Source organism: Engystomops pustulosus, chromosome 3 (assembly GCF_040894005.1).
Source record: "Engystomops pustulosus chromosome 3, aEngPut4.maternal, whole genome shotgun sequence".
In the NCBI taxonomy this organism is placed as follows: Eukaryota; Metazoa; Chordata; class Amphibia; order Anura; family Leptodactylidae; genus Engystomops; species Engystomops pustulosus.
This window is the reverse complement of record NC_092413.1, coordinates 4,510,302-4,582,390: the sequence shown is the minus strand read 5'-3', so window position 1 is coordinate 4,582,390 and position 72,089 is coordinate 4,510,302. Positions and strand designations below refer to the sequence as shown.

The window sequence follows — 72,089 nt, the reverse complement described above, 5'->3', positions numbered from 1 at the left end:
ATTCCTCCAGTACCCGGACATCATCTATGGCGTCCCACCTCCAGATGGTATTATAGATCCGGGAACCATGTATCTCATAATAACAGTGATAAAGTATTACCACTGGCATGCCAGAACCCGGGTGTCCCTACACAGAGAGGACTATAACTACACGGCTGTGGTATCCCAAATATTGTCTGAGCTCAGGTGGATAAAATCACTGGAAGTCAGGAAAGACCAAAGAAATAGGAAATTATGGAGGAATATATCTGGTGTTTAATTTCTATATATATATTGATTTAGTTTTCTTCTTTTTCCTTTCCAGCAGCAGCAGCAGCTATGGACTCTAAGTTACATTTACTCTGAGTTTATATTTGTTTGATTCCTAATTGTGTATACAGAAGAATGTATTTATGATTTTGTTTAATTGTATTTTGTTGGTTTTTACAATAAAAATTGCCCCCTATGTACAAGAATATAACTACTATAATACTGCCCCCTATGTACAGGAATATAACTACTATAATACTGCCCCCTATGTACAAGAATATAACTACTATAATACTGCCCCTATGTACAGGAATATAACTACTATAATACTGCCCCCTATGTACAAGAATATAACTACTATAATACTGCCCCCTATGTACAGGAATATAACTACTATAATACTGCCCCCTATGTACAGGAATATAACTACTATAATACTGCCCCCTATGTACAGGAATATAACTACTATAATACTGCCTCCTATGTACAGGAATATAACTACTATAATACTGCCCCCTATGTACAGGAATATTACTACTATAATACTGCCCCCTATGTACAGGAATATAACTACTATAATACTGCCCCCTATGTACAGGAATATAACTACTATAATACTGCCTCCTATGTACAGGAATATAACTACTATAATACTGCCCCCCTATGTACAGGAATATAACTACTATAATACTGCCCCCTATGTACAAGAATATAACTACTATAATACTGCCCCCTATGTACAGGAATATAACTACTATAATACTGCCTCCTATGTACAGGAATATAACTACTATAATACTGCCCCCTATGTACAAGAATATAACTAATATAATACTGCCCCCTATGTACAGGAATATAACTACTATAATACTGCCCCCTATGTACAGGAATATAACTACTATAATACTGCCACCTATGTACAAGAATATAACTACTATAATACTGCCCCCTATGTACAAGGATATAACTACTATAATACTGCCCCCTATGTACAAGAATATAACTACTATAATACTGCTCCCTATGTACAGGGATATAACTACTATAATACTGCCCCCTATGTACAAGGATATAACTACTATAATACTGCCCCCTATGTACAGGGATATAACTACTATAATACTGCCCCCTATGTACAAGAATATAACTACTATAATACTGCCCCTATGTACAGGAATATAACTACTATAATACTGCCCCCTATGTACAAGAATATAACTACTATAATACTGCCCCCTATGTACAGGAATATAACTACTATAATACTGCCCCCTATGTACAGGAATATAACTACTATAATACTGCCCCCTATGTACAGGAATATAACTACTATAATACTGCCTCCTATGTACAGGAATATAACTACTATAATACTGCCCCCTATGTACAGGAATATTACTACTATAATACTGCCCCCTATGTACAGGAATATAACTACTATAATACTGCCCCCTATGTACAGGAATATAACTACTATAATACTGCCTCCTATGTACAGGAATATAACTACTATAATACTGCCCCCCTATGTACAGGAATATAACTACTATAATACTGCCCCCTATGTACAAGAATATAACTACTATAATACTGCCCCCTATGTACAGGAATATAACTACTATAATACTGCCTCCTATGTACAGGAATATAACTACTATAATACTGCCCCCTATGTACAAGAATATAACTAATATAATACTGCCCCCTATGTACAGGAATATAACTACTATAATACTGCCCCCTATGTACAGGAATATAACTACTATAATACTGCCACCTATGTACAAGAATATAACTACTATAATACTGCCCCCTATGTACAAGGATATAACTACTATAATACTGCCCCCTATGTACAAGAATATAACTACTATAATACTGCTCCCTATGTACAGGGATATAACTACTATAATACTGCCCCCTATGTACAAGGATATAACTACTATAATACTGCCCCCTATGTACAGGGATATAACTACTATAATACTGCCACCTATGTACAAGAATATAACTACTATAATACTGCCCCCTATGTACAAGAATATAACTACTATAATACTGCCCCCTATGTACTGGAATATAACTACTATAATACTGCCCCCTATGTACAAGAATATAACTACTATAATACTGCCCCCTATGTACAGGAATATAACTACTATAATACTGCCCCCTATGTACAAGAATATAAATACTATAATATTGTCCCTATGTACAGGAATATAACTACTATAATACTGCCCCCTATGTACAGGAATATAACTACTATAATACTGCCCCCTATGTACAGGAATATAACTACTATAATACTGTCCCCTATGTACAAGGATATAACTACTATAATACTGCCCCCTATGTACAGGAATATAACTACTATAATACTGCCCCCTATGTACAGGAATATAACTACTATAATACTGCTCCCTATGTACAGGAATATAACTACTATAATACTGCCCCCTATGTACAGGAATATAACTACTATAATACTGCCCCCTATGTACAGGAATATAACTACTATAATACTGCCCCTTATGTACAGGAATATAACTACTATAATACTGCCCCCTATGTACATGAATATAACTACTATAATACTGCTCCCTATGTACAGGAATATAACTACTATAATACTGCCCCCTATGTATAGGGATATAACTACTATAATACTGCCCCCTATGTACATGAATATAACTACTATAATACTGCCCCCTATGTACAGGAATATAACTACTATAATACTGCCCCCTATGTACAAGAATATAACTACTATAATACTGCCCCTATGTACAGGAATATAACTACTATAATACTGCCCCCTATGTACAGAAATATAACTACTATAATACTGCCCCCTATGTACAGGAATATAACTACTATAATACTGCCCCCCATTTACAAGAATATAACTACTATAATACTGCTCCCTATGTACAGGAATATAACTACTATAATACTGCCCCCTATGTACAGGAATATAACTACTATAATACTGCCCCCTATGTACAGGAATATAACTACTATAATACTGCCCCTATGTACAGGAATATAACTACTATAATACTGCCCCCCATTTACAAGAATATAACTACTATAATACTGCCCCCTATGTACAGGAATATAACTACTATAATACTGCCCCCTATGTACAGGAATATAACTACTATAATACTGCCCCCTATGTACTGGAATATAACTACTATAATACTGCCCCCTATGTACAAGAATATAACTACTATAATACTGCCCCCTATGTACAGGAATATAACTACTATAATACTGCCCCCTATGTACAAGAATATAAATACTATAATATTGTCCCTATGTACAGGAATATAACTACTATAATACTGCCCCCTATGTACAGGAATATAACTACTATAATACTGCCCCCTATGTACAGGAATATAACTACTATAATACTGTCCCCTATGTACAAGGATATAACTACTATAATACTGCCCCCTATGTACAGGAATATAACTACTATAATACTGCCCCCTATGTACAGGAATATAACTACTATAATACTGCTCCCTATGTACAGGAATATAACTACTATAATACTGCCCCCTATGTACAGGAATATAACTACTATAATACTGCCCCCTATGTACAGGAATATAACTACTATAATACTGCCCCTTATGTACAGGAATATAACTACTATAATACTGCCCCCTATGTACATGAATATAACTACTATAATACTGCTCCCTATGTACAGGAATATAACTACTATAATACTGCCCCCTATGTATAGGGATATAACTACTATAATACTGCCCCCTATGTACATGAATATAACTACTATAATACTGCCCCCTATGTACAGGAATATAACTACTATAATACTGCCCCCTATGTACAAGAATATAACTACTATAATACTGCCCCTATGTACAGGAATATAACTACTATAATACTGCCCCCTATGTACAGAAATATAACTACTATAATACTGCCCCCTATGTACAGGAATATAACTACTATAATACTGCCCCCCATTTACAAGAATATAACTACTATAATACTGCTCCCTATGTATAGGAATATAACTACTATAATACTGCCCCCTATGTACAGGAATATAACTACTATAATACTGCCCCCTATGTACAGGAATATAACTACTATAATACTGCCCCTATGTACAGGAATATAACTACTATAATACTGCCCCCCATTTACAAGAATATAACTACTATAATACTGCCCCCTATGTACAGGAATATAACTACTATAATACTGCCCCCTATGTACAGGAATATAACTACTATAATACTGCCCCCTATGTACAGGAATATAACTACTATAATACTGCCCCCTATGTACAAGAATATAACTACTATAATACTGCCCCCTATGTACAGGAATATTACTATAATACTGCCCCCTATGTACAGGAATATAACTACTATAATACTGCCCCCTATGTACAGGAATATAACTACTATAATACTGCCCCCTATGTACAAGAATATAACTACTATAATACTGCTCCCTATGTACAGGAATATAACTACTATAATACTGCTCCCTATGTACAGGAATATAACTACTATAATACTGCCCCCTATGTACAGGAATATAACTACTATAATACTGCCCCCTATGTACAGGAATATAACTACTATAATACAGCCCCTATGTACAGGAATATAACTACTATAATACAGCCCCTATGTACAGGAATATAACTACTATAATACTGCCCCCTATGTACAGGAATATAACTACTATAATACTGCCCCCTATGTACATGAATATAACTACTATAATACTGCCCCCTATGTACAGGAATATAACTACTATAATACTGCCCCCTATGTACAGGAATATAACTACTATAATACTGCCCCCTATGTACAGGAATATAACTACTATAATACTGCCCCCTATGTACAGGAATATAACTACTATAATACTGCCCCCTATGTACAGGAATATAACTACTATAATACTGCCCCTATGTACAGGAATATAACTACTATAATACTGCCCCCTATGTACTAGAATATATTTACTATAATACTGCCCCCTATGTACTAGAATATAATTACTATAATACTGCCCCCTATGTACAGGAATATAACTACTATAATACTGCCCCCTATGTACTAGAATATAATTACTATAATACTGCCCCCTATGTACAGGAATATAACTACTATAATACTGCCCCCTATGTACAGGAATATAACTACTATAATACTGCCCCTATGTACAGGAATATAACTACTATAATACTGCCCCCTATGTACAGGAATATAACTACTATAATACTGCCCCCTATGTACTAGAATATAATTACTATAATACTGCCCCCTATGTACTAGAATATAATTACTATAATACTGCCCCCTATGTACAGGAATATAACTACTATAATACTGCCCCCCATTTACAAGAATATAACTACTATAATACTGCCCCCTATGTACAGGAATATAACTACTATAATACTGCCCCCTATGTACAGGAATATAACTACTATAATACTGCCCCCTATGTACAAGAATATAACTACTATAATACTGCCCCCTATGTACAGGAATATTACTATAATACTGCCCCCTATGTACAGGAATATAACTACTATAATACTGCCCCCTATGTACAGGAATATAACTACTATAATACAGCCCCTATGTACAGGAATATAACTACTATAATACTGCTCCCTATGTACAGGAATATAACTACTATAATACTGCCCCCTATGTACAGGAATATAACTACTATAATACTGCCCCCTATGTACAGGAATATAACTACTATAATACAGCCCCTATGTACAGGAATATAACTACTATAATACTGCCCCCTATGTACAGGAATATAACTACTATAATACTGCCCCCTATGTACATGAATATAACTACTATAATACTGCCCCCTATGTACAGGAATATAACTACTATAATACTGCCCCCTATGTACAGGAATATAACTACTATAATACTGCCCCCTATGTACAGGAATATAACTACTATAATACTGCCCCCTATGTACAGGAATATAGCTACTATAATACTGCCCCTATGTACAGGAATATAACTACTATAATACTGCCCCCTATGTACTAGAATATATTTACTATAATACTGCCCCCTATGTACTAGAATATAATTACTATAATACTGCCCCCTATGTACAGGAATATAACTACTATAATACTGCCCCCTATGTACTAGAATATAATTACTATAATACTGCCCCCTATGTACAGGAATATAACTACTATAATACTGCCCCCTATGTACAGGAATATAACTACTATAATACTGCCCCTATGTACAGGAATATAACTACTATAATACTGCCCCCTATGTACAGGAATATAACTACTATAATACTGCCCCCTATGTACAGGAATATAACTACTATAATACTGCCCCCTATGTACAGGAATATAACTACTATAATACTGCCCCCTATGTACAGGAATATAACTACTATAATACTGCCCCTATGTACAGGAATATAACTACTATAATACTGCCCCCTATGTACAGGAATATAACTACTATAATACTGCCCCCTATGTACAGGAATATAACTACTATAATACTGCCCCCTATGTACAGGAATATAACTACTATAATACTGCCCCCTATGTACAGGAATATAACTACTATAATACAGCCCCTATGTACAGGAATATAACTACTATAATACAGCCCCCTATGTACAGGAATATAATTACTATAATACTGCCCCCTATGTACAAGAATATAACTACTATAATACTGCCCCCTATGTACAAGAATATAACTACTATAATACTGCCCCTATGTACAGGAATATAACTACTATAATACTGCCCCCTATGTACAGGAATATAACTACTATAATACTGCCCCCTATGTACAAGAATATAGCTACTATAATACTGCCCCCTATGTACAAGAATATAGCTACTATAATACTGCCCCCTATGTACAAGAATATAACTCCTATAATACTGCCCCCTATGTACAGGAATATAACTACTATAATACTGCCCCCTATGTACAAGAATATAACTACTATAATACTGCCCCCTATGTACAGGAATATAACTACTATAATACTGCCCCCTATGTACAGGAATATAACTACTATAATACTGCCCCCTATGTACAGGAATATAACTACTATAATACTGCCCCCTATGTACAGGAATATAACTACTATAATACTGCCCCCTATGTACAGGAATATAACTACTATAATACTGTCCCCTATGTACAGGAATATAACTACTATAATACTGCCCCCTATGTACAGGAATATAACTACTATAATACTGCCCCCTATGTACAGGAATATAACTACTATAATACTGCCCCCTATGTACAAGAATATAACTACTATAATACTGCCCCCTATGTACAGGAATATAACTACTATAATACTGCCCCCTATGTACAGGAATATAACTACTATAATACTGCCACCTATGTACAGGAATATAACTACTATAATACTGCCCCCTATGTACAGGAATATAACTACTATAATACTGCCCCCTATGTACAGGAATATAACTACTATAATACTGCCCCCTATGTACAAGAATATAACTACTATAATACTGCCCCCTATGTACAAGAATATAACTACTATAATACTTCCCCCTATGTACAGGAATATAACTACTATAATACTTCCCCCTATGTACAGGAATATAACTACTATAATACTGCCTCCTATGTACAGGAATATAACTACTATAATACTGCCCCTATGTACAGGGATATAACTACTATAATACTGCCCCCTATGTACAAGAATATAACTACTATAATACTTCCCCCTATGTACAAGAATATAACTACTATAATACTTCCCCCTATGTACAAGAATATAACTACTATAATACTTCCCCCTATGTACAGGAATATAACTACTATAATACTGCCCCCTATGTACAGGAATATAACTACTATAATACTGCCCCTATGTACAGGGATATAACTACTATAATACTGCCCCCTATGTACAAGAATATAACTACTATAATACTGCCCCCTATGTACAGGAATATAACTACTATAATACTTCCCCCTATGTACAGGAATATAACTACTATAATACTGCCTCCTATGTACAGGAATATAACTACTATAATACTGCCCCCTATGTACAGGAATATAACTACTATAATACTGCCCCTATGTACAGGGATATAACTACTATAATACTGCCTCCTATGTACAGGAATATAACTACTATAATACTGCCCCCTATGTACAGGAATATAACTACTATAATACTGCCCCTATGTACAGGGATATAACTCCTATAATACTGCCCCCTATGTACAAGAATATAACTACTATAATACTGCCCCCTATGTACAGGAATATAACTACTATAATACTGCCCCCTATGTACAGGAATATAACTACTATAATACTGCCCCCTATGTACAGGAATATAACTACTATAATACTGCCCCCTATGTACAGGAATATAACTACTATAATACTGCCCCCTATGTACAGGAATATAACTACTATAATACTGCCCCCTATGTACAAGAATATAACTACTATAACACTGCCCCCTATGTACAAGAATATAACTACTATAACACTGCCCCCTATGTACAGGAATATAACTACTATAACACTGCCCCCTATGTACAGGAATATAACTACTATAATACCGCCCCCTATGTACAGGAATATAACTACTATAATACTGCCCCCTATGTACAAGAATATAACTACTATAATACTGCCTCCTATGTACAAGAATATAACTACTATAATACTGCCCCCTATGTACAGGAATATAACTACTATAATACTGCCTCCTATGTACAAGAATATAACTACTATAATACTGCCCCCTATGTACAGGAATATAACTACTATAATACTGCCCCCTATGTACAGGAATATAACTACTATAATACTGCCCCCTATGTACAGGAATATAACTACTATAATACTGCCCCCTATGTACAGGAATATAACTACTATAATACTACCCCCTATGTACAGGAATATAACTACTATAATACTGCCCCCTATGTACAGGAATATAACTACTATAATACTGCCCCCTATGTACAGGAATATAACTACTATAATACTGCCCCCTATGTACAAGAATATAACTACTATAATACTGCCTCCTATGTACAGGAATATAACTACTATAATACTGCTCCCTATGTACAGGAATATAACTACTATAATACTGCCCCCTATGTACAAGAATATAACTACTATAATACTGCCCCTATGTACAGGAATATAACTACTATAATACTGCCCCCTATGTACAGGAATATAACTACTATAATACTGCCCCCTATGTATAATACTGCCCCCTATGTGTAGTGGTTGGTTCTCTATATGTCGGTATGATGTGGGTGCTGTGCGGAGCTCCTCCAGTCTGTGGCGCTCTGATCTCATCTCCTCCTCCCTCCTTGTATCCCGTGTTGTGGAGCCGGAGATCTGGGAGATATGCCGGGGTCTCCTATCAGTATCCGGGTGGTGCGGCAGGTAGATGGGGGCTCTGCGCTGTCCTCGCCAGTCACGCCACCCGCTCCGGAGCCCTTCCTCCGCCCGTCGTCTTATCTTGTTATTTTTCTTACATTCTCGTTCTCTTATTATTTGGTGGAAAATGATGAGAATTTCACTGAATGAAGAAAGAAGATATAAAACATACAGAGGAGTCCATGAATCTGCTGCTCAGGCTCCTCCCACTTGTCCAGCAGTCTCCAGTATTATGTTGTATATAGGTCACATGATGATCAGTGAGCACTCACCTCCCGCACTCTCTGGGGGGCTCCCGCTCATACACAGCCGTCAGTCAGAAGAAGCCGAGCTGCAGGGTAAATCATGGCACCCACTATACTGCAGAGAGGATGATGTGGGGGCAGTGGGGGGCTATAGTAGTGGGGGGCTATAGTAGTGGGGGCTCTGCCTGGTATTATTAGTAGAGCGCCAGGACTGTGTGTGGACACCAGGGCACAAACCAGGGCACTGACCCTGTATGATAGAAGGCAGTGTTGGCTCCAGGATTCAGTAGGCCCCTGGGCGACAGACCCTCAGTGGGCCCCCGGGCGACAGACCCTCAGTGGGCCCCCGGGCGACAGACCCTCAGTAGGCCCCCGGGCGGCAGACCCTCCGTAGGCCCCCGGGCGGCAGACCCTCCGTAGGCCCCCGGGCGGCAGACCCTCCGTAGGCCCCCGGGCGGCAGACCCTCCGTAGGCCCCCGGGCGGCAGACCCTCCGTAGGCCCCCGGGCGGCAGACCCTCCGTAGGCCCCCGGGCCACAGACCCTCAGTAGGCCCCCGGGCCACAGACCCTCACAGACCCCAGTGCTGGTGCCAGCCCCGATAGAAGATGCCACTTTCTGGTATAAGTAGTCTGCAGTATTAGAGGGACCCAATAGTAATTGGGAGCTTGAGCTGGCACCAGCCATTAGTGTTAGTGGGACCCTCGGACAGGCGCCATAAGTAGGGGGCTCCAGCAGGCACCACCAGCAGGGGGCTCCGGAAGATGCCATTAGTAGGGGCTCACCAGACCCCATTAATTGGGGGCTACAGCAGACACCATTAGTAGGGGGCTCCGGCAGGCGCCACCAGTAGGGGGCTCCGGCAGATGCCATTAGTAGGGGGCTCACCAGACCCCATTAATAGGGGGCTCCAGCAGGCGCTATTAGTTGGGGGCTCAGCAGACGCCATTAGTAGGGGGCTCAGCATACCCCGCCAATAGGGGGCTCCGGCAGGCGCCACCAGTAGGGGCTCCGGCAGATGCCATTAGTAGGGGGCTTTAGCACATTCTGTTAGGGGAAGCTCTGTCTGGCTATATTAGTCGAAGGCTCAGGCAGACTCTTTTAGGGGAAGCTCTGTCTGGCTGTATTAGTAGGGGTCTCTGGCAGACACTATTAGTAGGGGGCTCTGGCAGACACTATTAGTAGGGGGCTCTGGCAGACACTATTAGTAGGGGGCTCTGGCAGACACTATTAGTAGGGGGCTCTGGCAGACACTATTAGTAGGGGGCTCTGTCAGACACTATTAGTAGGGGTCTCTGGCAGACACTATTAGTAGGGTGCTCTGGCAGACACTATTAGTAGGGTGCTCTGGCAGACACTATTAGTAGGGGGCTCTGGCAGACATTATTAGTAGGGGGCTCTGACAGACACTATTAGTAGGGGGGTCCAGCAGACACTATTAGTAGGGGGGTCCGGCAGACACTATTAGTAGGGGGGTCCGGCAGACACTATTAGTAGGGGGGTCCAGCAGACACTATTAGTAGGGGGCTCTGGCAGACACTATTAGTAGGGGGCTCTGGCAGACACTATTAGTAGGGGGCTCTGGCAGACACTATTAGTAGGGAGCTCTGGCAGACACTATTAGTAGGGGGCTCTGGCAGACACTATTAGTAGGGTGCTCTGGCAGACACTATTAGTAGGGTGCTCTGGCAGACACTATTAGTAGGGGGCTCTGGCAGACACTATTAGTAGGGGGCTCTGGCAGACACTATTAGTAGGGGGGTCCGGCAGACACTATTAGTAGGGGGCTCTGGCAGACACTATTAGTAGGGGGCTCTGGCAGACACTATTAGTAGGGGGCTCTGGCAAACACTATTAGTAGGGTGCTCTGTCAGACACTATTAGTAGGGGGCTCTGTCAGACACTATTAGTAGGGGGCTCTGTCAGACACTATTAGTAGGGGGCTCTGTCAGACACTATTAGTAGGGGGGTCCAGCAGACACTATTAGTAGGGGGCTCCGGCACACTCTTACAGGGGGAAGCTCTGTCTGGCTGTATAAGTAGGGGGGTCCAGCAGACACTATTAGTAGGGGGCTCTGTCAGACACTATTAGTTGGGGGCTCTGGCAGACACTATTAGTAGGGGGCTCTGGCAGACACTATTAGTAGGGGGCTCTGGCAGACACTATTAGTAGGGGGGTCCAGCAGACACTATTAGTAGGGGGCTCCAGCACACTCTTACAGGGGGAAGCTCTGTCTGGCTGTATAAGTAGGGGGGTCCAGCAGACACTATTAGTAGGGGGGTCCGGCAGACACTATTAGTAGGGGGCTCTGGCAGACATTAGCTGTATTAGTAGGCAGACACTTTTAGTAGGGGGCTTCAGAAGACACTATTAGGGGGACTTTCAGGCTGGCCATATTAGTAGGGGCTGTAGGTGTCATCATTAGTGGGGCCTGGTATATAACCCCCCTGAGTCAGCGGATATCAGACACGCACAGGTGAGGAGTGACTCAGTGATGGCGGCGGTGGTACTTATCTGCGGACACATCGCACTCCAAGACATGTTACAACTGACATGTAATTCACGTGCAAAGACTCGTAAGAGGGAGCGGCAGCTGATGGGGGCTGAGAGCAGGCGGCACGAAACCTCTACACAGCCACACGGCTCCTGGAGGGGGCGCTCACCTGTACATTACCCCGGGGCCCTGCACCCTGCATTCCCTGATGTTACCCCACCACCTCCTGCCCCTTACCCCATCTCTAGGAATCACACAGAAGATAACCTCTCACAGCTGATGGCTGGTTACAGTGTATCAGTGTGTTCCCATTTTCATGTGAGGTATGTGTGAGCAGGTCAGGCTTTAGTGTTTGGATGTAAATGCAACACCCTCGCCGATGCAATGGCGAGGTAGTGCTTGCGAATACGTCCCACCTGTAGGTAACACCACATTACACTACATGGTCCTTATAGGATCAAGGGGAAATTGCAGTGGTTAATCCTGCCTGGCAAGGCAGATGTTAATTTGTGATGTAATTATGTCAACCAATGTCTGTGTTACATCCTGTCTCTGTGCACTGAGAGGTAATTGGAGGAGCAGCCACCACCTGACCAAGGGAAGGTAATAAAACCTCTGGCCAGGAATGTTCTAGAGAAGTCTCTCCCCAGAGAGAGAAGAGAGCAGTCTCTCCCAGAAGGGAGAATAGACCGGTCCTAGTCAGGCCCTCTGGGTCTGCAGGACGCAAGCAGAGAGTAGTTAGCTGAGCAGTAGCTCAGAGACTCTAGCACACCAGACCAGTGCAGGAAGAGCCTAGCCCCTGCCTGAAGTGGAACAATAAGACTAGAGTTAGTGTAGTGAGGAAAGGGGTATTATCCTACCTTCAAGGGTGATACCTGAAGAGATCCAGGACCGAGCTGAAGCCTCCTCTAAGGACACAGCTGCCTCCCAGCCTGCCCTTACATCCAGGCTGGTGACCTACATCCTGCGGCTCCCTCCAAATACCTCTCCAGTACTCCATCTACCTGTTAAAGGCACGTTTGCTGAAGTTCCTGCGGTTCCAATAAAGAACTGTAAGTTGTTTTCTTCAACCTCTGCCTCCGTCTGGTCCCTGCTACTACAACTCCCATCATCACCGGCACCCTGTCCACCACACAGAGACTCACACTCGGGACACTAAGGGGTTGCCCCAGGGAGATCCGCTATAGCAGCCTCTCCCTCATCTTTTCTTGCCAACACCACCCTGCTGGAGACCTGCCAGGCTGTAGGACAGCCCTCCGGTTCCCCCGTACCAAGCACCGTGACAATAGCGTGCTTAGGCCGCAACCGCCAGCCACTCCGGTACCGCGGGCCCAGGCTGTCACCAGGCCTCACCTCAAGGGCTAGGCCCCGGTGGGGGATGTTGCAAGTGGCGTCACGAACAGGATATAGACTTCTGTGCCTTATTACGGCATTAAAGACTTTCCTTTATTAAAAGACTGTGCTGCCTAACCCTGCTGCCATCCGGGTTTAGGCCTAAGGACTTGTACGTTTCTGGAATGAACTGTGTTATACTGCTGCCACGTGCGGTCGAGCGCCGCTCCCGCACTCCAGAGGTTAATCCTGGCAAGAACTGTACCAGCTCTGCTACATCCGGCGCTGCCCCGCCCGAAGATTTTTTCCTCAGAAACTGTGGCGCAGCAAATAATTCCAGCCCGCCAAAACCTTCACTGGCGGGAAACCCAGATGACGCATCAAGCTCCACCCCCGCGCGAAGCGCGCGAACCCCGCCTCCTGTGGCGCAGGAAAAATTAGAGCCCGCCACAGCTCTTGGCGGGAAGGACTCGGACTCCTCCCACTGGCTCGAGGCGGACTTCCTGCCCTGCCTCAGAGAAGCGCCAGAACTGGAGTGGACTTTGGACAGAGAGGACAACGCCATGTGGGGTCCTCCGCCTCTCCCTCCTGTGGAGCGTCCGGAGTTTTACGAGGTCCTAGAGACTATGGTGGTGGTCTCTGCGCAGCCTGTCCGAAGACCCTCCGCTGGACATCGGCTGCACCGAGGATTGACTCGGGCCTTCGTCACCAGGACATGCTACCAAACGGTGATGCAGTACCAAATCCCACCCGGGCGGTTCCTCGTCCCTATCCCGGCTACCATCCCGGTACCGCGAGTCCACGTGGAGGCGCCACGTGGGGAGGCCCCGACTCCTGCTGAGCCAACGCCTGGGCCTCGTGTTGCCGCTCCACCTGCTCCGAGGCCTACTACTCCGGCTGCGCGGCCTGCTAGCCCCGATGTGGTGGTTCCTGACCCTCCGGTGGTTCCTGCTCCTGTTCCGGCACCTACCTGTCGTCCAAGGAGATCCGAGCCTGAACCGGAGCCACGAGCCCCAGCACCGAAACCTCCGCAGCCTCAAGGCCGAGGTGAGGCCGCCCGTCGGCGACTCCGAGACGCTGTCTTGGACCAACGACGCAGAGAGAAGGAGGCCCAGCGGTACATGGCCGGCCGATCTACAGCTGGAGCTTGGGTCGAGAAGAATCGCACCACCGGCATGGTCCGGTTCTTCGACAAGCGGAAGGGCTATGGCTTCGCCACCCAGGACTACACCGGACGGGAAGTATTTATACCCCGCCGGTCCGTCAAGAGACCTGATCTGCCGGAGAGCCTGCACAACCTGAAGCCGGGAGAGTGCATCGAGTTCTCCCTGCAGGAAGGACCTCGAGGACCCTGGGCGGCTGGCGTGATCCGGATCCCCGATTCCGACGAGGACCGTTACTTCCCGCAGGACGACTGGTATGAGGACGACGAGTGGCCGGAGTCTCCGAACACCTCTTCCTCCTCGGCTGCAAGTCCCCGGGCGGTGACCCACGTGAATGCCCCATCCACAGTAATTGTGAGTACGGGTCCCATTGCCATCCATGGGCCGGGCATGATACAGGGCGCCACCCCCACCGGTTCCCCTGCCGGGAGCATTGCCAGGTCCCGTGGCTCTTCTGTGGGAGAAGACATCCCGGCTAGTGAACCTTGTCCGGAGGTTCCCTCTAGGCCCGCATCTCCCCTTGCCGGTTACCAATGGGGTGATGACCCGGCCCCGGAAGAACCGGAGCTGGAAGGAGCCGCGGCGCGGCCGCTGGACTCCGTTTATTTTTTTCTGGACCCCTCCGTGGTCCCTGGCTCAGTTGAGCCCCCGGCTGGAACAGCCGACACCCCGGGCGACAGCGCTCCTCCCCCTGAAGGTCCGGAGGATGTTGCTGCACCTGCAGTACCCACTGCTGCCACCGGGTGTCCCCAGCCGGCACCTACTCCCGCTGAGGACGCACAGGATTCCCTGCAGGAGCTGGATCCTGTCTTTGCTGAACCCAGCGATACTGACTAATCCCTGAAGGGCTGTAGCCCTCTCCAGGTACTTTGTACATATTGTATATTTTTGTCTCCATTTGCCCCAAAGAGCCAGAGACTTTCCTGAGACTCTTACCCTTATTTATCTCAGTCAAGAGATTATACACTGTCATGTGCTATGATAGCACCCTTCCTCTGCCACAGCAGAGATTTCTTCAAAGGACTCTGTCCCTCTCCAAATAGAGGAGACCCTTTGCTTCTTCAGTGCACTTTTCCCCACATCAAGGGCTGTACCCAGAAGATGGACTTTGCCATTAGAGACCTTCTGTGAGACTTTCGCCAGATACTCCAAGGAAAAGTTGCCACTTTATTTACTATTATTTTGCACTTAATGCCTTCCTTTTTAGGTACGGACATTCTGTTTGCACTTTTTATGCCTTTCCTTTTCAGGAAAAGAGACATTTGCTACCGTGCTACTCTGAGTAGCCTATCTATCTGTAACGTTATGTTATAAGATGTGTACCCATTAGGCTGCTAAGCCAATGTGATTTTGCTAACCTGTTGCACACTGTCAATATATGCCAGTAGTATGCATTAACCCTTTCATAGGCTTTTCAGGTTGTAGTGTGGCTGTGTCGGACCGTCTTTTTGTGTGAAACACTGACCGCTACCTGATCCCTCAAACCGAGGTTTGCACATGGGGGTAGTCCGTAAACTGCGGGTCTTTAGGGGACCGGGGGTGTTACACAGATAGCACCTGGATGCCACTCATACATGGGTAAGGTTGTCAGTCAGGAGGTACTCGTGTCGCATATGCTCATGCAATGCAGATAGACACACTATATAATTGCCGCCAGGGAAGAAGCGTTGATCAAACAAATATACAGGCCTTGGTGCAAGGAGTGGATTACAGGACATGACACCACACCTTTCCTACTGTACAGTTCGGTTTAATGGCGTCAGCGACCAACTGTCATACAGCTACATGTTTTGTCTTAGTCCGACACCAACCCAGGTGCCTGTCTCCAGGACCATGGGCGGTTTGTCCCTACACCTCACATAGCCTGCACTTCCCAGAAGTGCCTTTAGCCCCCTCTGTGCCCCAAAACAACGGTAGTCGAGCCGAGGGCGGCTCTTTCAATTGCCCCCGGGGTATGCAACACCCTCGCCGATGCAATGGCGAGGTAGTGCTTGCGAATACGTCCCACCTGTAGGTAACACCACATTACACTACATGGTCCTTATAGGATCAAGGGGAAATTGCAGTGGTTAATCCTGCCTGGCAAGGCAGATGTTAATTTGTGATGTAATTATGTCAACCAATGTCTGTGTTACATCCTGTCTCTGTGCACTGAGAGGTAATTGGAGGAGCAGCCACCACCTGACCAAGGGAAGGTAATAAAACCTCTGGCCAGGAATGTTCTAGAGGAGTCTCTCCCCAGAGAGAGAAGAGAGCAGTCTCTCCCAGAAGGGAGAATAGACCGGTCCTAGTCAGGCCCTCTGGGTCTGCAGGACGCAAGCAGAGAGTAGTTAGCTGAGCAGTAGCTCAGAGACTCTAGCACACCAGACCAGTGCAGGAAGAGCCTAGCCCCTGCCTGAAGTGGAAGATTAGACTAGAGCTAGTGTAGTGAGGAAAAGGGGTATCATCCTACCTTCAAGGGTGATACCTGAAGAGATCCAGGACCGAGCTGAAGCCTCCTCTAAGGACACAGCTGCCTCCCAGCCTGCCCTTACATCCAGGCTGGTGACCTACATCCTGCGGCTCCCTCCAAATACCTCTCCAGTACTCCATCTACCTGTTAAAGACACGTTTGCTGAAGTTCCTGCGGTTCCAATAAAGAACTGTAAGTTGTTTTCTTCAACCTCTGCCTCCGTCTGGTCCCTGCTACTACAACTCCCATCATCACCGGCACCCTGTCCACCACACAGAGACTCACACTCGGGACATTAAGGGGTTGCCCCAGGGAGATCCGCTATAGCAGCCTCTCCCTCATCTTTTCTTGCCAACACCACCCTGCTGGAGAGCTGCCAGGCTGTAGGACAGCCCTCCGGTTCCCCCGTACCAAGCACCGTGACAATAGCGTGCTTAGGCCGCAACCGCCAGCCACTCCGGTACCGCGGGCCCAGGCTGTCACCAGGCCTCACCTCAAGGGCTAGGCCCCGGTGGGGGATGTTGCATAAACAATAGGCCTCATCTTTCTGAACAACCATCGTTGTTGCCCATCACAACCAATCAGAGTTAAGCTTTCATTTTTTCAGGGCAGCTTATGAAATGACAGCTGTGCTGTGATTGGTGGATCATTAGTGCTGCTGTATATACATCACAGCAATATACTGAGGCGTTGTATGGCGGTATATAATGTGATGTAAGACTTTATACTGATTACTCATTACACTGGAATATTTTCTTTACGTGCAGGTCAGCTGCGGGGTCACGCAATGATGTCACCAGCAGGGGTCATGTGATGGCGTGAGATAGCAGGACACGGCACAAGGACATTCCCATTCTTTCCAGACACGGAAGAACGCAATGTTTATTAACCCTTCCACTGCCACACACGACTGTCCAGAGGTAAGATGCTGGAAATCCCATCCTATGTATTCAGAACCAAGGAGACGCATAGTTCTGCATAGGAGCTGCGAACACATCACGAGAGCGATTAATTATGTTTTTTTAATTTTGTAAGTTGTTTGAAGAGGTGACGTCCCACAGGACCCCCATCCCCGGGGCAGCAAACTACAAGAAATAATAATTACATGTTATTGTCAGCGCACAGCGGAGAACATCAGCGCTAATTACTAGAAACTCTCACTGATGATTATAGAGCGAAAGATCGGAACATCCCCAGCTCACTGCTCCGCTCACACCACAAGCTGTCTGCCCTGGCTGCAGCCCTAGCACCTCGCTCTATATAGAGAGAGATCCTTATATCCTCAGCTCACTGCTCCGCTCACACCACAAGCTGTCCACCCTGGCTGCAGCCCTAGCACCTCGCTCTATATAGAGAGAGATCCTTATATCCTCAGCTCACTGCTCCACTCACAGCACAAGCTGTCCGCCCTGGCTGCAGTGCTAACACCTCGCTCTATATAGAGAGAGATCCTTATATCCTCAGCTCACTGCTCCGCTCACACCACAAGCTGTCCACCCTGGCTGCAGCGCTAACACCTCGCTCTATATAGAGAGAGAGAGATCCTTATATCCTCAGCTCACTGCTCCGCTCACACCACAAGCTGTCCACCCTGGCTGCAGCGCTAACACCTCGCTCTATATAGAGAGAGATCCTAATATACTCAGCTCACTGCTCCGCTCACACCACAAGCTGTCCGCCCTGGCTGCAGCGCTAACACCTCTCTCTATATAGAGAGAGATCCTTATATCCTCAGCTCACTGCTCCGCTCACACCACAAGCTGTCTGCCCTGGCTGCAGCCCTAACACCTCGCTCTATATGGAGAGAGATCCTTATATCCTCAGCTCACTGCTCCGCTCACACCACAAGCTGTCCGCCCTGGCTGCAGCGCTAACACCTCGCTCTATATGGAGAGAGATCCTTATATCCTCAGCTCACTGCTCCGCTCACACCACAAGCTGTCTGCCCTGGCTGCAGAGCTAACACCTCGCTCTATATAGAGAGAGATCCTTATAACCTCAGCTCACTGCTCCGCTCACACCACAAGCTGTCTGCCCTGGCTGCAGCGCTAACACCTCGCTCTATATAGAGAGAGATCCTTATATCCTCAGCTCACTGCTCCGCTCACACCACAAGCTGTCTGCCCTGGCTGCAGCCCTAACACCTCGCTCTATATAGAGAGAGATCCTTATATCCTCAGCTCACTGCTCCGCTCACACCACAAGCTGTCTGCCCTGGCTGAAACCCTAACACCTCGCTCTATATAGAGAGAGATCCTTATATCCTCAGCTCACTGCTCCGCTCACACTACAAGCTGTCTGCCCTGGCTGCAGCGCTAACACCTCGCTCTATATAGAGAGAGATCCTTATATCCTCAGCTCACTGCTCCGCTCACACCACAAGCTGTCCACCCTGGCTGCAGCTCTAACACCTCGCTCTATATAGAGAGAGATCCTAATATCCTCAGCTCACTGCTCCGCTCACACCACAAGCTGTCCCCCCTGGCTGCAGCGCTAACACCTCGCTCTATATAGAGAGAGATCCTTATATCCTCAGCTCACTGCTCCGCTCACACCACAAGCTGTCTGCCCTGGCTGCAGCGCTAACACCTCGCTCTATATAGAGAGAGATCCTTATATCCTCAGCTCACTGCTCCGCTCACACCACAAGCTGTCCACCCTGGCTGCAGCGCTAACACCTCGCTCTATATAGAGAGAGATCCTAATATCCTCAGCTCACTGCTCCGCTCACACCACAAGCTGTCTGCCCTGGCTGCAGCGCTAACACCTCGCTCTATATAGAGAGAGATCCTTACATCCTCAGCTCACTGCTCCGCTCACACCACAAGCTGTCTGCCCTGGCTGCAGCGCTAACACCTCGTTCTATATAAAGAGAGATCCTAATATCCTCAGCTCACTGCTCCGCTCACACCACAAGCTGTCCACCCTGGCTGCAGCGCTAACACCTCGCACTATAAAGAGAGAGATCCTAGTATACTTAGCTCACTGCTCCACTCACACCACAAGCTGTCTGCCCTGGCTGCAGCGCTAACACCTCGCTCTATATAGAGAGAGATCCTTATATCCTCAGCTCACTGCTCCGCTCACACCACAAGCTGTCCACCCTGGCTGCAGCGCTAATACCTCGCTCTATATAGAGAGAGATCCTTATATCCTCAGCTCACTGCTCCGCTCACACCACAAGCTGTCCACCCTGGCTGCTGTGCTAACACCTCGCACTATAAAGAGAGAGATCCTAATATCCTCAGCTCACTGCTCCGCTCACACCACAAGCTGTCCACCCTGGCTGCAGCCCCACCACCTAGTTCCCTATAGACAGAGGCTGTAATATCCTTATCTGCTCTGCTCACACCACAAGCTGTCTGCCCTGGCTGCAGCCCCACCACCTAGTTCCCTATAGACAGAGGCTGTAATATCCTCATCTGCTCTGCTCACACCACAAGCTGTCCTGTAAAGTTCCTTGTACAGGAATCTTAAAGGGGCCATCGGGACTGGGGAAGGAAGACCCTTATCAAACTGCAGATCACTGCTGGGGGCGCTGTTGCATTGGTTTCTATGGGTGATGCTTATTCTTACAGTGGTGAGAAGTGGAACTGCAAGTAAACTTCACTGATTTAAAGGGGAATCCTCCAAAATGATAAAACTTGTCTCACTTGTTGTCATTTTGTGTACATTTAGTGTTTTGTTAGTATCATTAACCCTCGCCCTCCCTCCTCGCTATCTCGCCCCTTGAAGCCTCCGCTGGGAAAGTTCCTCCAAGACATTTATTTTCCCAATAATTAAAACGCGCCATAACTTCTGCTGAGCGGAGCCGGAATCCCAGATGTTGTCGCTTTGTGGTCGCCCCATTAGTTCTCCGTTTCATTACTGGATGCAGGGGCTCCGGGTGCTGACCCCCGGCCCGCGCCATTTATTAAGGGGACGTTTGTTTTTCTTCTTGCTGTTCCCATGTGAATGTGGTCGTCCGTTATAAGTAGCGGCTCCGGAGACAGATGGCGAGGACGCACCGCGATGTTTTCTTTGCTGAATTCCAGTTCGTTCAGTAATTACTGGAAACGAGCGCTTAATGGACATCACATAACATCCCCTGACGAGCTGCGGGATCCAGCACTTATCAGCACTCAGTATACAAGCCCCTCCCACCTATAACATAGGACGGCCCAAGTAAGGGCAGATGGGATGTCTGTGCTGGTGTAGCTCCGCCCCTGAGTTACTCTGGATCCGCCTCCAGTACCTCCCCTGAGGATTTATAGTCATAATCATTTCCGCCTCCACCGTTAATTCGGATTATTACTGACTGTCTGAGTCTGCAGCCTACACAGGGCTTAAAGGAAACTATCAGAAATTTTGACCATAAAAAATTGGTTAAGTTAAAAAGTTAATTGTTTGAATGTCCTCACACTGCTGTGCTCTATGCTCAGTTTATTTCTTGGAAAGGTCTGATCACACATCTCTCCAGGGACAGTACATAACACTGGCTGCAGAGAGCACAGAGCACAGCAGTGTGAGGTCTGATTACACATCTCTCCAGGGACAATACATAAAACTGGCTGCAGAGAGCACAGAGCACAGCAGTGTGAGGTCTGATTACACATCTCTCCAGGGACAATACATAAAACTGGCTGCAGAGAGCACAGAGCACAGCAGTGTGATGTCTGATTACACATCTCTCCAGGGACAATACATAACACTGGCTGCAGAGAGCACAGAGCACAGCAGTGTGAGGTCTGATTACACACCTCTCCAGGGACAATACATAACACTGGCTGCAGAGAGCACAGAGCACAGCAGTGTGAGGTCTGATTACACATCTCTCCAGGGACAATACATTACACTGGCTGCAGAGAGCACAGAGCACAGCAGTGTGAAGGATGATTACACATCTCTCCAGGGACAATACACAACACTGGCTGCAGAGAGCACAGAGCACAGCAGTGTGAGGTATGATTACACATCTCTCCAGGGACAATACATTACACTGGCTGCAGAGAGCACAGAGCACAGCAGTGTGATGTCTGATAACACATCTCTCCAGGGACAATACATAACACTGGCTGCAGAGAGCACAGAGCACAGCAGTGTGAAGGATGATTACACATCTCTCCAGGGACAATACACAACACTGGCTGCAGAGAGCACAGAGCACAGCAGTGTGAGGTATGATTACACATCTCTCCAGGGACAATACATAACACTGGCTGCAGAGAGCACAGAGCACAGCAGTGTGAGGTCTGATTACACATCTCTCCAGGGACAATACATAACACTGGCTGCAGAGAGCACAGAGCACAGCAGTGTGAGGTCTGATGATACATCTCTCCCGGGACATAACATAACACTGGCTGCAGAAAGCACAGAGCACAGCAGTGTGAGGTATGATTACACATCTCTCCAGGGACAATACATAACACTGGCTGCAGAGAGCACAGAGCACAGCAGTGTGAGGTCTGATTACACATCTCTCCAGGGACAATACATAACACTGGCTGCAGAGAGCACAGAGCACAGCAGTGTGAGGTCTGATGATACATCTCTCCCGGGACATAACATAACACTGGCTGCAGAAAGCACAGAGCACAGCAGTGTGAGGTCTGATTACACATCCCTCCAGGGACAGCACATAACACTGGCTGCAGAGAGCACAGAGCACAGCAGTGTGAGGTCTGATTACACGTCTCTCCAGGGACAATACATAACACTGGCTGCAGAGAGCACAGAGCACAGCAGTGTGAGGTCTGATTACACATCTCTCCAGGGACAGTACATAACACTGGCTGCAGAGAGCACAGAGCACAGCAGTGTGAGATCTGATTACACATCTCTCCAGGGACAATACATAACACTGGCTGCAGAGAGCACAGAGCACAGCAGTGTGAGGTCTGATTACACATCTCTCCAGGGACAATACATAACACTGGCTGCAGAGAGCACAGAGCACAGCAGTGTGAGGTCTGATTACACATCTCTCCAGGGACAATACATAACACTGGCTGCAGAGAGCACAGAGCACAGAAGTGTGAGGTATGATTACACATCTCTCCAGGGACAATACATAACACTGGCTGCAGAGAGCACAGAGCACAGCAGTGTGAGGTATGATTACCCTGATAACAGATCCCTTTAAGGAGGGAGTTCTGAGCCGCTTATAATAAGATACTTGGAATTCATATGTAACTTGTGCACTTTCATGTAAGCGGTGATGTAATATATGAGGGATCACAGAGGGAAATGCAGAAATCTCCTTCCCTGGGCGGCAATCCTGTCCCCGGTGTCCGGATTAAAGGCTTTACAGTCACTTCCAGCCGGGATCTGACGGAAGCAGCGGCTCCCGGGGAGGGTCTGGGGGGCACAGACCGGGCGTCTCTTTCTGTAGAAGGAGGGAACCAGATGTGAGAAGCTGCTGGCTGCGGCCTGAGCTCACCCCTCTGCCCCTATAGAAGCCGTACATCAGCCGTGCCTTTAAGAGCTGCCATATATGATTATTGACAGAGCCTAATCCCTTTCATCCGCGCTCTTATGTAAGCTCCTTCCTCGCCTCTTGTGGAGAGAGCGCCCGGGGGATCAGGGAGTAATTGTGCAGGACTCTATGGGGGGCACTTACCGGCTCCTCGCCCCCTGTCACATCATTGCCACAAGGGTAACGCAGAGCGGGCGCTGTTACTACTGAGGCTACAAGTTCTGATGTCTCATCCAGAGGTTCTAGGAGACAGAACCTCCTGGACCACAATGTTCTTCCCAGCTATGGGTCCTGTTCTCCATTCTTACTTGTGGGGTGCCCTGGCCCTTTAATAACGCCCTCTGCCCCAGTCTCCTGCACCTGTGGATAGCAAAGTGCCTGAGCCTCAGGTGTCTCTCCTCTAGTTCCCTGACTGTGGCTGCCCCGACCTGGGACTGTCCCCGGCCACTACTCTGGTGCCGAGTGTCAGCGGGTGTCTGCGGTCAGGCATCACTGAGCAGAGACCACTCCAAGAAGAAGTGACCCGGGAGTCTGTATAGGGGGGCAACCGGATGAGCACCAGGGGACCAGCTGATATGGAGTAGCCCCAGGTCTGTGCCTGGTGTATTACATGTTATATGCTGCCCCTATCCTCCCCCTCCTCCTTGGCCACATTTAGTAAAGTGTCTGCACAAGTTTTGTGTCGTGACTGCTCTGTGTCTAACAAAACTGAATATTCTGCACCTAAAGGGGGAAGACCAGGCGCCACATTTATTACTCCACAGTATATTTTGATAATTTCCCTTCTGTCTCTTATATATCAGTATACTGTACATAGATCATTCCCCTTCTGTCTCTTATAGATCAGTATACTGTACATAGATCATTCCCCTTCTGTCTCCTATATATCATTATACTGTACATAGATCATTCCCCTTCTGTCTCTTATATAGCAGTACACTGTACATAGATCATTCCCCTTCTGTCTCTTATATATCAGTATACTGTACATAGATCATTTCCCTTCTGTCTCCTATATATCAGTATACTGTACATAGATCATTTCCCTTCTGTCTCTTATATATCAGTATACTGTACATAGATCATTCCCCTTCTGTCTCTTATATATCATTATACTGTACATAGATCATTCCCCTTCTGTCTCCTATATATCAGTATACTGTACATAGATCATTCCCCTTCTGTCTCCTATATATCAGTCTACTGTACATAGATCATTTCCCTTCTGTCTCTTATATATCAGTATACTGTACATAGATCATTCCCCTTCTGTCTCTTATTTATCAGTATACTGTACATAGATCATTCCCCTTCTGTCTCTTATTTATCAGTATACTGTACATAGATCATTTCCCTTCTGTTTCCTATATATCATTATACTGTACATAGATCATTTCCCTTCTGTCTCCTATATATCATTATACTGTCCATAGATCATTCCCCTTCTGTCTCTTATATATCAGTATACTGTGTATAGATCATTCCCCTTCTGTCTCCTTTATATCATTATACTGTACATAGATCATTTCCCTTCTGTCTCTTATATATCAGTATACTGTACATAGGTCATTTCCCTTCTGTCTCTTATATATCAGTACACTGTACATAGATCATTTCCTTTCTGTCTCTTATAGATCAGTATAGTGTACATAGATCATTTCCCTTCTGTCTCTTATAGACCAGTATACTGTACATAGATCATTTCCCTTCTGTCTCCTATATATCAGTATACTGTACATAGATCATTTCCCTTCTGTCTCTTATATATCAGTATACTGTACATAGATCATTCCCCTTCTGTCTCTTATATATCAGTATACTGTACATAGATCATTCCCCTTCTGTCTCTTATATATAAGTCTACTGTATATAGATGGTTTCCCTTCTGTCTCTTATTTATCAGTACACTGTACATAGATCATTTCCTTTCTGTCTCTTATAGATCAGTATACTGTACATAGATCATTTCCTTTCTGTCTCTTATAGATCAGTATAATGTACATAGATCATTTCCCTTCTGTCTCTTATAGACCAGTATACTGTACATAGATCATTTCCCTTCTGTCTCCTATATATCAGTATACTGTACATAGATCATTTCCCTTCTGTCTCTTATAGTTCAGTATACTGTACTTAGATCATTCCCCTTCTGTCTCTTATATATCAGTATACTGTACATAGATCATTTCCCTTCTGTCTCTTGTAGACCAGTATAATGTACATAGATCATTTCCCTTCTGTCTCTTATACATCAGTATACTGTACATAGATCATTTCCCTTCTGTCTCTTATAGACCAGTATACTGTACATAGATCATTTCCCTTCTGTCTCCTATATATCAGTATACTGTACATAGATCATTTCCCTTCTGTCTCTTATAGTTCAGTATACTGTACTTAGATCATTCCCCTTCTGTCTCTTATTTATCAGTATACTGTATATAGATGATTTCCCTTCTGTCTCTTATATATCAATATACTGTACATAGATCATTCCCCTTCTGTCTCTTATAGATCAGTATACTGTATATAGATGGTTTCCCTTCTGTCTCTTATATATCAGTATACTGTACATAGATCGTTTCCCTTCTGTCTCTTATAGATCAGTATACTGTATATAGATGATTTCCCTTCTGTCTCTTATATATCAATATACTGTACATAGATCATTCCCCTTCTGTCTCTTATAGATCAGTATACTGTATATAGATAATTACCCTTCTGTCTCTTATATATCAGTATACTGTACATAGATAATTTCCCTTCTGTCTCTTATATATCAGTATACTGTACATAGATCATTTCCCTTCTGTCTCCTATATTTCAGTATAATGTACATAGATCATTTCCCTTCTGTCTCCTATATATCAGAATACTTTACATAGATCATTTCCCTTCTGTCTCTTATAGATCAGTATAATGTACTTAGATTATTTCCCTTCTGTCTCCTATATATCAGTATACTGTACATAGATTGTTTCCCTTCTGTCTCCTATATATCAGTATACTGTACATAGCTTGTTTCCTTTCTGTCTGCTATATATCAATATACTGTATATAGATTGTTACCCTTTTGTCTCTTATATATCAGTACACTGTACATAGACTGTTTCCCTTCTGGCTCCTATATATCAGTATACAGTACATAAATCACTTCCCTTCTGTCTCCTATATATCCGTATACAGTACATAAATCAATTCCCTTCTGTCTCCTATATATCAGTATACTGTACATAGATCATTTCCCTTCTGTCTCCTATAAATCAGTCTACTGTACATAGATCATTTCCCTTCTGTCTCCCATATATCAGTCTACTGTACATAGATCATTTTCCTTCTGTCTCCTATATATCAGTATACTGTACATAGATCATTTCCCTTCTGTCTCTTATAGATCAGTATACTGTACATAGATCATTTCCCTTCTGTCTCTTATAGATCAGTATACTGCACATAGATCATTTCCCTTCTGTCTCTTATAGATCAGTATACTGTACATAGATCATTTCCCTTCTGTCTCTTATAGATCAGTATACTGTACATAGATCATTTCCCTTCTGTCTCTTATAGATCAGTATACTGTACATAGATCATTTCCCTTCTGTCTCTTATAGATCAGTATACTGTACATAGATTATTTCCCTTCTGTCTCTTCCATCTATATATCAGTATACTGTACATAGATTGTTTCCCTGTCTCATATATATTAGTTTACTGTACATAGATCATTTTTCTGTTGTCTCTTATATATCAGTATACTGTACATGGATTGTTTCCTTTCTGTCTCTTATATATCAGAATCCTGTACATAGATTTTTTCCCTTCTGTCTCTTATATATCAGTATACTGTACATAGATCATTCCCCTTCTGTCTCTTATATAGCAGTACACTGTACATAGATCATTCCCCTTCTGTCTCTTATATATCAGTATACTGTACATAGATCATTCCCCTTCTGTCTCTTATATAGCAGTACACTGTACATAGATCATTCCCCTTCTGTCTCTTATATAGCAGTACACTGTACATAGATCATTCCCCTTCTGTCTCTTATATATCAGTATACTGTACATAGATCATTCCCCTTCTGTCTCCTCTATATCATTATACTGTACATAGATCATGTCCCTTCTGTCTCCTATATATCATTATACTGTACATAGGTCATTTCCCTTCTGTCTTTTATATATCAGTACACTGTACATAGATCATTTCCCTTCTGTCTCCTATATATCATTATACTGTCCATAGATCATTCCCCTTCTGTCTCTTATATATCAGTACACTGTATATAGATCATTCCCCTTCTGTCTCCTTTATATCAGTATACTGTACATAGATCATTTCCCTTCTGTCTCTCATATATTAGTACACTGTACAAAGATCATTTCCCTTCTGTCTCCTATTTATCATTATACTGTCCATAGATCATTCCCCTTCTGTCTCTTATATATCAGTATACTGTACATAGGTCATTTCCCTTCTGTCTCCTATATATCATTATACTGTACATAGATCATTTCCCTTCTGTCTCCTATATATCATTATACTGTGCATAGATCATTTCCCTTCTGTCTCCTATATATCATTATACTGTACATAGATCATTTCCCTTCTGTCTCTTATATATCAGTATACTGTGCATAGATCATTTCCCTTCTGTCTCCTATATATCATTATACTGTACATAGATCATTTCCCTTCTGTCTCTTATATATCAGTATACTGTACATAGATCATTTCCCTTCTGTCTCTCATATATTAGTACACTGTACATAGATCATTTCCCTTCTGTCTCCTATATATCATTATACTGTACATAGATCATTTCCCTTCTGTCTCTTATATATCAGTACACTGTACATAGAACAATTCCCTTCTGTCTCCTATATATAATTATACTGTACATAGATCATTTCCCTTCTGTCTCTTATAGATCAGTATACTGTACATAGATCATTTCCCTTCTGTCTCTTATATATCAGTATACTGTACATAGATCATTTCCCTTCTGTCTCTTTTATATCAGTATACTGTACATAGATCATTTCCCTTCTGTCTCTTATATATCAGTATACTGTACATAGATCGTTTCCCTTCTGTCTCCCTTATATCATTATACTGTACATAGATCATTTCCCTTCTGTCTCTTATATATAAGTATACTGTACATAGATCATGTCCCTTCTGTCTCTTATAGATCAGTATACTGTACATATATCATTTCCCTTCTGTCTCTTATATATCAGTACACTGTACATAGATCATTCCCCTTCTGTCTCCCTTATATCATTATACTGTACATAGATCATTTCCCTTCTGTCTCTTATATATAAGTATACTGTACATAGATCATGTCCCTTCTGTCTCTTATAGATCAGTATACTGTACATATATCATTTCCCTTCTGTCTCTTATATATCAGTACACTGTACATAGATCATTTCCCTTCTGTCTCTTGTATATAAGTATACTTTACATAGATCATTTCCCTTCTGTCTCTTTTAGATCAGTATACTGTACATAGATCATTTCCGTTCTGTTTCTTATAGATCAGTATACTGTACATAGATCATTTCCCCTCTGTCTCTTATATATCAGTATACTGTACATAGATCATTTCCCTTCTGTCTCTCATATATTAGTACACTGTACATAGATCACTTCCCTTCTGTCTCCTATATATCATTATACTGTACATAGATCATTTCCCTTCTGTCTCTCATATATTAGTACACTGTACATAGATCATTTCCCTTCTGTCTCCTATATATCATTATACTGTCCATAGATCATTCCCCTTCTGTCTCTTATATATCAGTACACTGTATATAGATCATTCCCCTTCTGTCTCCTTTATATCATTATACTGTACATAGATCATTTCCCTTCTGTCTCTTATATATCAGTACACTGTACATAGATCATTTCCCTTCTGTCTCCTTTATATCATTATACTGTACATAGATCATTTCCCTTCTGTCTCTTATATATCAGTACACTGTACATAGATCATTTCCCTTCTGTCTCCTATATATCATTATACTGTACATAGATCATTTCCCTTCTGTCTCTTATATATCAGTACACTGTACATAGATCATTTCCCTTCTGTCTCCTATATATCATTATACTGTCCATAGATCATTCCCCTTCTGTCTCTTATATATCAGTACACTGTATATAGATCATTCCCCTTCTGTCTCCTTTTTATCATTATACTGTACATATATCATTTCCCTTCTGTCTCTTATATATCAGTACACTGTACATAGATCATTTCCCTTCTGTCTCTTATATATCAGTATACTGTACATAGATCATTTCCCTTCTGTCTCTTATATATCAGTATACTGTACATAGGTCATTTCCCTTCTGTCTCTTATATATCAGTACACTGTACATAGATAATTTCCCTTCTGTCTCCTATATATCATTATACTGTACATAGGTCATTTCCCTTCTGTCTTTTATATATCAGTACACTGTACATAGATCATTTCCCTTCTGTCTCCTATATATCATTATACTGTCCATAGATCATTCCCCTTCTGTCTCTTATATATCAGTACACTGTATATAGATCATTCCCCTTCTGTCTCCTTTATATCAGTATACTGTACATAGATCATTTCCCTTCTGTCTCTCATATATTAGTACACTGTACAAAGATCATTTCCCTTCTGTCTCCTATTTATCATTATACTGTCCATAGATCATTCCCCTTCTGTCTCTTATATATCAGTATACTGTACATAGGTCATTTCCCTTCTGTCTCCTATATATCATTATACTGTACATAGATCATTTCCCTTCTGTCTCCTATATATCATTATACTGTGCATAGATCATTTCCCTTCTGTCTCCTATATATCATTATACTGTACATAGATCATTTCCCTTCTGTCTCTTATATATCAGTATACTGTGCATAGATCATTTCCCTTCTGTCTCCTATATATCATTATACTGCACATAGATCATTTCCCTTCTGTCTCTTATATATCAGTATACTGTACATATATCATTTCCCTTCTGTCTCCTATATATCATTATACTGTACATAGATCATTTCCCTTCTGTCTCCTATATATCATTATACTGTACATAGATAATTTCCCTTCTGTCTCTTATATATCAGTATACTGTACATAGATCATTTCCCTTCTGTCTCCTATATATCATTATGCTGTACATAGATCATTTCCCTTCTGTCTCTTATATATCAGTATACTGTACATAGATCATTTCCCTTCGGTCTCTTATATATCATTATACTGTACATAGATCATTTCCCTTCTGTCTCCTATATATCATTTTACTGTACAGAGATCATTCCCCTTCTGTCTCTTATAGATCAGTATACTGTACATAGATCATTCCCCTTCTGTCTCTTATATATCAGTATACTGTACATAGATCATTTCCCTTCTCTCTCTTATATATCAGTATACTGTACATAGATCATTTCCCTTCTATCTCTTATATATCAGTATACTGTACATAGATCATTTCCCTTCTCTCTCTTATATATCAGTATACTGTACATAGATCATTTCCCTTCTGTCTCTTATATATCATTATACTGTACATAGATCATTTCCCTTCTGTCTCTTATTTATCAGTATACTGTACATAGATAATTTCCCTTCTGTCTCTTATATATCATTATACTGTACATAGATCATTTCCCTTCTGTCTCTTATATATCAGTATACTGTACATAGATCATTTCCCTTCTGTCTCTTATATATCAGTACACTGTACATAGATCATTTCCCTTCTGTCTCTTATATATCAGTACACTGTACATAGATCATTTCCCTTCTGTCTCTTATATATCAGTACACTGTACGTAGATCATTTCCCTTCTGTCTCTTATATATCAGTCTACTGTACATAGATCATTTCCCTTCGGTCTCTTATATATCATTATACTGTACATAGATCATTTCCCTTCTGTCTCCTATATATCAGTATACTGTACATAGATCATTTCCCTTCTGTCTCTTATATATCATTATACTGTGCATAGATCATTTCCCTTCTGTCTCCTATATATCAGTATACTGTACATATGTCATTTCCCTTCTGTCTCTTATATATCAGTATACTGTACATAGGTCATTTCCCTTCTGTCTCTTATAGATAAGTATACTGTGCATAGGTCATTTCCCTTCTGTCTCTTATATATCAGTATACTGTGCATAGATCATTTCCCTTCTGTCTCCTATAGATCAGTACACTGCACATAGATAATTTTCCTTCTGAGAGCACAGAGCACAGCAGTGTGAGGTCTGATTACACATCTCTCCAGGGACAATACATAACACTGGCTGCAGAGAGCACAGAGCACAGCAGTGTGAGGTCTGATTATACATATCTCCAGGGACAATACATAACACTGGCTGCAGAGAGCACAGAGCACAGCAGTGTGAGGTCTGATTACACATCTCTCCAGGGACAGTACATAACACTGGCTGCACAGAGCACAGAGCACAGCAGTGTGAGGTCTGATTACACATCTCTCCAGGGACAGTACATAACACTGGCTGCAGAGGGCACAGAGCACAGCAGTGTGAGGTCTCATTACACATCTCTCCAGGGACAATACATAACACTGGCTGCAGAGAGCACAGAGCACAGCAGTGTGAGCTATGATTACACATCTCTCCAGGGACAATACATAACACTGGCTGCAGAGAGCACAGAGCACAGCAGTGTGAGGTCTGATTACACATCTCTCCAGGGACAGTACATAACACTGTCTGCAGAGAGCACAGAGCACAGCAGTGTGAGGTCTGATTACACATCTCTTTAGGGACAATACATAACACTGGCTGCAGAGAGCACAGAGCACAGCAGTGTGAGGTCTGATTACACATCTCTCCAGGGACAATACATAACACTGGCTGCAGAGAGCACAGAGCACAGCAGTGTGAGGTCTGATTACACATCTCTCCAGGGACAGTACATAACACTGGCTGCAGAGAGCACAGAGCACAGCAGTGTGAGGTATAATTACACATCCCTCCGGGGATGATACATAACACTGGCTGCAGAGAGCACAGAGCACAGCAGTGTGAGGTCTGATTACACATCTCTCCAGGGACAGTACATAACACTGGCTGCAGAGAGCACAGAGCACAGCAGTGTGAGGTATAATTACACATCCCTCCGGGGCTGATACATAACACTGGCTGCAGAGAGCACAGAGCACAGCAGTGTGAGGTCTGATTACACATCCCTCCGGGGATGATACATAACACTGGCTGCAGAGAGCACAGAGCACAGCAGTGTGAGGTCTGATTACACATCTCTCCAGGGACAGTACATAACACTGGCTGCAGAGAGCACAGAGCACAGCAGTGTGAGGTATAATTACACATCCCTCCGGGGCTGATACATAACACTGGCTGCAGTCTGTATGATCGCACCTGATGGCGGGTTACATAATGCACAGATATCAGTAATGTCTGCTGCCGCTGGTAAAGAATCTCAGAAGATGATGAGTGAGTGCGGACAGGCAGAAGGCGATGATAGGAGACATCTTGAGGAAATTACTCAAATGTGGGAGAAGGAGATGAGTGAGGAAATTTGCTGAGGTGTGAAGGTGGTGCCGCTGCCAGTGGAGCGAAGCCAGAGCCAAGACTCTGAGGTGGGGGCTGGGATCCAGGAGAGGAGAGCAGCAGAGGAACGGGGTCAGGGCTCCGGAACACAGGGGGTTAATCGAGACACTTCCTAAATGTAACAATAGCAAGAGGATTATCAGAAACAGCGCCACAACTGCTTATGGTAGTGCCTGGTATTGCAGCTTATCCACATTGCTGTAAATAGGATTGAGCTGTAATACCACACACTACCTGAGGGCAGGTGAGGCGCTAGTGACAGGAGAAATCATCCAGGTTCTTCTAATCCTCAGCAACCCAAAAAAATGGGACAATGAGGACAACTACAGACATTACATAGCATTGTTACCTGCGGGACCAGGTGACCCGATGACCCGATGCTCTGCCAGAAAACATGTCCTAATGTGCACAAAGCAAGGACTGAAATAAACCACAGGGGGCGCTCCGCTCTCCCCGCTCCCTTATCATGACTTGTATAATGTGATTGCACAAGCGCTGGCTCCAGGAGGTCGGGGTGTGGGTCTGAGCGGCGGCCCCGGGCCAGCACCCTAAGTGATCTTTCATGGATATGAGCTGGCAGGCCGCGCAGCGCTGATGACTTATGTAAAGATTATTAGTATTATTCACAAGAGGAAAAGTGAAGACTTTACTGCTGTTCTGATCACAGACACCCACTGATCACAGGCACCCACTGATCACAGGCACCCACTGATCACAGACACCCACTGATCACAGACACCCACAGATCACGGACACCCACTGATCACAGGCACCCACTGATCACAGACACCCACTGATCACAGACACCCACTGATCACGGACACCCACTGATCACAGGCACCCACTGATCACAGGCACCCACTGATCACAGACACCCACTGATCACAGACACCCACAGATCACGGACACCCACTGATCACAGGCACCCACTGATCACAGACACCCACTGATCACAGACACCCACTGATCACGGACACCCACTGATCACGGACACCCACTGATCACAGACACCCACTGATCACGGACACCCACTGATCACGGACACCCACTGATCACAGACACCCACTGATCACAGGCACCCACTGATCACAGGCACCCACTGATCACAGGCACCCACTGATCACAGGCACCCACTGATCACGGACACCCACTGATCACGGACACCCACTGATCACGGACACCCACTGATCACGGACACCCACTGATCACAGGCACCCACTGATGACAGACACCCACTGATGACAGACACCCACTGATGACAGACACCCACTGATGACAGACACCCACTGATGACAGACACCCACCAATCACCGACACCCACCCATCACAGACACCCACCCATCACAGACACCCACCCATCACAGACACCCACCGATCACAGACACCCACCGATCACAGACACCCACTGATCACAGACACCCACTGATCACGGACACCCACTGAACACGGACACCCACTGATCACAGACACCCACTGATCACGGACACCCACTGATCACGGACACCCACTGATCACGGACACCCACTGATCACGGACACCCACTGATCACAGGCACCCACTGATGACAGGCACCCACTGATGACAGACACCCACTGATGACAGACACCCACTGATGACAGACACCCACTGATGACAGACACCCACTGATGACAGACACCCACCAATCACCGACACCCACCCATCACAGACACCCACCCATCACAGACACCCACCCATCACAGACACCCATCGATGGAGCAGCAGGTCAAGCTTGCTCCTTGCAGCACTGTGGTATTTCTGGTACTCTCATAGACAGTGAATGTGAGACACCAGAGCGCTGTGCTCAGCAGTTTCTGATCTGGCCACACCCCCCCCCACCACTGTAGTTTGGGGGTGGCCATGTCTGCATTGTGCACTTCTCCTGTCACACATTGAGGCTCCTGTCCTCCCTCCTGATTCTTCTGGAGTTTCCAGTGGTGGCCATATTGGTGGGGGATGTGCACGGGTGTCTGTATATTGTACATGAGTGTACATGTATGCTAGATGTGCATGAGTGTGTATGTACACTGTATGTGCATGAGTGTGCATGTATACTGTATGTGCATGAGTGTGCATGTATACTGGATGTGCATGAGTGTGCATGTATACTGGATGTGCATGAGTGGGCATGTATACTGGATGTGCATGAGTGTGCATGTATGCTGGATGTGCATGAGTGTGCATGTATACTGTATGTGCATGGGTGTGCATATATACTGTATGTGCATGAGTGTGCATGTATACAGTATGTGCATGAGTGTGCATGTATACTGTATGTGCATGAGTGTGCATGTATACTGCATGTGCATGAGTGTGCATGTATACTGGATGTGCATGAGTGTACATGTATACTGGATGTGCATGAGTGTGCATGTATACTGTATGTGCATGAGTGTGCATATATACTGTATGTGCATGAGTGTGCATGTATACAGTATGTGCATGAGTGTTCATGTATACTATATGTGTATGAGTGTACATGTATACTGTATGTGCATGAGTGTGCATGTATACTGTATGTGCATGAGTGTGCATGTATACTGTATGTGCATGAGTGTGCATGTATACTGGATGTGCATGAGTGTGCATGTATACTGTATGTGCATGTATGCTGGATGTGCATGAGTGTGTATGTATACTGTATGTGCATGAGTGTGCATGTATACTGTATGTGCATGAGTGTGCATGTATACTGTATGTGCATGAGTGTGCATGTATACTGTATGTGCATGAGTGTGCATGTATACTGTATGTGCATGAGTGTGCATGTATACTGGATGTGCATGAGTGTGCATCTATACTGGATGTACATGAGTGTGCATGTATACTGTATGTGCATGAGTGTGCATGTATACTGGATGTGCATGTGTGTGCATGTATACTGTATGTGCACGTGTGTCTGTATATTGTACATGAGTGTGCATGTATACTGGATGTGCATGATTGTGCATGTATACTGTATATGCATGAGTGTGCATGTATACTGTATGTGCATGAGTGTGCATGTATACTGTTTATGCATGAGTGTGCATGTATACTGTATGTGCACGTGTGTCTGTATATTGTACATGAGTGTGCATGTATACTGTATGTGCATGAGTGTGCATGTATACTGTTTATGCATGAGTGTGCATGTATACTGTATGTGCACGTGTGTCTGTATATTGTACATGAGTGTGCATGTGTACTGTATGTGCATGAGTGTGCCAGAGAATAGCACTGATAAATATTGATGATAAATGGAAGCTTCATATGCTGCCATTTCCTGGCACAATGGCTGTCAATTTATTTAAGATTGGTTTTGTGACTATATCTATACAGTAACTTTGGTTCACTATATCTATATAGTAAGCTCGATTCTCTTTCCAATATCTACACTATGGGGCAGATTTACTTACCCGGTCCATTCGCGATCCAGCGGCGCGTTCTCTGCGGTGGATTCGGGTCCGGCCAGGATTCATTAAAGTAGTTCCTCCGCCGTCCACCAGGTGGCGCTGCTGCGCTGAAAAGCATCGGAACGCAACGGAGTTCACCAAGCCGGGCTGAGTGAAGGTAAGTGCAAGCTCTGCGACAGATTTTTTTTTTTTTAAATGCGGTGGTTTTTCCGAATCCGTCGGGTTTTCGTTCCGCCACGCCCCCCAATTTGGTTCTGTTTCCTCATCTATACAGTAAGCTTGGTTCTTTAGCTATATTTATACAGTAAGCTTGGGTCTGTTACCATATTTATACAGTAAGCTTGGTGCTGTTACCTCAACTATACAGTAAGCTTGGTACTGTTGCTATATTTATAAAATAAGCTTGGTTCTATTACCATATTTATACAGAAGGCTTGGTTCTGTTACCATGTTTATACAGTAAGCTTGGTTCTGTTACCATATGTATACAGTAAGCTTGGTTCTGTTACTTCATCTATACAGAAACCTTGGTTCTGTTGCTATAATCATACAGTAAGCTTGGTTCTGTTACTATATTTATACAGTAAGCTTGGTTCTCTTACCTCATCTATACAGTAAGCTTGGTTCTGTTACCTCACCAATACAGTAAGCTTGGTTCTGTTACTTCATCTGTACAGTAAGCTTGGTTGTGTTACTATATCTATACAGTAGGCTTGGTTCTGTCACCCCATCAATACAGTAAGCTTGGTTCTGTTACTATATTTATATGGTAAGCTTGGTTCTGTCACCTCATCAATACAATAAGCTTGGTTCTGTTACTTCATCTGTACAGTAAGCAGTAATGGCAGCATGCAGCCCTGCACCAGCCTGGCACCTGCACTGGGCCCCAGTGACCTCCAGCATCGGAAGGGGGGGGGAAGAGCCCGAGGTAAGAAGGTAAGTAGACCGGCCACTATGTATATACCCTACAGATTTGCCTCCTTTGCTGTGTCTATTTTATCCCTTCTTCTGTGAGGAAGTAAACTGCTTGCACTTGTGTCTATGTAGTGTTTCTGCCAGTATTGTGTAGCGGCTGCTCGGTGTCCATCGCGATACAATACTGCGCACAGAAAGGGGCGTTCCGGTGCGCACCGCGTACCACATTTATGTTAGCAAGTCATACATAATTGTGGCTGCACTCAGCTCATGCGCTTTGGGTGCCCGCAGGGGGCGCCGCGCTCTCTGGACACTAGTCACCCACCTGGTGCAGTCTGCCTCACTATTAATAAATGTGCGCCATGGTGTAGGACTGGCCCAACATAGTCTGGTGAGCCCAGGAGCGCACACATTATAATAATTGTAATATAAAGGTTTATCAGATCCTGAGGCTGGGCCCGAGGTGTCCCAGTATGGCACTACAGGCACAAGCAGTAGTACCCATTCCCCTAATTTCCTTATACTCTAATCTACCCATTCCCCTAATTTCCTTATACTCTAATCTACCCATTCCCCCAATTTCCTTATAATCTAATCTACCCATTCCCCTAATTTCCTTATACAGGTCTTCATATCCCTGCAGTGATGTGGGAAAGGGCTTATCCTTAGAGGAGTCTTGACCTCCATGACTTGTCTGGCGCTGGCTCCGTGTGGATTTGGTGACCGCGGCCGTGACTCCCTCTTTACATAACTTCTCAAATAAAATAACTCAAAGTCAATAAAATTGAAACAAGAGGTGAATTCCGAGTGGTCGGAGGAGACATAACCGCACTTCCGCCTTCCCGCCGGCTCTTGAAAGCTGAGATGAAATAATTCCCTGTGCTGATAAGATGCTTATCGGGCTGCTAGGCGGCACTTGTGGCTGGGGAGATAAGGCCGGAGCACCTCTCCACATCCGCAGGATTGCATGTGCCTGTCTGAAGGCCGCTCTCTCCTCATGCCATGCATGCTTGTCCCCAAGCCAAGACTGAAGGATTAGACCTGATAGGGGCAGGAATATTCCGTACTACCAGGTACCAGGCGGACCACCGGGGAGGGGGGATCATTGGGAAATCTTCTGATATTGAGTGAGAATATGAAGAACGAGGATAAAGATCAGAAATGAACATCCGTCTGCTGACCCTCCGAGCACAAGAGTAATCCAGATACATGGCCCCTCACTAAGGAGCTGTGTGCATTTATTTGTACCCATTCCCATAATCCCCTTTTCCACTAATCTACACGTTCCCATAAATGCCTTGTACTCTAATCTACCTGTTCCCCTAATTCCCTTGTCCCTGTAATCTACCCATTCCCATTATCCCTTAGACCCATAATCTAAAGCTTCCATTCCCATAATCCCTTGTACTATACCCACCCATGCCCCTAATTCCCTTGCCACTATAATCAACTCATTCCCATAATCCCATAGATCCCTAATCTAAAAATTCCTTTGCCATAATTCCCTATTTCCCTATTTTCCACCCATTCCCATAATCCCTTGGCACTCTAATCTACCAATTCCCATAATCCCTTGGCACTCTAATCTACCCATTCCCATAATTCTTTGGCACTCTAATCTACCCAATCCCATAATCCTTTGGCACTCTAATCTACCCAATCCCATAATCCTTTGGCACTCTAATCTACCCAATCCCATAATCCTTTGGCACTCTAATCTACCCATTCCCATAATCATTTGGTACTCTAATCTAGCCATTCCCATAATCCCTTGGTACTCTAAAGCTTCTATTGTCACAATTGCGATTTCCGTCGCGTGCATGCCGGCGGCGATGCGCCACAATCCGATCGCGTACGCCGAAATCCCAGGGCAATTCAGGGAAAATTTCAGCGCAAAACGGAAAAATTCGGTTAACCTGTCGCAAAAACGCGAATCGGGCCCTTAGTAAATGACCCCCATTGTCCTGAATCTGTGCAGGCTGAGAATGGAGTAGAAGTCACCTCTTCATATATATTAGTTTGGGTCGGTCCAGCTGTGGCCCCTGCCTCCACCACCTATGGGGACACGGCTGCCTAGGCAGACATAAGGCCACAGCTCCATCCTGCTCCATCTGCGGGGAGGATCTCTGTATTGTTTGTGCACAGGACACGGGTGTTAGAACAATATTGATGTTGGACGTCTCCCTGCGGAGTAATTAGAACCACATCGGAGCTGTAACATCTGGAGTCACTGAAGAAGGGCAGGGATCCACAACCTGAGGCTCTCCGGCTTCTACTACACTACAACTCCCATCATGCTCTGACAGCCCGATGGGTAGAAGGAGCACGATGATAGGAGCACCAGAGGTTCTCATCATATCCACTTATTTGTGGCACTTTGGGCTTTGGCACCTTTCTTATATGCCCCTGGAGGTAAAAGACACCTACCCCCTAGGAGAAGGCTTTACAGGAACTTGTCCTCAAGCTTCGTGTGAAGGAGTCTGTTCTGACTTCTATGTTCCTGTCCTAATCTTATTATACATCTTGTTCTCAGCTCCTCGTCGGCTTATTACACCCCAGCTTGACCCTGAATCCTTGTTGCATGTGATCTGCGGCTGCTTTGACCTCAGCTTGTCTACGCCTACTCCTAAGCACCGGTGCTCTGGTCCCACCTGCTTCAGCTGACACCTGTACTGTGACTTCTTTTGGCCGCTCCATGATCCTTTGAACCATGGAAGACACCAATTAGGACAAGTCCTTAGACCCTACACAGTGACCGTGAATTCTGCAAAGGTTCGGGTGTCCTTGAAGCCAATCACTCAATTGCTCTACAACATGGAGACCTCCACAAGTTCCTTTGCTGCAACTTCTGATCATGTTGGACCCACGCTAGTTATGTGACTTCTCCCAGACTGGAAGATAAGTTGTATAGTCATTGTTTTTGCATTTCACACATGGGGTCCACATGAAGGAGGTGTAGATGTCCTCACAGCCTCACGGTCTTCTGCCTCGCTGACTACCATAAGTGACTCTTCACATTCTGGCTCCTGTCTGCAGCTGGACCTTGTCATTATGCAGCAGAATAAACCTCCTCCTGATTCTCGTAGCGTTCACAAGATGATGACGTCAAGAGCAGATGGCCTCCTCCTCCTCCACTGCCCAACAGGTCAGAACCATTGAGATTGTGCTGATAAAACTTATCTCCCCATCACACAAGTAATTACCCTGGTGAAACTCCTGCCAACCTCTCGTGGCCAGGAAGCCGGCTTTGTACTCTGCCCTCCTGGAGGAACACGTCTCAGCGGGGTAACTCCATCCTGATTACACAGATTGCAATCTCCGCAACAATGAAGCCATTTTCTATTCCCTTCCATTGTTTGTCAAGGTCAGACGGGATGATCGGCAGGATAAATGTTTCTGCTCCGGAGCAATTTGGAGGCTTAATAATTACATTAGTGGTTAAGTGGCTTCATGGGAGAGTTAGGAGCTACGGGGTTCCTGACGCATTAAAGGGGACTTCTCCTTCTCTATATACGTTACATCTTGAGGCTCACGTGAGGCACAAATAATTTATGTAACAACGGTGGCTCTGATGGACCATGGGTGGCCCAGTGCCATGTCTTTCATGTGGTCCAGTGTCCTGCTGGCATCTTCCACCCACATGTGGTCTTCTGCATCTTCTGCATCCGTAGGGTGCGTGTGTCCTCTCATGTTATTCAAAGGTCCTGAGCCTATGTCAAAAGTGTCCTGGGTCTGTTCTTGATTGACCATGGTTATAAAGGGCACCTTCTCCCACAGTATGGTCCCTAGTGTGCGTTACACCATAGTTATCTGATCCCTGTGTCCTGACCCAACTCGTTGTGCATCTCCATCTCTAACCTCTGGTACTCTGATTCCTGGTGACCAACCTGGAGTGACCTGACTTCAGCTGTCCACCAGATCTCTCACATGTACATGGACCTCATCCCAGAAGCTTCCCAGGACACAACCATGAGCGCTAGACCAGTGTTACGCCAGAACAGACGTCTCCAGATGAAACCCTCCTGTAATGGCTTCTCTAATGTTCGCCGATTGCCTGAGATTCTGTGTTTTGAGAGTAAATAGACTCTCGGCGTTCCCAGGCTGACTCAAAGAAATATTTTTATCTGTGTGAAAGAGTCTTTTATTTAGGTTCAATTCCGCCCATGTCCAGAAGATGTGTGCAGCGCAGCGTGGGACAGATAACAGGCCTGGCACCGCGCCACCTACATCCATGCTATGGCCGCTTCACTGGTGACCCGCGGCTTCCACAGTCCTTCAAGGTTTCCTGAGAATATATGTAAAGCTCCATTGTGTCGCAACGTTTAATGGGATCAGCTGGTTCTTCCCATGAAAAATTTTTGGTCTGCAAAATCTCAAGATCAAACGTTCATATCTCAAGATGGAGAAATAGGAAGAAATGAAGAAAAAAAACTCTTATGAAAACACATTATAAAAGCGGGGAGCGCATGAGAACGTTCCAGTCACCGAGGACGTCCCGGATCATTGTCTATCGGGATAGGGGAAGCAGCCACCGGGCAAAATGTAAAGATTCAGACATCCAGAACACAAGTCATTAAAAGGTTTTTTTTCTCCAGATCTTTCCCCCCGAAGGTCTCTTCATGTTTTCTCAGACTAGAAAATTGATCATCACCCGTGTACTGCGCTCCTGCGTCTGCTGCAATATATCTATGGAGTAACCAGAACCTCAAAAATCATCACAATGTGGTGGAAGGTCCTGGCAGTGAGAAGGTCCTTTCAGGTGGAAGGTCCTGGCAGTGAGAAGGTCCTGGTAGGCGGAAGGTTCAGGCAAGAAAAAAGGTCCTGGCAAGGGAAAGGTTCTGGCAAGGGAAAGGTCCTGGCAAGGGAAAGGTTCTGGCAAGGGGAAATTCCTGGTACGGGGAAGGTCCTGGTAGGTGGAAAGTCCTTTCAGGTGAAAGTTCCTGGTAGAGAAAAGGTCTTGGCCAGTGGAAGGTCCTGGTTTGGAGATTGTCCTGTGTATGTATTGTAATGGATCAATAAAGTTGTATCATATTGGGGCACATTTACTAAGGGTCCATACGCCACATTTTCGTCAGGTTTCACGTTATTTTTCCGTTTTGCGCTGAATGCCCCAGGTTTTTGGCGCACGCGATTGGATTGTGACACAAATCAGGGGGGGCATGGACGTCGGATGACCCGACTGATTCGGACAAACGGCGGAATTTAAAAAGCACCAGGAAGAAGAAGGTGAACTCCGGCGGACCTAAGCGGGGGAAAGCGACGGATGCAGGAAATTGGACGCACGATCTTGGTGAATCGCGGAAGGCCTGAATCCTTGTCGGGCAACGCACAGCGGGGATCGCGATGGGAGGGGTAAGTAAATGTGCCCCATGGTATTGTATGTGTGCGGGGCAGAGTGTGATGGTATATGTTGCTGGCACAGTGTGGTCAGTTGACAAGGACCTGACAAGTTCCTCTAAGTCATTCTTGATGCCGGGTTCTTATAAAACCAGATCAAGTCCTGGTGAAACAAACTGTAGGGTCTGTGACCGAGCCAAGAGAGCTCCTGCCTCCTTACATGAGACTGTGAGGGAAAGACTGTATGTTGGGTACACAGAGGGGTGGATTTGGCATTTTGTGGACACCAAGTTACATCTATGGTCCCGATGCTAATCCTTTCCCTCCTAAAATCCTTGCTGCCACTTATTGAGAAGAAAAAACATCACACAACGGAGTGGACGTGGAGGGTGGGGGTCTTCATCCAGCTTCCACGCAATCATTTGGTGTGTTATTGGGACCTCTGTATCGGGCCGTGAATAGTCCACAGACCCGGTGTCCTCGGTACTGCTCCACATTCCTGGTGCTCTGTATTCTTCCAGCTTTGCTTTCTTCTCCTCTCCGATCTCATACAAGTTCCTACGAGGTGACCACCCGGCATAAGCCCATGTCAGCTCACAGATCGGAGACCTCTAGGGTTGATGTGTTTTGCCTTGTATAACATTTGATAACTTTCTCCTGTGTGAGAATTGTTGTAGGCGTCTCTGAGGCTTCATGTTTGCTCCACTCCTCAGACGGTCCAGGAGAGAAGGAAGACGTCTGGACAGAAGCCATGGAGGAGGTGAGAGGAGCCTTCTGTATACTGATATCATCCTGGCTCCGGATCCTAGCGTCTCCTCGCTGCCCTTCCCCTCCGTATGACCCCAGACTGTATAATGTCAGGCACTAGGTCAGATGCCGGCCGGGTCACCTGCAGGTCCAGTACGTCACCTCTCCAGCAGAACCGGGTGATAGAGGACGAGGGAGGAGGATTTATCTCCACATAAAATACAGCAGGGGAGAAGACTAAGGGGCTCACAGAGGGTCCGGAGAGTATTCAGAAAGGTTTCCCTTGTGTCATCGTAGCCAATTGGTAAGAACAAAAAAGTTCTATTTTATAGGTTTTTAGATATTTATAAGGACACAGATTGAAACAATAAATGACACTAAGGGAAAATATCTTGGCCACGGCCTTTATTTACTACCGGACATAAACTTGCAAAACCAACTTAGATAAAACTTTATTCAGCATAACATTACATCAAACTTTATTAACAAACATCAAACTTTATAAAGTCAACTTAACAGGGAATTTTCCCCGGTACATAAAACGAAGGCCGTGACAAGAAATCTTACAATACAATCATAAGGGAGGGCGACACGGTCAGACGTCCGGGGATCAATAAGGAACAAGTGATCCTTAGCCCTAACCCCGGACATGTGACCTGCCTACTAATAGCCAATGAATCCCTGTCACCAAGGGGCAGAAGAAGAGATCCCCCAGCGACAGCCTCCCATTGGCCTCTGGCATCACCGGGCAGACTTCAGCCCAGGGATTCTTCCTGCCAAAATACCTCAAACAGTTCACCAAATACCTGCCCATAATCCCATGAGGAACCTTCCTTATGGTCCAGGTTTCCCACATTTATTAAAGAAGAATAACTAGAATATCACATGGTAAGTATTCGGCCCCTGGTGATGAGTATTCGGCCCCCGGTGTTAGTATTCGGCCCCCGGTGATGAGTATTTGGCCCCCAGTGATGAGTATTCGCCCCCCGGTGATGAGTATTCAGCCTCTGGTGATGAGTATTCAGCCCCCGGTGATGAGTATTCAGCCTCTGGTGATAAGTATTCAGCCCCTGGTGATGAGTATTCAGCCTCTGGTGATGAGTATTCGCCCCCCGGTGATGAGTATTCAGCCTCTGGTGATGAGTATTCAGCCTCTGGTGATGAGTATTCAGCCTCTGGTGATAAGTATTCAGCCCCCGGTGATAAGTATTCAGCCCCCGGTGATAAGTTTTCAGCCCCTGGTGATGAGTATTCAGCCCCCGGTGATAAGTATTCAGCCCCTGGTGATGAGTATTCAGCCCCTGGTGATGAGTATTCAGCCCCCAGTGATGAGTATTCAGCCCCCGGTGATAAGTATTCAGCCCCCGGTGATAAGTATTCGGCCCCTGGTGATAAGTATTCAGCCAACGGTGATGAGTATTCGGCCCCTGGTAATGAGTATTCGGCCCCTGGTGATGAGTATTCAGCCAACGGTGATGAGTATTCGGCCCCTGGTAATGAGTATTCGGCCCCCGCTGATGAGTATTCAGCCCCCGGTGATGAGTATTCAGCCTCTGGTGATGAGTATTCAGCCCCCGGTGATGAGTATTCGGCCCCCGCTGATGAGTATTCAGCCCCCGCTGATGAGTATTCAGCCCCCGGTGATGAGTATTCAGGCCCCTGGTGATGAGTATTCAGCCCCCGGTGATGAGTATTCAGCCTCTGGTGATGAGTATTCAGCCCCCGGTGATGAGTATTCAGCCCCCGGTGATAAGTATTCGGCCCCCGGTGATGAGTATTCAGCCCCCGGTGATAAGTATTCGGCCCCCGCTGATGAGTATTCAGCCCCCGCTGATGAGTATTTATCCCCCAGTGATGAGTATTCAGGCCCCTGGTTATGAGTATTCAGCCTCTGGTGATGAGTATTCAGCCTCTGGTGATGAGTATTCAGCCCCCGGTGATAAGTATTCAGCCCCCGGTGATGAGTATTCAGGCCCCTGGTAATGAGTATTCAGCCCCCGGTGATGAGTATTCAGCCCCCGGTGATAAGTATTCAGTCCCTGGTGATAAGTATTCAGCCCCCGGTGATGAGTATTCAGGCCCCTGGTGATGAGTATTCAGCCCCCGGTGATGAGTATTCAGGCCCCTGGTTATGAGTATTCAGCCTCTGGTGATGAGTATTCAGCCTCTGGTGATGAGTATTCAGCCTCTGGTGATAAGTATTCAGCCCCTGGTGATAAGTATTCGGCCCCTGGTGATAAGTATTCAGCCCCCGGTGATGAGTATTCAGCCCACGCTGATGAGTATTCAGCCCCCGGTGATGAGTATTCAGGGCCCTGGTGATGAGTGTTCGGCCCACGGTGATAAGTATTCGGCCCCCGCTGATGAGTATTCAGCCCCCGCTGATGAGTATTTAGCCCCCAGTGATGAGTATTCAGGCCCCTGGTGATGAGTATTCAGCCTCTGGTGATGAGTATTCAGCCTCTGGTGATGAGTGTTCGGCCCCCGGTGATGAGTATTCAGCCCCTGGTGATAAGTATTCAGCCCCTGGTGATGAGTATTCAGCCCCTGGTGATGAGTATTCAGCCCCTGGTGATAAGTATTCAGCCCCTGGTGATGAGTATTCAGCCCCTGGTGATGAGTATTCAGCCCCTGGTGATGAGTATTCAGCCTCTGGTGATGAGTGTTCGGCCCCCGGTGATGAGTATTCAGCCCCTGGTGATGAGTATTCAGGCCCCTGTTGATGAGTATTTGGCCCCCGGTGATAAGTATTCGGCTCCTTTGCTCAGTGTTGAGTAGAAGCTTTGGAGCGGGTGCAGTCAGGAGTCTTCTTGGGAAGATGCTACAAGTTCCTCACCCCTGGATTCGGGGATCCTCTGCCTCTTCCTTGCAGATCCTCTCCAGGTCCCTCAGGTTGGATGGTGATGTTAGTAGAGGCCATTTTCCAGTCTCTCCAGAGATGCTCCATTGGGTTTAGGTCCGGGCTCTAAACTGGCTTAGGACCGTTGTCTTGTTGGAAGGTTCTGTCCAGTCTGAGGTCCGGAGCATCTGGAAGAGGTCCTCATCCAGGACATCTCTGTACTTGGCCGCATTCATCTTTTCTTCCATTACTCTCAGTGGTCCGGCCCCTCGCTCCCCCATTGCATGATGCTGCCCCCCATGTGTTTGGCAGGTGATGAGCGTCCCGGGTTTTCTCCACCACTTAGAATTATCACCAGAAAGTCCAATCTTCATCTCATCAGAGCAGAGAATCTTATTCCTCATAGTCCGGATCCTCCATGTGTTCTGCTCCCTGTATGCGGCTTCCATATGTCTTACCCTGAGGAGAAGCCTCTAGACTCTGCCATAAAGCCCCGACTGCCAGAGGCTGCAGTGATAGGTGACCCCCACCTACCTACCGCACAGATAGGTGACCCCCACCTACCTACCCCAGTGATAGGTGACCCCCACTTACCTCCTGTAGTGATAGGCGACTCCCATCTGCCTCCTGCACCAAGAAGAGTTGAGCTTGTCCCAAACTTCTTCCATGTAAGGATTATGGAGGCCACTGTACTCTTAGGAAATTCTTTTTTGACCTTGGCCAGATCTGTGCTTTGCCACAATTCTGTCTCTGATCTCCTTGGGCAGTTCCTTAGGCTTCATGATTCTCATGTGCTGTGACCTGCACTGTGAGCTGTGAGGTCTTGTATAGACAGTTGTGGCTTTTCCTTAACAAGTCCAATCAGTTTAATTTTATACATCTGGACCCTGATGAAGGAGTAGAACCATCTGAAGGAGGATCAGAAGAAAATGGACAAAAGGTGAGCTAAATATGAGTTTTGCCGCAAATGTGGCGAATACTAATATCTACATTTCTCTTTTTGTCTGTCAAGATGGGGGCAGAGTGCACATTACTGGGGGGGTGGGCAGAGAACACATTACTGGGGAGGAGGCAAAGTGCACATTACTGAGTTGGCAGAGGGCACATTACTGGGGACGGAGTGCACATTACTTGGCGGCAGAGCGCACATTACTGGGGGGCAAGGGCACATTACTTGGCGGCAGAGTGCACATTACTGGGGGGCAGAACGCACATTACGGGGGGGGCAGAACGCACAATACTGGGGGGGGCAGAGTGCACATTTCTACCTTTCTGGGGGGCAGAGGGAGCATTGAGGGTGCAGAGGGCATATTACTGGGGGGCAGAGTGCACATTGCTGGGGGGGCAGAGTGCACATTGCTGGGGGGGCAGAGTGCACATTACTGGGGGGCAGAGGGCACATTACTGGGGGGGCAGGGTGCACATTACTGGGGGGCAGAGAGCACATTACTGAGTTGGCAGAGGGAACATTACTGGGGACGGAGTGCACATTACTTGGCGGCAGAGTGCACATTACTGGGGGGCAGAGGGCACATTACTGGGGGGCAGAACGCACAATACTGGGGGGGGGCAGAGTGCACATTTCTACATTTCTGGGGGGCAGAGGGAGCATTGAGGGTGCAGAGGGCACATTACTGGGGGGCAGAGTGCACATTACTGGGAGGGCAGAGAGCACATTACTGGGGGGGCAGAGAGCAGATTACTGGGGGGCAGAATGCACATTACTGGGGGGTTGAGGGAACATTACTGGGGGGCAGAGTGCACATTACTGGGGGGGGGGTAGAGGGCACATTACTGGGGGGCAGAGTGCACATTACTGGAGGGCAGGGTTTACATCACTGGGGGGGCAGAGTTTACATCACTGGGGAGGCATTACTGGGGGGGAGGCATAGGGCACATTACTGGGGGGCAGAGGGCACATTACTGAGCCAAAAAAAAGACTGTACCAATTAGCTGCTATGACACAAAGTGTGAAAAATGTAAAGGGTTCTGAATACTTTTTGTACCCACTGTAGATATTCCATCTATGTGAAAGAAGGAGCTAACTACAGTGACCTGGATGCCTACAGGGTGTAGGTGCTGAGGGAGAGGTCCTCAATCCAGGGATCTGTACTCAGCGCCAGAGGACCTTCAGTGCTGCAGTGCAAGATGCAGGTCCTCCAGTGCTGGGAGCAGGTCCTCTAGCACAGGATGCTGGTCCTCCAGTCTAATGTGTGCAGGTCCTTCAGTGCAATGTGCAGGTCCCCAAATGACCCCTAACCCCAATACTATCATGACCTCTGCACCCCACTAGTGTCCTGACTCCTGTACCTCACTAGGGTCATGACCCCTGCACCCCACTAGTGTCATGACCCCCGCACCCCACTAGTGTCATGACCCCTGCACCCCACTAGTGTCATGACTCCTGTACCTCACTAGTGTCATGATCCCTGCACCCCAGTAGTGTCATGACCCCTGCACCCCACTAGTGTCATGACCCCTGCACCCCACTAGTGTCATGACCCCAGCACCCCACTAGTGTCATGACCCCTGCACCCCACTAGTGTCATGACCCCAGCACCCCACTAGTGTCATGACCCCTGCACCCCACTAGTGTCATGACCCCAGCACCCCACTTGCGTCATAACTCCTGTACCCCACTAGTGTCATGACCCCTGCACCCCACTAGTGTCATGACTCCTGTACCCCACTAGTATCATGACTCCTGTACCCCACTAGTGTCATGACCCCAGCACCCCACTAGTGTCATGACTCCTGTACCCCACTAGTGTCATGACCCCTGCACCCCACTAGTGTAATGACTCCTGTACCCCACTAGTGTAATGACCCCTGCACCCCACTAGCGTCATGACTCCTGTACCTCACTAGTGTCATGACTCCTGCACCTCTCTAGTGTAATGACCCCTGCACCCCACTAGTGTCATGACCCCAGCACCCCACTAGTGTCATGACCCCTGCACCCCACTAGTGTCATGACCCCTGCACCCCACTAGTGTAATGACCCCTGCACCCCACTTGTGTCATGACCCCTGCACCCCACTAGTGTCATGACTCCTGCACCTCTCTAGTGTAATGACCCCTGCACCCCACTAGTGTCATGACTCCTGTACCTCTCTAGTGTAATGACCCCTGCACCCCACTAGCGTCATGATCCCTGCACCCCACTAGTTTCATGACCTCTGCCCCCCCCCGGTTCTCCTCGGGTCCTGATGAATGGTGCACGGCTGATGCTGTGGCTCTGCTCAGGGTCTGTAGGTCTGGGAAAGCTGAGTGTTCAGAGGTGTAAGAGGATCCCATGACTGTGAGGTCTCTCCATCCTCCGCCATCTCTCCTCTGTGTCTATGGTCCGGATGGGATACAGCGCCCATCACCCGCTCCATGTTCCGATGAGATGATAAGGTCCGGTTCTGGTTGCATGCAAGGAGCATATTGTCGCCTGCTATTTACATTTGGGCCGTATAGCGTGTAGGGAGTGACGGCGCTTATGTGGGGGCTGCGGGGAGGATTGTACAGTATGTGCTGCGGCTGCGACTATCTGATGAGGTTTCTGTATCACGGCTCGACATCAACCAACAACACCGGCACAGAGACACGCGAGGAGCACGAGGAATGTGCCGCTTAAAGGGACCGCGACCACCACAGGCAACAAGAAGAGGGGACCCCGGCACAAGGACCGGACCACTCTACTCCCCATCCCTGGGCGTGGAGCACAGATATATATATATGTATACACTGCTCCAAAATATAAAGGGAACACAATGTAACGCCAATCACTTCTGGGACCTGTCCAGTCAGGAATCATCACTGATCAACACTGATTTCTACAGCAGGTGGAAATGATCAGGACAGCCCCTATAATGGAGGGTTCTGTAGGTGGTGACCACAGACCATTGCTCAGTTCTCATCTTATTTGGCTGTTGTTTTGTTCACTTTTGCGCTACCTCCTCATTTGTGCAAGGAGGAACAGGAGGAGCAGTGGCCGAGCCCTGCACATTGAATCAGACTCCATGAGGGGGGTATGAGCGTCCAACATCAGCTTTGCAGCATAATTGGCAGGTCCCAGGTAAAATGGCAATCAAGATGAGATCAACAATGAGGTTCCTTCTGATACCTGACAATGCTGGACCTCATGTGGCTGGAGTGTGTCAGCGGTTCCTGTATGATGAAGACACTGGGGCACATTTACTAAGCATCCATCGGACGCATTTCCGTCGGCTTTCGCGATTTTTCCGATTTGCCCTGAATTGCCCCGGATTTTTGGCGCACATGATCGGATTGTGGCACATCGGCACCGGCTTGCACGCGACACAAATCAGGGGGCGTGGACGTTGGACAACCCACAGAATTTAAAATCCACGTGGAGGCCACACCCATTACTGAGCCTCATCAGGAGCAGCCGCGGTGTTGTAGGGAGGTCATACAGGCACGTGGAGGCCACACACATTACTGAGCCTCATTATGAGCATGCCCAGGTGTTGTAGGGAGGTCATACAGGCACGTGGAGGCCACACACATTACTGAGCCTCATCAGGAGCATGCACAGGTGTTGTAGGGAGGTCATACAGGCATGTGGAGGCCTCACACAATACTGACCTCATCAGGAACATGCCGAGATGTTGTAGGGAGGTCATACAGGCACGTGGGGGCCTCACACAATACTGACCTCATCAGGAACATGCCGAGGTGTTGTAGGGATGTCATACAGGCACGTGGGGGCCACACACATTACTGAGCCTCATCAGGAGCTGCCGAGGTGTTGTAGGGAGGTCATACAGGCACGTGAGGACCACACACACTACTGAGCCTCATCAGGAGCTGCCGAGGTGTTGTAGGGAGGTCATACAGGCACGTGGGGGCCACACACATTACTGAGCCTAATCAGGAGCTGCCGAGGTGTTGTAGGGAGGTCATACAGGCACGTGGGGGCCACACACATTACTGAGCCTCATCAGGAGCTGCCGAGGTGTTGTAGGGAGGTCATACAGGCACGTGGGGGCCACACACAATAGGGACCTCATCAGGAGCTGCCGAGGTGTTGTAGGGAGGACATACAGGCACATGGAGGTCACACACAATACTGACCTCATCAGGAACATGCCGAGGTGTTGTAGGGAGGTCATACAGGCACGTGGGGGCCACACACATTACTGAGCCTCATCAGGAGCTGCCGAGGTGTTGTAGGGAGGTCATACAGGCACGTGGGGGCCACACACACTACTGAGCCTCATCAGGAGCTGCCGAGGTGTTGTAGGGAGGTCATACAGGCACGTGGAGGTCACACACAATACTGACCTCATCAGGAACATGCCGAGGTGTTGTAGGGAGGTCATACAGGCACGTGGGGGCCACACACATTACTGAGCCTCATTAGGAGCTGCCGAGGTGTTGTAGGGAGGTCATACAGGCACGTGGGGGCCACACACACTACTGAGCCTCATCAGGAGCTGCCGAGGTGTTGTAGTGAGGTCATACAGGCACGTGGGGGCCACACACATTACTGAGCCTCATCAGGAGCTGCCGAGGTGTTGTAGGGAGGTCATACAGGCACGTGGGGGCCACACACACTACTGAGCCTCAGCAGGAGCATGCCGAGGTGTTGTAGGGAGGTCATACAGGCACATGGAGGTCACACACAATACTGAGCCTAATCAGGAGCATGCCGAGGTGTTGTAGGGAGGTCATACAGGCACATGGAGGACACACACATTACTGAGCCTCATCAGGAGCATGCTGAGGTGTTGTAGGGAGGTCATACAGGCACATGGAGGACACACACATTACTGAGCCTCATCAGGAGCTGCCCAGGTGTTGTAGGGAGGTCATACAGGCACATAGAGGCCACACACAATACTGAGCCTCATCAGGAGCATGCCCAGGTGTTGTAGGGAGGTCATACAGGCACGTGGAGGTCACACACAATACTGAGCCTCATCAGGAGCATGCCCAGGTGTTGTAGGGAGATCATACAGGCACATGGAGGCCACACACAATACTGAGCCTCATCAGGAGCTGCCCAGGTGTTGTAGGGAGGTCATACAGGCACGTGGAGGTCACACACAATACTGAGCCTCATCAGGAGCATGCCCAGGTGTTGTAGGGAGATCATACAGGCACATGGAGGCCACACACAATACTGAGCCTCATCAGGAGCTGCCCAGGTGTTGTAGGGAGGTCATACAGGCACGTGGAGGTCACACACAATACTGACCTCATCAGGAGCTGCCGAGGTGTTGTAGGGAGGTCATACAGGCACGTGGAGGTCACACACAATACTGAGCCTCATCAGGAGCATTCCGAGGTGTTGTAGGGAGGTCATACAGGCACATAGAGGCCACACACAATACTGAGCCTCATCAGGAGCATGCCCAGGTGTTGTAGGGAGGTCATACAGGCACGTGGAGGACAAACACAATACTGAGCCTCATCAGGAGCTGCCGAGGTGTTGTAGGGAGGTCATCTCCTCATAGAGTGTAAGCTCTTGTGATCAGGGCCCTCACTCCTCATATGCCTCTCTATCTCCTCATAAAGTGTAAGCTCTTGTAATCAGGACCCTCACTCCTCCTGTGTCCTCTCTATCTCCTCATAGAGTGTAAGCTCTTGTGATCAGGACCCTCAATCCTCCTGAGTCCTCTCTATCTCCTCATAGAGTGTAAGCTCTTGTGATCAGGGCCCTCACTCCTCCTGTGTCCCCTCTATCTCCTCATAAAGTGTAAGCTCTTGTGATCAGGACCCTCACTCCTCCTGTGTCCTCTCTATCTCCTCATAGAGTGTAAGCTCTTGTGATCAGGACCCTCAATCCTCCTGAGTCCTCTCTATCTCCTCATAGAGTGTAAGCTCTTGTGATCAGGACCCTCACTCCTCCTGTGTCCCCCTCTATCTCCTCATAGAGTGTAAGCTCTTGTGATCAGGACCCTCACTCCTCATGTGTCCCCCTCTATCTCCTCATAGAGTGTAAGCTCTTGTGATCAGGACCCTCACTCCTCATGTGTCCCCCTCTATCTCCTCATAGAGTGTAAGCTCTTGTGATCAGGACCCTCACTCCTCCTGTGTCCCCCCCTCTATCTCCTCATAGAGTGTAAGCTCTTGTGATCAGGACCCTCACTCGTCCTGTGTCCTCTATCCCCACATAGAGTGTAAGCTCTTGTGATCAGGACCCTCACTCCTCCTGTGCCCCCTCTATCTCCTCATAGAGTGTAAGCTCTTGTGATCAGGGCCCTCCCTCCTCCTGTGTCCTCTCTATCTCCTCATAGAGTGTAAGCTCTTGTGATCAGGGCCCTCCCTCCTCCTGTGTCCTCTCTATCTCCTCATAGAGTGTAAGCTCTTGTGATCAGGGCCCTCCCTCCTCCTGTGTCCTCTCTATCTCCTCATAGAGTGTAAGCTCTTGTGATCAGGACCCTCACTCCTCCTGTGTCCCCTCTATCTCCTCATAGAGTGTAAGCTCTTGTGATCAGGGCCCTCACTCCTCCTGTGTCTCCTCTATCTCCTCATAGAGTGTAAGCTCTTGTGATCAGGGCCCTCCCTCCTCCTGTGTCCTCTCTATCTCCTCATAGAGTGTAAGCTCTTGTGATCAGGACCCTCACTCCTCCTGTGTCCTCCATCTCCTCATAGAGTGTAAGCTCCTGTGATCAGGACCCTCACTCCTCCTGTGTCCTATCTCCTCATAGAGTGTAAGCTCTTGTGATCAGGACCCTCACTCCTCCTGTGTCTCCTCTATCTCCTCATAGAGTGTAAGCTCTTGTGATCAGGGCCCTCACTCCTCCTGTGTCCTCCATCTCCTCATAGAGTGTAAGCTCCTGTGATCAGGACCCTCACTCCTCCTGTGTCCTATCTCCTCATAGAGTGTAAGCTCTTGTGATCAGGACCCTCAATCCTCCTGAGTCCTCTCTATCTCCTCATAGAGTGTAAGCTCTTGTGATCAGGGCCCTCACTCCTCCTGTGTCCCCTCTATCTCCTCAATGAGTGTAAGCTCTTGTGATCAGGACCCTCACTCCTCATGTGTCCCCCTCTATCTCCTGATAGAGTGTAAGCTCTTGTGATCAGGACCCTCACTCCTCCTGTGTCCTCTCTATCTCCTCATAGAGTGTCAGCTCTTGTGATCAGGACCCTCACTCTCTCCTCATAGAGTGTAAGCTCTTGTGATCAGGACCCTCACTCGTCCTGTGTCCTCTATCCCCTCATAGAGTGTAAGCTCTTGTGATCAGGACCCTTACTCCTCCTGTGTCCTCCATCTCCTCATAGAGTGTAAGCTCTTGTGATCAGGACCCTCACTCCTCCTGTGTCCCATCTCCTCATAGAGTGTAAGCTCTTGTGATCAGGACCTCACTCCTCCTGTGTCCCATCTCCTCATAGAGTGTAAGCTCTTGTGATCAGGACCTCACTCCTCCTGTGTCCCATCTCCTCATAGAGTGTAAGCTCTTGTGATCAGGATCCTCACTCCTCCTGTGTCCTCTTTATCTCCTCATAAAGTTTAAGCTCTTGTGATCAGGACCCTCACTCTTCCTGTGTCCTCTTTATCTCCTCATAAAGTTTAAGCTCTTGTGATCAGGACCCAAACTCTTCCTGTGTCTCCTCCATCTCCTCATAGAGTGTCAGCTCTTGTGATCAGGATCCTCACTCCTCCTGTGTCCTCTCCATCTCCTCATAGAGTGTAAGCTCTTGTGATCAGGACCCTCACTCCTCCAGTGTCCCCTCCATCTCCTCATAGAGTGTAAGCTCTTGTGATCAGGATCCTCACTCCTCCTGTGTCCTCTCTATCTCCTCATAGAGTGTAAGCTCTTGTGATCAGGACCCTCACTCCTCCTGTGTCCTCTCTATCTCCTCATAGAGTGTAAGCTCTTGTGATCAGGGCCCTCACTCCTCCTGTGTCCTCTCTATCTCCTCATAGAGTGTAAGCTCTTGTGATCAGGACCCTCACTCCTCCTGTGTCCCCTCTATCTCCTCATAGAGTGTAAGCTCTTGTGATCAGGACCCTCACTCCTCCTGTGTCCCCTCTATCTCCTCATAGAGTGTAAGCTCTTGTGATCAGGACCCTCCCTCCTCCTGTGTCCTCTCTATCTCCTCATAGAGTGTAAGCTCTTGTGATCAGGTCCCTCACTCCTCCTGTGTCCCCTCTATCTCCTCATAGAGCAGTGATGGCAAACCTTTTAGAGGCCGAGTGCCCAAACTACAACAAAGACCGACTTATTTATCGCAAAGTGCCAACACAGGAATTTAATTTATGATTTATGCTCGCTTCTCTGTCACAGTTTTCATTGATACCAGCACCTGAGGACACAAATAAAGCAGAAAATAGTCCCAGATAGCGCTGTCACTTTAAAATACTTCTGTGCACAGCAAGTATTGGACTGTCTGGGACTGCAGGAAGATACCTGGAGTCCTCTCTGGTGATGGCCTGGGTGCCCACAGAAAGGGCTCTGAGTGCCACCTCTGGCACCAGTGCCATAGGTTAGCCATCACTGTCATAGAGTGTAAGCTCTTGTGATCAGGGCCCTCACTCCTCCTGTGTCCTCTCCCATCTCCATATAGAGTGTAAGCTCTTGTGATCAGGACCCTCACTCCTGTGTCCTCTTCATCTCCATATAGAGTGTAAGCTCTTGTGATCAGGGCCCTCACTCCTCCTGTGTCTCCTCTATCTCCTAATAGAGTGTAAGCTCTTGTGATCAGGACCCTCACTCCTCCTGTGTCCTCTCTATCTCCTCATAGAGTGTAAGCTCTTGTGATCAGGACCCTCACTCCTCCTGTGTCCCCTCTATCTCCTCATAGAGTGCAAGCTCTTGTGATCAGGACCCTCACTCCTCCTGTGTCCCCTCTATCTCCTCATAGAGTGTAAGCTCTTGTGATCAGGACCCTCACTCCTCCTGTGTCCCCTCCATCTCCATATAGAGTGTAAGCTCTTGTGATCAGGACCCTCACTCCTCCTGTGTCCTCTCTATCTCCTCATAGAGTGTAAGCTCTTGTGATCAGGACCCTCATTCCTCCTGTGTCCCCTCTATCTCCTCATAGAGTGTAAGCTCTTGTGATCAGGACCCTCACTCCTCCTGTGTCCTCTCTATCTACTCATAGAGTGTAAGCTCTTGTGATCAGGACTCTCACTCCTCCTGTGTCCCCTCTATCTCCTCATAGAGTGTAAGCTCTTGTGATCAGGACCCTTACTCCTCCTGTGTCCTCTTCATCTCCATATAGAGTGTAAGCTCTTGTGATCAGGACCCTCACTCCTCCTGTGTCCTCTCTATCTACTCATAGAGTGTAAGCTCTTGTGATCAGGACTCTCACTCCTCCTGTGTCCCCTCTATCTCCTCATAGAGTGTAAGCTCTTGTGATCAGGACCCTTACTCCTCCTGTGTCCTCTATCTCCTCATAGAGTGTAAGCTCTTGTGATCAGGACCCTCACTCCTCCTGTGTCTCCTCTATCTCCTCATAGAGTGTAAGCTCTTGTGATCAGGGCCCTCCCTCCTTCTGTGTCCTCTCTATCTCCTCATAGAGTGTAAGCTCTTGTGATCAGTGCCCTCTCTCCTCCTGTGTCCTCTCTATCTCCTCATAGAGTGTAAGCTCTTGTGCTCAGGACCCTCACTCCTGTGTCCTCTATCTCCTCATAGAGTGTAAGCTCTTGTGCCCCTCATGCTCTCAGGTTTTCCACAGAAGTTCCATCAGCATGCATATTTGTGCTTTCTGAAGAACTTTTCTTCCATCTCACATTCTTTATATGAGGAAATGGGGCAGAAAATTCACATTTTGATCTTTTTCTTGTCAACTTGAAAAGGGAAGAAAAACAATAGCACCTCCTTCCCATCATGCATAAAACAATGGCGGCCGAGAGGGAGAAGAGCCCTCGACATTCCAGGCAGGAACAGTGGAACAGGTGTGTGGTGGAGAAGTTATTCCGGGGGCCCGTTCTCTATAGAAGAGCCCATTAGATGTTGTGTGTCCCTGGTGGTGACCCCATGAGAGCCTCCTGAGATCCTGCACAAGAATGGTTAACGGGAGTCAGTATAGACAACCACCCAACCATGTCTACGACAACATATCATTACCGCACACTTGGGATAATTGGCTCCTTAGCGTATTCTTCTCTTCGCCTTGAGTAGAAGTTTTTTTAATTGCCACCAATAGTCGCCTCTCGTTAAATGAATTTGACTTTGCTTCAATAAGAAAGTAGCTTTTTGACTGAATCACCCAAAAACCTCTTCCACTTGAAGCACAATGGACCAGACGGAAGCTTCATCTCATTGTGAACATTTCATGAGAAGACCCAAGTTTTGGTGGGAAGAAATGAACAGAAGTAAAGAGCATGATAGGCAACGAAGTCAGCGGAGACAATGCCAAGAGTCATCAACTGTGAAGGCCAAACGAGCAAATGTTCTGGCAAAAATCTGGAGACACTTAACAATCGCAACACTTGATGAAGAAGACCACTGGGAGTGGGAATGTGAGGCCATTGGGGAGGCCATCTCGTAGAATGTGGAAGATCCTCAAAGGACTTGAGAAGTCAATCACCTACCAAGAGACGGGATCCACCATCTTAGAAGATCATTTCTCATCAGCTACTGATAAATTATCTCTGTTATGGATAAAACCAACAAACCTGCTACAAATATTGTAAAAAGAGTTGGAATAGTTATTTATTATGGGCTTTGTGTTTTGCTCTGTCCACAAGAAGATTGGCTCTATGCGTGACTGTGTCCACCAGCAGATGGGCTCTATGTGTGACTGTGTCCACCAGTAGATGGGCTCTATGCGTGACTGTGTCCACCAGCAGATGGGCTCTATGTGTGACTGTGTCCACCAGTAGATGGGCTCTATGTGTGACTGTGTCCACCAGCAGATGGGCTCTATGTGTGACTGTGTCCACCAGTAGATGGGCTCTATGTGTGACTGTGTCCACCAGTAGATGGGCTCTATGTGTGTCTGTGTCCACCAGTAGATGGGCTCTATGTGTGACTGTGTCCACCAGTAGATTGGCTCTATGTGTGACTGTGTCCACCAGTAGATGGGCTCTATGTGTGTCTGTGTCCACCAGTAGATGGGCTCTATGTGTGACTGTGTCCACCAGTAGATGGGCTCTATGTGTGTCTGTGTCCACCAGTAGATTGGCTCTATGTGTGACTGTGTCCACCAGTAGATGGGCTCTATGTGTGACTGTGTCCACCAGTAGATGGGCTCTATGTGTGACTGTGTCCACCAGTAGATGGGCTCTATGTGTGACTGTGTCCACCAGTAGATGGGCTCTATGTATAACTGTGTCCACCAGTAGATGGGCTCCATGTGTGACTGTGTCCACCAGTAGATGGGCTCTATGTGTGTCTGTGTCCACCAGTAGATGGGCTCTATGTGTGTCTGTGTCCACCAGTAGATGGGCTCTATGTGTGACTGTGTCCACCAGTAGATGGGCTCTATGTGTGACTGTGTCCACCAGTAGATGGGCTCTATGTGTGACTGTGTCCACCAGTAGATGGGCTCTATGTGTGACTGTGTCCACCAGTAGATGGGCTCTATGTATAACTGTGTCCACCAGTAGATGGGCTCCATGTGTGACTGTGTCCACCAGTAGATGGGCTCTATGTGTGTCTGTGTCCACCAGTAGATGGGCTCTATGTGTGTCTGTGTCCACCAGTAGATGGGCTCTATGTGTGACTGTGTCCACCAGTAGATTGGCTCTATGTGTGACTGTGTCCACCAGTAAATGGGCTCTATGTGTGACTGTGTCCACCAGTAGATGGGCTCTATATGTGACTGTGTCCACAAGAAGATTGGTTCTATGTGTGACTGTGTCCACCAGTAGATGGGCTCTATGTGTGACTGTGTCCACCAGTAGATGGGCTCTATGTGTGACTGTGTCCACCAGTAGATGGGCTCCATGTGTGACTGTGTCCACCAGGAGATGGGCTCTATGTGTATCTGTGTCCACCAGTAGATGGGCTCTATGTATGACTGTGTCCACCAGTAGATGGGCTCTATGTGTGACTGTGTCCACCAGTAGATGGGCTCTATGTGTGTCTGTGTCCACCAGTAGATGGGCTCTATGTATGACTGTGTCCACCAGTAGATGGGCTCTATGTATGACTGTGTCCACCAGTAGATGGGCTCTATGTGTGACTGTGTCCACCAGTAGATGGGCTCTATGTGACTGTCCACCAGTAGATGGGCTCTATGTGTGACTGTGTCCACCAGTAGATGGGCTATATGTCACTGTCCACCAGTAGATGGCTCTATGTGTGTCTGTGTCCACCAGTAGATGGGCTCTATGTGTGACTGTGTCCACCAGTAGATGGGCTCTAAGTGTGACTGTGTCCACCAGTAGATGGGCTCTATGTGTGACTGTGTCCACCTGTAGATGGGCTCTATGTGTGACTGTGTCCACCAGTAGATGGGCTCTATGTGTGACTGTGTCCACCAGTAGATGGGCTCCATGTGTGACTGTGTCCACCAGTAGATGGGCTCTATGTGTGACTGTGTCCACCAGTAGATGGGCTCTTTGTGTGACTGTGTCCACAAGAAGATTGGCTCTATGTGTGACTGTGTCCACCAGTAGATGGGCTCTATGTGTGTCTGTGTCCACCAGTAGATGGGCTCTATGTGTGACTGTGTCCACCAGTAGATGGGCTCTATGTGTGTCTGTGTCCACCAGTAGATGGGCTCTATGTGTGACTGTGTCCACCAGTAGATGGGCTCTATGTGTGACTGTGTCCACCAGTAGATGGGCTCCATGTGTGACTGTGTCCACCAGTAGATGGGCTCTATGTGTGACTGTGTCCACCAGTAGATGGGCTCTAAGTGTGACTGTGTCCACCAGTAGATGGGCTCTATGTGTGACTGTGTCCACCAGTAGATGGGCTCTATGTGTGACTGTGTCCACCAGTAGATGGGCTCTATGTGTGACTGTGTCCACCAGTAGATGGGCTCTATGTGTGACTGTGTCCACAAGAAGATTGGCTCTATGTGTGACTGTGTCCACCAGTAGATGGGCTCTATGTGTGTCTGTGTCCACCAGTAGATGGGCTCTATGTGTGACTGTGTCCACCAGTAGATGGGCTCTATGTGTGTCTGTGTCCACCAGTAGATGGGCTCTATGTGTGACTGTGTCCACCAGTAGATGGGCTCTATGTATGACTGTGTCCACCAGTAGATGGGCTCTATGTGTGACTGTGTCCACCAGTAGATGGGCTCTATGTGTGTCTGTGTCCACCAGTAGATGGGCTCTATGTGTGACTGTGTCCACCAGTAGATGGGCTCTATGTGTGACTGTGTCCACCAGTAGATGGGCTCTATGTATGACTGTGTCCACCAGTAGATGGGCTCTATGCGTGACTGTGTCCACCAGTAGATGGGCTCTATGTGACTGTTCTACCAGTAGATGGGCTCTATGTGTGACTGTGTCCACCAGTAGATGGGCTCTATGTGACTGTCCACCAGTAGATGGGCTCTATGTGTGACTGTGTCCACCAGTAGATGGGCTCTATGTGTTACTGTGTCCACCAGCAGATGGGCTCTATGTGTGTCTGTGTCCACCAGTAGATGGGCTCTATGTGTGACTATGTCCACCAGTAAATGGGCTCTATGTGTGACTGTGTCCACCAGCAGATTGGCTCTATGTGTGACTGTGTCCACCAGCAGATGGGCTCTATGTGTGACTGTTTCCACCAGCAGATGGGCTCTATGTGTGACTGTGTCCACCAGTAGATGGGCTCTATGTGTGACTGTGTCCACCAGTAGATGGGCTCTATGTGTGACTGTGTTCACCAGCAGATTGGCTCTATGTGTGACTGTGTCCACCAGTAGATGGGCTCTATGTGTGACTGTGTCCACCAGTAGATGGGCTCTATGTGTGTCTGTGTCCACCAGTAGATGGGCTCTATGTGTGACTGTGTCCACCAGTAGATGGGCTCTATGTGTGACTGTGTCCACCAGTAGATGGGCTCTATGTGTGACTGTGTCCACCAGTAGATGGGCTCTATGCATGACTGTGTCCACCAGTAGCTGGGCTCTATGTGACTGTTCTACCAGTAGATGGGCTCTATGTGTGACTGTGTCCACCAGTAGATGGGCTCTATGTGTGTCTGTGTCCACCAGTAGATGGGCTCTATGTGTGACTGTGTCCACCAGTAGATGGGCTCTATGTGACTGTCCACCAGTAGATGGGCTCTATGTGTGACTGTGTCCACCAGTAGATGGGCTCTACATGTGACTGTGTCCACCAGTAGATGGGCTCTATGTGTTACTGTGTCCACCAGTAGATGGGCTCTATGTGTGACTGTGTCCACCAGCAGATTGGCTCTATGTGTGACTGTGTCCACCAGCAGATGGGCTCTATGTGTGACTGTTTCCACCAGCAGATGGGCTCTATGTGTGACTGTGTCCACCAGTAGATGGGCTCTATGTGTGACTGTGTTCACCAGCAGATTGGCTCTATGTGTGTCTGTTTCCACCAGCAGATGGGCTCTATGTGTGTCTGTGTCCACCAGTAGATGGGCTCTATGTGTGACTGTGTCCACCAGTAGATGGGCTCTATGTGTGACTGTGTCCACCAGCAGATGGGCTCTATGTGTGACTGTGTCCACCAGTAGATGGGCTCTATATCTGACTGTGTCCACCAGTAATTGGGCTCTATGTGTGACTGTGTCCACCAGTAGATGGGCTCTATGTGTGACTGTTTCCACCAGTAGATGGGCTCTATGGGTGTCTGTTTCCACCAGCAGATAGGCTCTATGTGTGACTGTGTCCACCAGTAGATGGGCTCTATGTATAACTGTGTCCACCAGTAGATGGGCTCTATGTGTGACTGTGTCCACCAGTAGATGGGCTCTATGTGTGTCTGTGTCCACCAGTAGATGGGCTCTATGTGTGACTGTGTCCACCAGTAGATGGGCTCTATGTGTGACTGTGTCCACCAGTAGATGGGCTCTATGTGTGACTGTGTCCACCAGTAGATGGGCTCTATGTGTGTCTGTGTCCACCAGTAGATGGGCTCTATGTGTGACTGTGTCCACCAGTAGATGGGCTCTATGTGTGACTGTGTCCACCAGTAGATGGGCTCTACATGTGACTGTGTCCACCAGTAGATGGGCTCTATGTGTGACTGTGTCCACCAGTAGATGGGCTCTATGTGTGACTGTGTCCTCCAGTAGATGGGCTCTTTGTGTGACTGTGTCCCCCAGTAGATGGGCACTATGTGTGACTGTGTCCCCCAGTAGATGGGCTCTATGTGTGACTGTGTCCTCCAGTAGATGGGCTCTATGTGTGACTGTGTCCACCAGTAGATGGGCTCTATGTGTGACTGTGTCCACCAGTAGATGGGCTCTTTGTGTGACTGTGTCCCCCAGTAGATGGGCTGTCTATGTGACTTTGTCCACCAGAAAATGGGCTCTACTTTTTAATGTGACCACAAGAAGATGGGCTCCATGTGTGACTTTGTCCAGCAGAAGATGGGTTCATCAAATTTCTATGGTCACTAGAACATGGCCTCATGGTACATCTATGGTGTAATTCTCATACACATTGTATACATTTCCATTCTTCTTTCATCCTCATGATCACGGCTGTGGTACATGGATCCTGCAGTGTAGTTTGTACGATGACCATGGTTGGCCATGTCCTTGCTGTGGTTCATGGTGGCTTCTCAGGTCATGACTTAGATAAGCCCATTGTCTGTGGTTTCACCAGGTGCGGCCACTTATGGTCAGTGATGATGGAATGAATGAAGCAGATGATGGCAATGAAGTGACCTTGGTGGAGATAAAGAGATGGTGACACTTTCCACGTCCTACATTCCCAGCTGGATGAGTGCGGATGGATGGGGACGCAGTGTAGATGGATGCCGGCGGCTAATTACCCTAATCCCTCGGCCCCTTCCATTGTTTCCTTCTCAGACATCCATAAAAGCTCGGGATATATATAAGACGCGGTGTGTAATTACCGTGACATCACAGGACGATCAGGTTTCAGCAGAGTCATGGGAAGTCTACATCCTACCATCACCAACCGAGGGTCAAGGTGGAAAGGGCGAGAGGGGCAGGAAAGGGAAGAAGAAGGGAGAAAAGAATCAGGAAAAGGAAGAGAAGGAAGGAGGAAATGAAGGAGGAAGGAAGAGATGGACAGAAAAGGCAATGCAAGGAAGGGTGAGAGGGGCAGGAAAGGCAATGGAAGGAGAAAGGAGAAAAGGGACAGGAAAGGGAAGAGAAGAAGAAGAGTGAGAGGGGCAGAAAAGGGTACAATAAAGGGAGGAAATGAAGGAGGAAGGAAGAGATGGCCAGAAAAGGCAATGGAAGGAAGGGTGAGAGGGGCAGGAAAGGCAATGGAGGGAGAAAGGAGAAAAGGGACAGGAAAGGGAACAGAAGGAAGAGTGAGAAGAGCAGAAAAGGGAACAAAAGGAAAGATGAGACGTACAGGAAAGGCAAGGAAGGAGAAAGGGAAGAAGGAAGAAGGGGGAGATGGGCAGAAAAGGAAACAGAAGGAGAAAGGAGAAAAGGGACAGGAAAAGGGAACAAATGGAAAGGTGAGGTACAGGAAAGGGAACAGAAGGAGGAAGGGGGAGATGAGGCAGGAAAGGGAATGGAACAAGATAGAAGAGCAGGAAGATGAAGTAGGGAGCAAGAAATAGAGAAATGAGGAAAGTAAGGAGTGAGGGAAGAAACCTAGAAGAAGGGTCAAGGAAAATGAGGAAGAAAGAACGTAGGAAGGAACAAGGAAGGGAAGGAAGAGGGTAGAGAATAAGAAGGCAGAAAGTATGGAGGGCGGGAGCAGAAGGGAAGGGGATAAAAGGGAAATAATGGAACTGAGTAGAAAGGAGGGAAAAGAAGGTAAGAAAAATGAGGAAGAGAAGAGGAACATTAAGGACTGAGGATGGAAGGAAAAACTAATGGGTGTAGGTCATGGAAGAAAGGAAAGGAAGGAAAAAAGAGAGGAAGAAAGGAAAGGAAGGAAGAAAAAGATAACAGAAAAACTAAAGGAAGTGAAGGAAAACATAAGTATTGTGCGTGATGCAGCTCTGGGTGTGGCTGGAGTACAAGGTATGATGTAACTGCAGTATTGTGCGTGATGCAGCTCTGGGTGTGGCTGGAGTACAAGGTATGATGTAACTGCAGTATTGTGCGTGATGCAGCTCTAGGTGTGACTGGAGTATGAGATATGATGTAACGGCAGTATTGTGTGTGATGCAGCTCTGGGTGTGATTGGAGTATGAGATATGATGTAACTGCAGTATTGTGTGTGATGCAGCTCTGGGTGTGACTCTGTTGATGCTGTTACTGTCAGGTAATTCCCCCGCGTTGTCTCAGCCTCGCAGACTGCTGCTCACACACTCAACTCTCATGTTATTGTTTTCTGTGGACACTTTTGGTGCAGAGACTCACAGTCCTGCTGCTACTAACAACATACATAAAGGTCTGATTACACATCCCTCCAGGGACAATACATAACACTGGCTGCAGAGAGCACAGAGCACAGCAGTGTGAGGTCTGATTACACATCTCTCCGGGGACACTACATAACACTGGCTGCAGAGAGCACAGAGCACAGCAGTGTGAGGTCTGATTACACATCTCTCCAGGGACAATACATAGCACTGGCTGCAGAGAGCACAGAGCACAGCAGTGTGAGGTCTCCACATCTCTCCAGGGACAATACATAACATTGGCTGCAGAGAGCACAGAGCACAGCAGTGTGAGGTCTGATTACACATCTCTCCAGGGACACTACATAACAATGGCTGCAGAGAGCACAGAGCACAGCAGTGTGAGGACTGATTACACATCTCTCCAGGGACAATACATAACACTAGCTGCAGAGAGCACAGAGCACAGCAGTGTGAGGTCTGATTACACATCTCTCCAGGGACAGTACATAACACTGGCTGCAGAGAGCACAGAGCTCAGCAGTGTGAGGTCTGATTACACATCTCTCCAGGGACAATACATAACACTGGCTGCAGAGAGCACAGAGCACAGCAGTGCGAGGTCTGATTACACATCTCTCCAGGGACAATACATTACACTGGCTGCAGAGAGCACAGAGCACAGCAGTGTGAGGTCTGATTACACATCTCTACAGGGACAGTACATAACACTGGCTGCAGAGAGCACAGAGCACAGCAGTGTGAGGTCTGATTACACATCTCTCCAGGGACAATACATAACACTGGCTGCAGAGAGCACAGAGCACAGCAGCGTGAGGTATGATTACACATCTCTCCAGGGAAATAGGTAACACTGGCTGCAGAGAGCACAGAGCACAGCAGTGTGAGGTCTGATTACACATCTCTCCAGGGACAATACATAACACTGGCTGCAGAGAGCACAGGGCACAGCAGTGTGAGGTCTGATTACACATCTCTCCAGGATCAGTACATAATACTGGCTGCAGAGAGCACAGAGCACAGCAGTGTGAGGTCTGATTACACATCTCTCCAGGGATAATACATAACACTGGCTGCAGAGAGCACAGAGCACAGCAGTGTGAGGTATGATTACACATCTCTCCAGGGAAATAGGTAACACTGGCTGCAGAGAGCACAGAGCACAGCAGTGTGAGGTCTGATTACACATCTCTCCAGGGACAATACATAACACTGGCTGCAGAGAGCACAGAGCACAGCAGCGTGAGGTATGATTACACATCTCTCCAGGGAAATAGGTAACACTGGCTGCAGAGTGCACAGAGCACAGCAGTGTGAGGTCTGATTACACATCTCTCCAGGGACAATACATAACACTGGCTGCAGAGAGCACAGAGCACAGCAGTGTGAGGTCTGATTACACATCTCTCCAGGGACAATACATAACACTGGCTGCAGAGAGCACAGAGCACATCAGTGTGAGGTCTGATTACACATCTCTCCAGGATCAGTACATAATAATGGCTGCAGAGAGCACAGGGCACAGCAGTGTGAGGTCTGATTACACATGTCTCCAGGGACAATACATAACACTGGCTGCAGAGAGCACAGAGCACAGCAGTGTGAGGTCTGATTACACATCTCTCCAGGGACAATACATAACACTGGCTGCAGAGAGCAAAGAGCACAGCAGTGTGAGGTCTGATTACACATCTCTCCAGGGACAATACATAACACTGGCTGCAGAGAGCACAGAGCACAGCCGTGTGAGGACTGATCACACATCTCTCCAGGGACAGTACATAACACTGGCTGCAGAGAGCACAGAGCACAGCAGTGTGAGGTCTGATTACACATCTATCCTAGGACAATACATAACACTGGCTGCAGAGAGCACAGAGCACAGCAGTGTGAGGTCTGATTACACATGTCTCCAGGGACAATACATAACACTGGCTGCAGAGAGCACAGAGCACAGCAGTGTGAGGTCTGATTACACATCTCTCCAGGGACAATACATAACACTGGCTGCAGAGAGCACAGAGCACAGCAGTGTGAGGTCTGATTACACATCTCTCCAGGATCAGTACATAATAATGGCTGCAGAGAGCACAGAGCACAGCAGTGTGAGGTCTGATTACGCATCTCTCCAGGGACAATACATAACACTGGCTGCAGAGAGCACAGAGCACAGCAGTGTGAGGTCTGATTACACATCTCTCCAGGGACAATACATAACACTGGCTGCAGAGAGCACAGAGCACAGCAGTGTGAGGTCTGATTACACATCTCTCCGGGGATAATACATAACACTGGCTACAGAGAGCACAGAGCACAGCAGTGTGAGGTCTGATTAAGCATCTCTCCAGGGACAGTACATAACACTGGATGCAGAGAGCACAGAGCACAGCAGTGTGAGGTCTGATTACACATCTCTCCAGGGACATCACATAACACTGGCTGCAGAGAGCACAGAGCACAGCAGTGTGAGGTCTGATTACACATCTCTCCAGGGACAATACATAGCACTGGCTGCAGTATTCACAGTCACTTGGTTGCTTGCTGCCCTCTTAAATCTCCTGCACCTTAGTATCTCATCTGTTCCCCGGGGCTCCGATACTTTGTTATATACTGATATTAGGTCTCTGGGTGCTGCTGCTTCAGGACACCTATTATAAATGATACATAGTAGTTGGGGTCCCTGTTACAGATTGGGGCTCTGTCTGTTCTAGTTTCCCCTCCAGGGCCTGTCTTTAGTATTTGGCTGTAATACACTGGACCGGCAGCTGTGAGGAGTTTACACATTGTCCCCTCACACAGCTGTTCTCTGGGCTCAGGGATCCTGTGTAGGGAATGCAGTTCTCCTGTGGGAAACTCACAAGCCAAGATCCCATCAATACACATCAGGATCATGGAGACTGTTCTCCTGGCAGGGAATTCTGGGGAACGCCGACTCCGGGAATTTGGGTTCAGTTGATTCATTAATCAGATTAATCCTAAGACTTGGGATACAAAAAGCGAAGAGAAGAGAACAAAGCCGGGAAGGACTTCATAGTCCGCAATATTAGGGACTTTTACTCCTAATTACTCTAAATGAAGATTTCCAAAAATATATTAAAGGAATAATATCTGATATGTAATCCCTGCTGCTCCACCATTCCCCCTGTACCACAGCTGTCAGCTCCCTGCTAAATCATTCCCCCTGTACCACAGCTGTCAGCTCCCTGCTAAATCATTCCCCCTGTACCACAGCTGTCAGCTCCCTGCTAAATCATTCACCCTGTACCACAGCTGTCAGCTCCCTGCTCCACCATTCATCCTGTACCACTGCTGTCAGCTCCCTGCTCCACCATTCACCCTGTACCACTGCTATCAGCTCCCTGCTCCACCATTCACCCTGTACCACAGCTGTCAGCTCCCTGCTCCACCATTCATCCTGTACCTCTGCTGTCAGCTCCCTGCTCCACCATTCATCCTGTACCTCTGCTATCAGCTCCCTGCTCCACCATTCACCCTGTACCACTGCTGTCACCTCCCTGCTCCACCATTCACCCTGTACCACTGCTGTCAGCTCCCTGCTCTACCATTCACCCTGTACCTCTGCTGTCAGCTCCCTGCTCCACCATTCACCCTGTACCACTGCTGTCAGCTCCCTGCTCTACCATTCACCCTGTACCACTGCTGTCAGCTCCCTGCTCCACCATTCACCCTGTACCACTGCTGTCAGCTCCCTGCTCCACCATTCATCCTGTACCACTGCTGTCAGCTCCCTGCTCCACCATTCACCCTGTACCACTGCTGTCAGCTCCCTGCTCCACCATTCACCCTGTACCACTGCTGTCAGCTCCAGGCTCCACCATTCCCCCTGTACCACAGCTGTCAGCTCCCTGCACCACCATTCACCCTGTACCACTGCTTTCAGCTCCCTGCTCCACCATTCATCCTGTACCACTGCTGTCAGCTCCCTGCTCCACCATTCACCCTGTACCACTGCTTTCAGCTCCCTGCTCCACCATTCATCCTGTACCACTGCTGTCAGCTCCCTGCTCCACCATTCACCCTGTACCTCTGCTGTCAGCTCCCTGCTCCAACATTCATCCTGTACCACTGCTGTCAGCTCCCTGCTCCACCATTCACCCTGTACCTCTGCTGTCAGCTCCCTGCTCCAACATTCATCCTGTACCACTGCTGTCATCTCCCTGCTCCACCATTCATCCTGTACCACTGCTGCCAGCTCCCTGCTCCACCATTTACCCTGTACCACTGCTGTCAGCTCCCTGCTCCACCATTCACCCTGTACCACTGCTGTCAGCTCCCTGCTCCACCATTTACCCTGTACCACTGCTGTCAGCTCCCTGCTCCACCATTCACCCTGTACCACTGCTGTCAGCTCCCTGCTCCACCATTCACCCATTATCACTGCTGTCAGCCCCCTGCTCCACCATTCACACTCTATCAGTAATGGCAGCTCCCTGCTCCACCATTCACCTATACCACTGTTGTCAGTTCCCTGCTCCACCATTCACCCTGTACCACTGATATCGCTCCCTGCTCCACCATTTACCCTCTAACACTGCTGTCAGCTCCCTGCTCCACAATTCACCCTGTACCATTGCTGTCAGCTCCCTGCTCCACCCTCTACCACTGCTGTCAGCTCCCTGCTCCAACATTCACCCTGTACCCCTGATATCAGCTCCCTGCTCCACCATTTACCCTGTACCACTGCTATCTGCTCCCTGCTCCACCATTCACCCTGTACCACTGCTGTCAGCTCCCTGCTCCACCATTCACCCTGTACCACTGCTGTCAGCTCCCTGCTCCACCATTCACCCTGTACCACTGCTGTCAGCTCCCTGCTCCACCATTCACCATGTACCACTGCTGTCAGCTCCCTGCTCCACCATTCACCCTCTATCACTTCTGTCAGCTCCCTGCTCTACCATTCACCCTGTACCACTGCTGTCAGCTCCCTGCTCCACCATTCACCCTCTATCACTTCTGTCAGCTCCCTGCTCTACCATTCACCCTGTACCACTGCTGTCAGCTCCCTGCTCCACCATTTACCCTGTACCACTGCTGTCAGCTCCCTGCTCCACCATTCATCCTGTACCACTGCTGTCAGCTCCCTGCTCCACCATTCACCCTGTACCTCTGCTGTCAGCTCCCTGCTCCACCATTCACCCTGTACCTCTGCTGTCAGCTCCCTGCTCCACCATTTACCCTGTACCACTGCTATCTGCTCCCTGCTCCACCATTCACCCTGTACCACTGCTGTCAGCTCCCTGCTCCACCATTCACCCTCTATCACTTCTGTCAGCTCCCTGCTCTACCATTCACCCTGTCCCACTGCTGTCTGCTCCCTGCTCCACCATTCACCCTGTACCTCTGCTGTCAGCTCCCTGCTCCAACATTCACCCCGTATCTCTGCTGTCAGCTCCCTGCTCCACCATTCACCCTGTACCACTGCTGTCACCTCCCTGCTCCACCATTCACCCTGTACCACTGCTGTCAGCTCCCTGCTCCAACATTCACCCTGCAACACTGCTGTCAGCTCCCTGCTCCACCATTCACCCTGTACCACTGCTGTCAGCTCCCTGCTTCACCATTCACCCTGTACCTCAGCTGTCAGCTCCCTGCTCCATCATTCACCCTGTACCACTGCTGTCAGCTCCCTGCTCCACCATTCACCCTGTACCACTGCTGTCTGCTCCCTGCTCCACCATTTGCCCTGTACCACTGCTGTCAGCTCCCTGCTCCACCATTCACCCTGTACCACAGCTGTCAGCTCCCTGCTCTACCATTCCCCCTGTACCACTGCTGTCAGCTCCCTGCTCCACCAGTCACCCTGTACCACTGCTGTCTGCTCCCTGCTCCACCATTCAGCCTCTACCACTACTGTCAGCTCCCTGCTCCACCATTCACCCTGTACCACTGCTGTCAGCTTCCTGCTCTACCATTCTCTCTGTACCACTGCTGTCAGCTCCCTGCTCCATCATTCACCCTGTACCACTGCTGTCAGCTCCCTGCTCCACCATTCACCCTGTACCTCTGCTATCAGCTCCCTGCTCCACCATTCACCCATTATCACTGCTGTCACCTCCCTGCTCCACCATTCACCCTGTACCACTGCTGTCAGCTCCCTGCTCCACCATTCACCCTGTACCACTGCTGTCAGCTCCCTGCTCCACCATTCACCCTGTACCACTGCTGTCAGCTCCCTGCTCCACCATTCGGCCTGTACCACTGCTGTCAGCTCCCTGCTCCACCATTCACCCTGTTCCACAGCTGTCAGCTCCCTGCTCCACCATTCACCCTGTACCTCTGCTGTCATCTCCCTGCTCCACCATTCATCCTGTACCACTGCTATCAGCTCCCTGCTCCACCATTCATCCTGTACCTCTGCTGTCAGCTCCCTGCTCCACCATTCACCCTGTACCTCTGCTGTCAGCTCCCTGCTCCACCATTCACCCATTATCACTGCTGTCAGCTCCCTCCTCCACCATTCACCCTGTACCACTGCTATCAGCTCCCTGCACCACCATTCATCCTGTACCACTGCTGTCATCTCCCTGCTCCACCATTCATCCTGTACCACTGCTGTCAGCTCCCTCCTCCAACATTCACCCTGTACCACTGCTATCATCTCCCTGCTCCACCATTCATCCTGTACCACTGCTGTCAGCTCCCTGCTCCACCATTCACCCTGTACCACTTCTGTCATCTCCCTGCTCCACCATTCACCCTGTACCACTGCTGTCAGCTCCCTGCTCCACCAGTCACCCTGTACCACTGCTGTCAGCTCCCTGCTCCAACATTCACCCTGTACCACAGCTGTCAGCTCCCTGCCCAACCATTCACAATGTACCACTGCTGTCAGCTCCCTGTTCCACCATTCACCCTGTACCACAGCTGTCAGCTCCCTGCTCCAGCATTCACCCTGTACCACTGCTCCACCATTCACCCTGTACCACTGCTGTCAGCTCCCTGCTCCACCA

General features: G+C 47.4%; 1 long non-coding RNA gene across 2 annotated transcripts; it reads left to right on the top strand.

The window, feature by feature from the left end:
• The first annotated feature begins 12,632 nt into the window (after positions 1–12,632).
• On the top strand, positions 12,633–44,278 carry LOC140120396 (uncharacterized). 2 transcript variants are annotated; one of them, XR_011853766.1, is made up of 3 exons: positions 12,633–12,807; positions 18,199–18,351; positions 43,897–44,278. It is a non-coding gene; the product is annotated as an uncharacterized lncRNA (long non-coding RNA). The 2 variants fall into 2 exon arrangements; XR_011853765.1 differs by lacking the exon at positions 12,633–12,807 and adding an exon at positions 16,199–17,623.
• The last annotated feature ends 27,811 nt before the right edge of the window (positions 44,279–72,089 follow it).